Here is a 72,089-nt window from a genome sequence, read left to right as displayed (position 1 = left end):
GCTTTATTCATTCAATCCATCATATTCATCTTGAGATGGTAACTATTATGTAATGGCTGGGTTGTATATTTGAAATGGAAAATGCACATCCCTTGCAGATGAGGCATCAGTGTATGGCATCTTGTTAAACTGCTAATGTTGCTTGTCAATGCTATGACTGTCCCGGGAGTAATTCTGCTGCAGAAAGTATCACTGTGTTTTCAGTGAACTTGCAATTCTCTAATATCGGAGAAAGATTTTAACTTGTTGTGGTTGTTAAGTCTGCACAAAATCAGAAAAAAATGACATGATAAGTTATCCAACTTGAGACAAAAACATTGATCTAAATCTTCTAAGATCTGTTGCCAAGTTAAAGGATCAATTATATGTTTAGTGATTTTATAGGCTTTTCATAAATCTGCAACCATTATAAACACATGGTATTTGACTCCCAAAATAGGGCCTGAATATAAGATACAGGTGATTGTGTTAGTTCTACTCTATATGACATATGAGCAATGTATGATGAAAATTATCATGAAAAGATACAACCCCAAACCACAGAAACATGATCTCCAGGACTTCATGGGTTAAAACAACGTCTTCCCCTAACTAAGTTAGACTGATTTGAAGTGTTCCCTAAAACCATTGTCCGTACCACTCCACAAAACCTGATAAGATCAAGTGCAACCTTGAATTCAAAGTTAAAGCACAATCTGCTTAACACTTTCAAGAAAGGATATCTGTCAAGTCAGTAACAATTTATAGATGATGTTGAAACCATTGATTGTCAATAATAATCTGTATATCAGAAGAAGAATAGCTTTTCTGTTTATAATTGAAATATGACAAATTTCACAGTTACTAATTTCATTATGACTTCATTTTGTGGTCGATGATATTTTACTTTAGGAGTCGTTAACCAGGGGTTAAGACCACCACGGGCAGCCGTGGTTGTGTCCATGGGCGAGGGGCGTTATCCTCGTTGGCTAGTGTTTCGGAGGGGATGGGAGCCATTGGGTCCTGTGGTTGCTTGCTGATCAGCATTGGATTGCTTCCGTAGCAGCCACGTCAGAGAAATCCAAATCTCAAAATCAAAACTTGTTTGCTCTTTCCCGGTCCCTCAGACAGGTATGTGGCAAGGGAGAGGTCTTCCATGCACTTTGCTGCCAGCAGGGGCCAGCTGATGGTACTGCACAGCCTCATCCGAGAGAAGGCCCCAGTCAATGCCCGCACAAGCATGGGGTACACGCCCCTTCACGACGCGTGCTGGACCAATCACCCCTACTGTGCAAACCATCTGATCAGGGCAGGGGCAGAGGTAAAAACACAAGTCATTCTTTGGATTGCGGGGAAAGACAAATCTATATCCATGGATTTGCCCTTGACTTGCATCAATTGTTCTTGGTGTTACAAAAACATTTCCCACTTTTGATCCTTAATAGTTTGAAAACTACATATCAGATAACACTAGTGTACAATTTAGTTGGAGGTGATTTGAATATGAGAGCATGAATCAGTTTCATTTCATCCGTGATTAATGTTAAGGTTATGTTCCAGATTTTGGTCAAGTTTGAATCCTCTGTACAAAATTGAACTTTACACAGGAACCAATGATGTGTATATGAGTGTGTGCTTACAGTGACCCTGAACAATAGATATGAATACCATGAAAAATTCTTTATAAATAATTCATGATGGATTGCCCTGGGCACTATTTGTCTGAATTCATGGTAAAGGGTAAAATGCATGCACATTAAGAAAGTAAGCACATGTTTTCATGTGCTTGCATACACTACATTTCAGGATGACTGGAATAAAGACTAGATGTGACAGTGGAATTTCTCATGAACGTGTGTAGTAGACCATTCTAATCCTGGCCATTGTTCAGGACCATTGTCTGGGTGTTAAACACACACTCCCATACATAACAATTGACTCCTGTGCAAACTAAAAGTTTTGTATAGTGGGTTGAAAATCGAGCAAAATCTGAAACCTTTAGTAAATCTCGAATTAAATGAAACAAATGCTTTTATTTTCAAATTACCTCCGACAAAATTGTACACTATTCAGCTGTTGCTCATACCAATGTCAGTGTTATCTGCTATATAGTTTTTGAAGTATTCAGGATCAAAAGTGGGAAATTTTTTTTTTGTAACACGTAGTATGTATAGTGTAGGAAGAGAGGGGTCCAGATACTTGTGAGTCTAATTCTTAGATATCACATGGCATGTTGTCCTACCTTTCAAAGTTTTTTAGACACTATTGTGTCTCACACAGCCCAGAGCTGTTGCTTTGGCGGGGGAAAAAGTAGAATAGAATAAGAAAAAAGACAACAGCATTTCAAATCAGAATTGGGCATATTAAGAAGTGATAAAGGGGAAAAAATCAGGTTGCAATTATTGATTATGCAATATCAATATCCTGATACTGAAAGGGATAGCAATGGACTGACCACGCAGCTGTGACCTATACTGTGGTCAGAATTAGAGTATGGAGGTACTACCGGTAATACGATAGCTCCCGATACCCTGGAAACTCGTACGTCCGTTGTTTAATATTTACAGCTACTGCTTCTGATGTACAAATTTTCAGATGGCATGTTTACATGTGATGTCTTGTTCCCATAAGCAACTGATTTTGAATTGATGTCTTTGACTCTCTATTCAAGATAAATGCCATGAGCACGGATGGGCATACACCGCTGGCATTGGCTAGTAGTGTTGGGAGTAAGGACTGCGTGAAGTTGCTGCTGGACCTGGGGGCAGAGGTCAACGTTGAGGATGACTCTTGCTCGTCCCCGGTGCACGCTGCAGCAGTAGCAGGTGAGCTGCGAGCATCCAAACAGGTCTGGGTAGGATTTATGACCTTATTAATCAGGGATGCAGACCTTGTGAAAAGCATTGCAGTAATTCGAGGGATGATAGACACATTTTTGTTGTTGCTGTTGAAAAACAAGTGAACATTTTTGCTTTACCTTCAATAAACATGTGTAGTAATACAATTTGCAGAAAAACAGTAGTTTCCATGAAACCTTTAGTATTTTGGCAAAGAAAAACAGTACAAAATACTGCAAGAAATGTAGCAGTCAGCATTTCTGATTAATGTTTTAGCTATCTATTTTTTAAATAGTTTTATTATTGTTGTTGAATTTAAAGAGTTGATTGACATTTGAGAAATTAAGAGAAGCAAATTATCATTAGATAAAAAACACAACAACCACCAACACTGCAGTGCCTTCTGTAACACATTTAATTACTATGTATCATCTCCAAGGTGAGAAATTGTTAACTTTTCTCCTTGAAATAATGGGCTCTATTTCTCAATCCGTCATCTCATTGTTCTTCGATGTGAATTTGACCTTGGGCAAAATTGTTGAACATACCATACACATATATCCCAACTTCTGGCAAAATTCTTTTACACATCCCGACTTGCTGCATATTATGCTTCTGAAGTGTGTGGTTTGTGCAGTTTAATGCACCATATTTTTGTACACTGAAGAGATATAGTGAGATTAGAACTTGTATGGACGTACCAGTATAATCTCTGTAGCCTGCAGCAGCCTGCAGTTTATGGTAATTCGTTTTATGGTGTATAATTGCATGCCCTGGATGGAGATAGTGTGGTATATGGCATACAGGGTTGGAAATGAAAAGAGGGTAATGAATTTCATCTGCACATGCTTTGTGTCTCTAGATTGTAGAGGCTTTTCTCCTGAAGTGGGATGTGGGAGTTTCCATTTAACCTGTTGCCCATGCATAGTGTAAAAACAAACAAACTGTATTCATCTTGTTGTACCTTATTACCTGTGGATGTTTTGATTCCTTAGTAGAAAAGTTATGCTCTTTGCAATATTTACCCTCTACAGGAAAATATCAATTCATTGGGTTGTTCCTTTACAAATTGGCGACAAACCAAGCTGGATTATTGATATCATCCTGTCATATGTTAATGAAAAAAACAAAACAAAACAAAACAAAAACAAAAAACAAATGCCCTGTCCTAATGATCTATGAATGCAAGAGCATGTTGCCTTTAGTTTAGCTTAGTTTGCTATTACCTGTGCTGAAGTGATTGTAGACAATTTTCACAAGTTTACTAGTGGAACTTTTACTGTATTGGCTGCTTTCCATTTGACCTCAACAGGACAGGCTTACTCACTCAGCATATCAATCTCATATACCATAGCTACATAATGTATTAAAGTGATAAAAGTGATGTCTGTGAAGTGCTAAAATGGATGTAGTTTGCATGTTTGCAGTCAAGTCTGAAAGTGAGACTTCTTTCATATTTTCTTTTCTTTGTTAATCGGTCACTGAGTCAGGATTCACAACTAGGCACTGTGCCAGGAACAAGCAGTGGAATTACATACACTGTGCAACACAGGGAATAAAGTGGAAAGCACTAGGGCAATTGATTTGAATAGTGGATCATTTTACTATTTTGATAGTTGATATTAGTTTTTATAATGTTCACAGTATTGCTTTAGAGCTGGCAGGAATTGATGAGACAGATCGCCCAGTCAATTGACAGTATCGTTTTTCCTTGCTCAATTTTTATAGTCTTGATTTCTGTTCATCCCCCTGCCAAAAAAGGAAGAGAAACAAAACGAAACAAAAAAGAACTAAATCAAAGCTTGCACGAACATATGCTGTGATGGAGCTTTGGAAGTGATCAAATGATTGCGTGGTGCATACCTTCTGGATTGCAATGAGACCAAGTCTATCTGAGGGAGAGAGGCACAGTGACGTCCAATACTTGCTGCACAGATATGTGCTACCAATCATATCTTAGCTATGTTATAAACAGGTGTGTATAGTGTATTTTGTTTTTGTATGAAAAAGGAGAAGCCGTCTGAATGCATACTTCCACTTCCAACAATTGTTCATCAGGTTGCACTGAGTGTCTGGAGTTACTGCTTGCATCTGATGGCAGTCTGGACAGCACAAATCCCTATTACGGTACTCCGCTTCATGCGGCTTGTGGTGGGCCTAGCGTCGAGTGTGCCTCACTCTTGATTTCCTCAGGTCAGTGGAAGAGGATCAGGGGACAGTAGCTATGTGAACTAAAAACACTCTTGAACTCACGCAAGTTTTGACCTTTAATTTGATGGTAATCTTTAATATGATTTCTGCTTTCTTCTATAGCTTATTAGTGGTAGTCTTTATGACAAATTGCAGGTTGTATTTCTTTAAAGGGCTGTTTCCTCAAAATTGCTTAGGATGGCAGAAATTCTTCAAAAGGTTTCTTCAAGCAACGGACTAATCTAGTATCAAATGTTCAATGTCACTCATTTGATGGATTTAAAAGTTTTGCTGCAAAGATGGTTTTCTCTATTGAATCAAAGCGTATAGTTCTGTGCTTTTTGTGAAGGTGTGTTTGTATACAGAGTAGTGTTTTTATGAAAAAGAAGTTTGCTCATTTCATTGCAGTCAGTAATTTGTATCTTTTCTTGGCCCATTGAAAATACTTTCAGACCTTCCAGTGGGTGAAGGTCCATTTCTGCCCATATACTTCCTTTTCTCTAATCATGTAATTGCTTTTTTCCTGTTATTTAACTTCACTCCTGTAAAGACAGTGACAACCATCATTCACTGGAATCGAAACATAATCAAGTATCCGAGTCCATGAAATTTCAAAGGGTATTCACTGACTTCTGATCATGAAAACAAAATATCAACACTTCAGTGTGTGTGTTGTCTGCTAAATTTGTTTACAAGAATGTTTTTACACAAGACATTCTGCTCAAATTACACAAAAGACAATGTGTCAATTCTACCCATAGACAAGGGATCTTTGGCTGTCTTGCATGCTAACCCATTTTTGTGCATTCTTTCATATCACACTGTTGCACATTTGATACTACTGTAGTATTCCTTCCGTCCGTCTTGTCGATGTCAATGCAGGAGCAGACGTGAGGAGTGTGCGGAGGAGAGACCTTCAAACCCCACTGCATGTGGCCGCCGAGGTGAACAGTGAAGGCCTTGTCCAGCTACTGGTGTGTAATGGGGCCGACATCCATGCCCGGGACAAGCAGGGCAGGAAGCCTGTTGACCTGGCTCCAGGGGACTCTATCACCCATGGTCTGCTCCTAACTTTTATGAGTAAGTTTTCATGACTTACTAAACTCCTCAAAATAAGTTCTGCAATTAAAGTTCGATGTATCAAATTTCTCTCATATTCGCATTATCTCCATTAAATATGACATAAGAAAGCCTGATTAATTATCTTTAAAATGACACCTCTATTGCTATGATTGGGTGTTCCTGGAATGTGCAAAACAGCTGAGTATAGGGACAGATCAAAAGTGAAAAGTCGCAACAATTCTGCTATTGATAATGTACAGTTTTGATGAAAAAAGGCTACTGGAATGAGCAATGCTGACATGAGAGCACTTTCAAAAACTCCCATTTCCTAGACATTAGATGACTGTTTGGTCAACCTTTATGTTTACTTTTGATCTGCAGATACTACTACAGTTTTTAATTCATGGATGAAGCCTGGAATCTAATGATAATCTCACAATGCATTCTTTTCAAGCACATTCCTTCCCTGAAATGACAAAGCAAATGGGAATTGAATACTGTTTGACATAACACAATTGCTCTATTTTGCAACATTTCACATTTGACCTTTCCTCATACTCGGTCGTACTGTGCATTCCAGGAATGCATAATACAAACAAGTGAGTTGTCATTGTAAAGAAAATTAATCAGGCTTTCTTATGATGTCATGTTTGAATAAAATATTGTAGTTTTAAGAGAAATATGAGACATCAAATTGGAATTGCAGGACTTTTTTTAAGGGGTTTAGTACTAGTTGGTTTCATGAAACCCTTAGAAGACAAAGTACTATGTGAGAAAAGGTCAGACTCATTTTGGTCTGGACACTAATTTTGGTGCTATTTCATCTATTCAGTTTTCACTATTAGCTCAGAAATCTGTCAAAGTTTACCTGAAGCTCTGGCCATGTGACTTCAATTTTGATTGATTTTTCAAAAGATATTGGCCCAAACAACACCACTCTCTGAATGGGCTATGGAGACAATATTTGCATCTGTATGCTCAAGGCTCACAAGGAAGGAATGAGTAGATATCATAAGCACCTTGAATTGTTTGGGTTGGGGGGGGGGGGGAGATTCCTGATGCAGCAAAACTTAATGTTATGTGTATCATTTTTATGCAGGATTGATTTTGAAAACTTGGCAGAGTCAAGATTTAACCTTGCAGGATGAAAATAACTCAGTCACTGCCGTTTGTCTCCCTGGCACATATGTGTAACCTAATGTATGTCTAATCTCAATGACTATATGTACATATCGTGTCGCAAAATTACCCTGTCATATCTATACCAATTCGTACGCATGCTTTACTGTCTGTACAGCCAATCCGGAGAGCTTGACAAGCCTATGCAGGAATCAGATTCGTGCCAGTCTAGGTCGGACGGTGCGAGAAAGCCATATCAAGCAGCTGGAAATTCCTCGGCCGTTGCAAGAATACATCATGTACACGGAGAAAGTCCCTTCAGATGGCGGTTTGTGAATTTCTACCAACTCAGGTTTGCCACTGGGTGACACTACCCTAAGCCGTAGGGGACTGTGTCTGGTAATGACTGCTGCTGTGACAGCCCTTGAAACACAAAATTGGGCTGATACCAGTTGCTTTACGACTTTTACAAGAGAAACGCCACAAAGTGAACAAACATTCAGTTTACTGTGCCATAGCACAGCTGCTAATCTGCAATTATGAAGAGGTAAAATGTATTTTTCCATTGATCATGCTCAGCTCTGTAAAACTAACTGTTTTTTCTCCGCTAATTTTGAGTAAATGTTCAACTTGAGTATACCGACAAAAAAAGTTATCCATGAATTACACCTTGATAGCCCGTCCATTTTTTTTTCCGTTACACAATGTAATGAGTGTTCCACCTTAAAAAGAATCAGGACACTAATCATTAGAGGAAGCTGTCTGCGCACGAAAGAAGCTCCACTTGCTTGCCAAATATTATTTCAGTTGAGAGGATTGGACCAACACTCGTGTCTTTCTGCCGATTTTGGAGCATATATCAATACCATTTTTCAAATGCTTTCTAGTTGCATTAAATTCAAGAGAAGCTAGCCAGCGAGAGCCAAGTCGTAGCAAGAGCACCTTTTGAGACCCATCTGAATTCCTTAAGACAAGCCTTTGACATGTTTGTTAGCATTGTCTGGTAGTGAAGATCATCACCAATCAGTAGAGTTCTTTTTGAAAAAAGCTTGTGCATATAAATTTCACACCAAGGGCAGATAGACTAATCCAGTGACTCCGTTGGTCGAAGTGACTATTAAACTGACTTGTGCAGTGACAGAATAATTCAGTGTAGACAAGTGGAGGACCCGTTGATGTAATGCTCACATTTGTAGATCTCAAGAAGGCCCTCGCTATGATGTGCTCAGCTTTGGCTCTATGTGCTTGTGATTGCTGGCACGAACAACAGCATCAGGGTCTTTGAAAAAGGCTCGAACATATACTGTAAAATGTGAAATATTCGCCTGAATAATTTTTCACACTCTGTCGAGTATTGGAGATGAAAGTGTATTCTGCATGATTTTAAGTCTGTGGAATCAAACCATAAAGTAGTATTACATCCAACAAACAAAAATAAATCCTGTGTTTTTATTTTTGCGCGAGTTTCGTGTCGCACAAAATGTATGAAAATTTCCACTTTTACAGTAAGGCACTGGCACTGGATTTTTTTTTTTTTTTTTTTGGTCTTCCAGTTCGTCAATATTTTCATGTGTGTGACAAGTCTTACTTTAAAGCAACTCAAAATCTATGCCAGTATTCTGCTTGCATGGTAAATCATGTGCCAGTGAGATATACAAATCATTTTTGTAGAGAATTAGGAAGAAAAGCAGCCGAGTCATGCTTTCTTCGGATGATTAGTTAGGATTTCTGACAATTTATGTACATGTACATCATTTCAGGTTTGCGAAGCCAGAATCAGCGTTTGAAACTCTGATCCAAAATGCGCTTCACTGGGGTATTGTTAATGCTCAATTTTTTGAGCACGAGAAAGAGCTGATTTCACCACCATGCACTATGCATTGTTGAAAAACTAGAAACCCCCATTGTGGCGGGCTGTTCAGCACACCTGATTTTGCTTTTATATTTCCCCAGTAAAGGTGATTAGGCATAATTATGCATGTAATTAGGCATATGTTCCTCACAGCAGTCTCTTAGTTGGGTATAGACGATACATTTTGAATCTGAAATGAGAATGATCAAAAAAAGTAAAAGATGGTAAACATTTCCTCTTTCATTCTCACCCTCAAGACTTGGGTCAGTTGATGCTTTTGAAATACTATCATTCTCAGTGACTTTCTGTAGTGTAGTAAAATGGATCATGAATATGACAAAAATGTATGTTGTAAATGCCACAGCGAACTGACTGAAGACTGAATTTTGTATCTCTTTAGTGTTTGTGTCTTCTATGCATGACCTGCAGTACTCAATAGTCAACAGGGTGTGAATATATGTATAAAAAAAACAACAACAACTTCTAGGTGTCATGTGACCAATCTTCCAACTTAATGTGGGTATATTGTAGGCAGATTTTAGTGTAATGAGAAATTTCTTTTGCTCTTGAGTCGATGGCACCTTGGGTGATGCAGCTGAAATGCACATAGATTTCATACATGGATAGAAATGTAGCTAAGTACCATCGAAGGGGAAAGGATAGGAGTCAACACATTCTGTAGGAGCGGTCAGACTGGGAAAAGATCGAGAAGTTTATGATCGCGAAGTCTTCCCGATCTTTTGTCGTGCAGTCACACTGGCAGCCAACCTTCTCGATCTTTTGCCAGTCTGACCACGCCTTTGTAGGCACACTGTCTATACCAACACACAAGTCTTTCACTCTGCCTATGTCTTTTGAATATAGAGTGTGTGTGTGCATAGTGCCTGATCAATCTTTGTAAGCAGTGCCTTTTATTTCAATATGCCGTGCCAAGGGAATGGCAGCAGTTGTTATTTCACTGGTTTTGGCGAAAATTGATGAAATGAAATGCTTCACATTGGCATTATGCCAATTTGCTCAACTCACATTGCTAGTTGTATTGAATTTTGTCATATGATCTTATGGAGTTATATGCAGTATTTCATGAACCACACAACTGACAGAAAATGGTATAAAGTGCAGTAATATTAAATTCGAGCAAGCAAGGTCTTGTAATAATTCAATAAGTATGTAACATTTGGTGACTTTTGTTGTGGGGAATATATACATAATAATGTTCAAACCTTCTTGTATGAAATGCTATTTCTGGGAGGTCATAAGTTTAAACATATGACATTATTCAGAAGCATTTCAAAATCTTCAGATGGATTATCTTGTAAATGCACACCCATGCCAGTCATCATAATATTGATAAGCCATAACACATAGTTATTTTTGTTTCATAGTAAATTTATGTATATATAAACATTTCATTAATACCTGTATATCATCTGTACATTTATCATTGTAAAATTTGCTTGTATTTTATATTGACTTCATTATGGACTTGGTAAAAACAGGCATGCTGAATCCAGTTTGGAGTTCATGTATTATGCCATATGTCACACCTTGTTATATCTGCACAACTCTTATAAGTAGCATAGGTTCAATATCTCTTTTGGAGGTATCTTTAATATGCATATACATTCCTGCTATGCTGTTCGCACAAAAAAAAAGAATTGTCGTAGGTGTCACAAAAACATTCATCAATTTTCATGTTACGGTATTGTCAAACGCACAAATTTTGTAGCTGGAGGAAGGGGAAAGAATATCTGTTTTAAGATTGATACTACATGTACATTGTATGTAAAACTCTGGTCTGTTAACTCAGGCAAGTATGCTGGCGTTGTTACATGAAAACTGGTGGATAAATTCCTTGGTACTGCATAAATTCTTTCATGTATTTATCTGGAATGGAACTATTCTTGACAGACGTATAACCCGCCAGATGCTTGCCCTGAGTGATCTGTTTCTCGCATTTATGTGATTTGCATCGAATTTCATCAGTGTGTAAAGAGGGTAACAATGAGTGACTTAATTTCAACAGAATTTGGCGTTCATAGCTTTGCATGAATGGAACCTGACATTTGCATGAATAGATAGTGGCTGAACGTATGTAAACAGTTTCTAATGTACTAATGAGTGTTCAGTCTGACAATTTAAAACCAACAGAGGCTTGTCAGAAATATCCCGATCTACGCACAACAGTTGCAAAAGTGTGCAAAGCCATTCCAAGAAGCACAAAAGGCTAGAGCAGTGAAAACTCAGTCACCTCAAAGAATTTAAGTACTTCATCTTTTCTCTGTCGACAGGCTGTTTGGTACTACTGGTAGTAGAAATTGAGCACATGCCATATTGTATGATCAAACTTTCTTTTTTTTTGTTTCAATATTTGCTACATTTAGTGCCTATGAAATTTTGCATAGATCATCTCATGAGTCAAGCGGACAACCCATATTTGTGTATTTGTCGTGTCATCGTCATTACAACGAGCAGATGTTCCATTATTAACAATATGTATCTGTGCTATATCATGCATGTTGTGCTCAGCATGAAAATTCTGTTTATATCTTCATTGGACATGTATACAGGTATATCATTTACTAGATGTGTTGTAGGTGAAATAACTATGAATTGTTCATAGTGCATCTTTATCACTGGGACTGTAGGTACCTTAATATCATGTATACATTCATATATTTATGTAATACTTTGGTAACATTAGACAAGGAATATTCAGTTCTCTGAAGGGACAAGTTTCTCTACTTGTGAAATCTCGATCTTGTATCTATAAAGTTCCGTGGTACACCAATGAGGTTCACTATTTAAGTGAACAAATGAGGGTAGTGGAACGTTTCTGTGATAAATAGCTACCACAGATTCAATGTAGAGTCTTTTGCTCATTCTATCTCATTGACTGAAAATATCATTGCCTGGAGTCCCTCTTTTTCAGTCGTGTTTTCCCCCATCCCCAGAATGTATGCACATCTGTGATTATATTATCAGTCCTGATGTTGCTGCTAACATGGGTAGCAGCTGAATTCTGTGGTTTCAGACATCTCCAAGTGTAGGGCATAACAAAGAACGGGTAACCTTGTGTATGGATGTCAAGTATCGTATGGACCACGTACATGGTTCTGCATAAAATGTCAAGTCCAATATTGATTCAGGATGCCATCTGGATTTGCCATGGCTGATTACCTCTTGCCCAGGTTGACTTGGGTCCATGTGAGTCGGGTTGATTGGTGAAGCATTTAACCAAACTAGCCACCTGTTACAGACTGCATCCAAGACATCCACCAGTAATGCTGGTGTCTATGGAAAAAAGCTTGGTAATTCTTTGTATGCCACAGTGTAAATTCGCTGTGCGCCACATTATTCTGAGGCTGCAACACACAAATACTGTAGAAAACATTCTGTTTCTCAAAGCCGTTTAACTTTTTATGGATACACATAAGCTGGAAGTGCAGTACATACAGCAAATTTGTAAAGAAAATTGCAAGCTTTGCTGAGATGTAAATTTTTTGACAAAGCTATAGGCCTAGCTATTTTTTTTTTCTTCTTTTTTTGTTGCAAATGGCCAGTATTCAGAAAGATAGCCCCCAAACAGACTGCAAAATTGTATTCTGGTCATGCATACTTTCATGAGTACATCTGGGAGGCATGACTTCTTGAGGACACAACCTCAATCAGAATCTACTCGAAAAATCTGTAGAGAACACTGCTTTTCAGTCGCCTGGCAGTGTGAGCTATATGTTTGAGGAATGGAATCGCACATGACCTTTCAAATGTACCTGCACTGTGGCATATTGCAATCTATTGATTGGTTTGTGCGTAGTTGTGTGTTTGAGCAAAATATGCGAAGTTGGCAAGCCGTCAATTGAGTGAGGTGTTGCACACAAAGAGGTAAAAAGACTACCGGTATATCAAGCAGTCTGCAAAGGGTTAAAGCATTCTCAGTGCTTCACTGGTCCCTCTGCTCTGCATGTGATTCTACACATATGGCTCACAAGGATTACTGGTATCTTACACACAGCAGGGTACAAGCACGGCATCTAATGAGGACAACTAATGGCTCCACGTTTAGCATTGCACATATGGTTAAATGTAAACTCCTTTGTCGTAGAACAGCATGCCACATCAATGGGTATTTGTGCATGAATTCTGTTGTCTAGAATTAAAGGTTATATTCTGTTCCCACTGAGAAGACCTTGTGCTGTTCACTTCAAATGTTCACCCATTACACTGGGAAAATTATTTCAGCCATTGAAAAATAGCACAAAAACACCACATAATGGTAGACATAACAGTTCCTCCATGTTACAGTAGCAGTAGTTTAACTTTGGTGGAAATCAACTCTCATGAAAGTGTCAATAATTACAAATAATTGTATGTGCAATTATGTGTGTGTTTTTTTTATTGAATAAGTAACCAACCAGACAGGTGTGTTTTTTTTAAAGCAATTCAGCCAGCTTTGCTCTGATATGGGTAGTGCAATCTCCTCTGTACAGAAATCAAGTGTGGTGATATTCAGCATACAGAATAATGGATGGCAATAAAACCCAGCAGGTAATTTACTTTCTGCAGGAAGCATGTAAAACTTTACACAAACATGGTCCCATGTAATCACAGATGTTAGGATAGCAACTTCCCATAGCAACAGCCAATTAGGAGGCTGGATTCTTGTTACCATGGTGACAATGTTATTGCCATTCCAGCAAGAGTTGCCATCATAGCTACTTTTTGTAAAATGGGGTCCAGATGTTCACAGACTATATTCAAAACTAATTGCATTGTCATGGGAGCAATGCAAGTAAACAGCAACCATGTTCAAAGGAATCATGTTATTTCAGTAGCTGTTGATTAGTGTTAGACTTGACTTTTAAAAATCATTTTTATATCTACATTTTGTAACAGCTAACAGAAATTGTATGGGTTGGGGTTATTCATATGGGTAGGCAGTTTTGTTACTAATATATAATCTATTAGTCATTGTTCAATAAAATTCTTGAGGATCAAAACATTTGAACCTCATTTGTTTGCATTGAACACAACCACATATACAAAACAGGTGGCTGCTGCCTACAAATGTACCCATGTTACTGAATACACTGAATATTTCGTAAGGTTTTTATTTTCACGAATTTTGCGAGTCGGGTGCTATTCTCAAATTCAAAGACACACGAAAATATTGACTGTGATCCCGATGTGCATGCATACATTTCTCCACTCAGTACTGTACTCCATGATCGCGAACTTAACCACTCGCGAAATCGTCGGGAAGTCCTGATTCACAAAAAAAATAAATAAATAGACTCGCTAAATATATGGCGTTTACATCGCTCTCACACTTTGCACTTGAGTAGCTTGAGCGGGATATTTTGGCAAGTTGTTAAATTTGCAGAATAAGAGACATTTTTGACTTGTGAAATTTGTGAAAATAGAATCTCATGAAATATTCAGTATCTACAATACATTGTTACCGTTGACCTGTACATAAAGTAGAATATATTGTAGGATTTGATATGTAGAAATCAGGCATAGTAGATATCAAATAGTATGTTCTGTTTATTTTATCATAGATGCAATATCCTTTTTTAGGAACTGTTTCTTGTCTTATAAATAAAATTCATTTTGTTCAACTCATGACCCTTGGTCCTCAGTTCTCATAAATGCAGGTGGTACTTGGGTATCATTAGAGGCAGTGGACATGAGTGAAAGGAGTGAAGAGTTATAGAGAAGTGTGTACGTATTGAGAGTACAGTACTGTGTTGGTTGGACCCAGTATTGAGGGTATTGAGAGTGTCTTAAGTGCATGAAACATTTTTGAAGGCTTAAACACACACACACACACACACATATGAAATACTCCAATCATGATGCAATTATTAAATTATTTGTGTTCAAAATCATTCTCTATTACACACATATAAATATCACATACAATGTACTTTGTTTCAATACAATTGTAGAATAAAATCAGATTCATGTATTGTCTTATCCTCACCATTGCAAAATAACCAATTAATTGATAAATGTAATTAATGGCCTTTGATAATGTAGAAACAAGTCATTTTCTACTCAAAGCATGTAGAGAAAAGGGGGTACAAATGATGAAAGCATAATCGAGCACAACAAACAGCTGCTATTCAAAGACCTTTATATCAAGACTTACAATATTTGATCAAGAATGTGATGTCCAGAGTAAAGGGCATAAACTTTCCGGGTAAAAACAGTTAAAAAGGAAATAATTTATTCTTGCAGACCTGTGATCAAAGGTGTCTGTCACTTTTCTCACACTCAATCAAATACCTTTCAAAAGTGATTATACAGCATTGGGTGTGTAGGATTTTGGATTGAGAAGGCAAATAATTCTAATTTCTGGATCTCATTGATAAATGACACTGGTGTGGCTTCTAAACTCTGTTTTGTAGGCTCGACTCTACCACAAAATTCATTCAACCTCAACTATCATGGATTCCATAAGTCTTCTGAAGTCATCCCCCATCATAATTTCAATTCCACGACTCATGATGCTTGGATATGTTTGGCTTTGCACATATGCAAATTGCCACACAGGTGTATCAGAATTGAACATCAATGTTCTAGACACTGCAATATGAAATCATTAAACTACTAGAACATATTTATCCAAGACTTCCAACAGTATGTATAATGTTATCTAGGAACACTGTGTCGAGTCTAGCATTAAATTCAAATAATATTAAAGTATTTTTCAGTGAATCACAACAAATTTGGATCATACATTGTCATAGCCCATCTATCATACTCAATTTTTTAGGTGATGAGGTAGGTTTCACCACAAAACAAATAAAATGGCAGAAATAACCCAAATTAATGTGCAATAGGTGGTCAACAAATGATAACTTGACTAAAAATGCCCCTACAAATGATAATGGTACAGATTTGGTTGAGATGGGGATTAAGGTTTCCAACATTTTTTGATGATGAATTTTTCAGATAATGAGGAACTTCTCTTGAAACATGAAAAGAGTATATAATTCTAAGAGGAATTCAAATTTTATTTGATGAAAATTGGTTTTGAAATGGCTGAGATATCCAAAATAAAATGATCCTAATAATTTAAGCAGTGGGACCCACCTTCTATCACGAGTGCTTTGTTTTACCTTGTTTTGGATGTCTTGAATAACCATTTCAAAACAGATTTTCATCAAATGCACTTTGAATTCCTCTTAGAATTGTATGCTTTTTAACTTTTTTGAAAGTGGTTTCTGAGTATCTCGCAAAAATTTAAAAGCTGAATTTTCACCTCAACCAATGGTATACCATCCCTTTAGGTATTGCTTTTAATATTGTCAGTCATACATCCGGAAGACAATCACTTACTCAAGTGGTGACAATCAATGTTGTAGGTTTTATCCTTATATTTCCACAAATATAGAAGAATAGAACCAATTATGGCACAATGTAAAATTACTATTAAGAAGTCAATCTCAGTCTAGACGAGTCATCTCAGTTTTGAATATTGAAAATCTATAAAGTGAACCAAGCTATACTTCACAAGACAGTTTACCTGTCTTGATCAAATAATGATCAATTGGCAAAAAAGCAGTAAAAAATGGTTCATTTTGCTCTCCCTAGCTGATAATATTCATCATAAAGATAACTTTAGGCCGCAATAAACTACAAATGATTGATTCACAATGTGTATTAACAATATTGATGCATAGTGTTGTGTTCGTTCACAACCGTACAGTTAAGATGACAACTCATACCTGAACAGTCAAGGCAATATATAGACTCATGAAAAGCAAGTTTCTAATCATAATATTGCACTGCAACTACCCTGGCCCAAGCAGGTATGAATACAGATGTAGTTCTCCATCTCCACTATTCCAGCATGGTAGAAAACTATATGACATCAAGCCATTTACCATAATCATACCTACACTTTACCTTGAGCAAGACTGATGGTGTGAATATTCAAATGTTTTCATCTTTGGGTTGATATACTGGAAAATGCAAATTCCATAAGATTACTCCAGCCATCAAGCTAGCTTACTTGGTATTTAAACCTCTTTCACATTCAGTACGTATGCTTTCCAATTACCAGTCAGCATCTGTACAATATGGCTGTCACTTTTCACTTCTCACTGGAAGATCTGCTGAACATGAATGCTATTTCTCGACGTATCCCTCATGATTCACCATCATAAAGTTACCAGAGAAATATCCACAAGGAAAACAAGCCATCGTGCACTCAAAACCCACCTCACATTAGAGTGGAAGTTGATAAATAACAAGAGGGAGAAAGTGCACAGGAATCATGTGTTTTACCATGCACCATCATTTCCTGGCAACCAAACAGGTGTAAATTGTATTTATAAGACTGAGTATAACTGTCCCGTCATCACTTTATGTGTGAAGTCATGTGATAACTCACAATAACGACACAAGCAAAATGACATCAAGCATTTCAACACAAACTCAAAATGTTAAATAGCAATGGTTATAATATAAATATACAATAAAACTTTGTGTGCTACCTGAAATGCACATAGTTTGAAATGACCTTTGGTAGGCCCAACTTGTCCAGTTTGTCCAGTCTCTGTGGCCCGAGAAGACGACGGATCCTCCACCGACAGAGTTCTGAAAGCGGCCTAGGATGAGCTGAGTGCAGGAGGGGTGATGGAACAGAAACATGACAGAGGAAAAAAACATATTAGCAAGTTCAAATAGACCACAAAGATTTACAGGTAGAGCAAAGCATGGAAACAAAATGGAAAAAACAAACAAAAAAACAAACAATAATGGGGCATCTAGAGTCATTTAATTTATGCATCATGCCATCATTTCAGGACCAAATACATTGCCTCAAGAAAAAAAATCACAATCATTGAATTTTTTAGCAATGAGAAACGATATCCTCCAACTTTCTGGAACATTTTCAGCTCATGCACTGATGTTGTGATACATTGATCATACAATTTGGAATCTTCTTGAAATATTCTTTCATGAATATTTCTTTCCCCATTACACTCCTATAAATTTCTGTTCAATCTTCAGCTGATTTTGACACTATTCTGGGGTAAAGTCACACTAAGCATCACTATAATGCACAATGCAACAAAACATGTTGCTGCAGACTTGGTTGCACAACTCTAAATATTTTAACCCCACTCCCTTCCATTTCACAAACAGATTAATGACAATAGACACCATGGTTTTTTTTACCAAGGGCATCTTGTCCAAGGATGAATGTACCAGGCAAGATTTGAATCCTAGACCTTCTGTTTACAAACACAGAGCCATATCCACACACAAATTTAGCCACATTGCTGGAGATATTTGACATATCTATCTATACAATCTATGTTGGATCCGACACTCACACATGTGATCATCCAGGATTTTCATTGTCTTGCTGTCGATTCCGGCAAGTTGGAATGGTGCCTTCTCACGATTATTGCGGGCGTAGATGTTGGCACCATAGTCCAGGAGCAACTGAACTAGGTCGGATGCGTTCACACTCACTGCCACATGGAGTAGACTGGTATGGTTCATGATGGCATTTGCACTCCCTCCTAGTCAGACAAATGAGGTGTGAACATGAGGTAAGAGAATTGGGTTTTAGAACTGAACGATGCCACAATCCTCATCCAGTAGGTGCAGATTGTGGGTGTGGAATGCACCTATGCTTTGAGGGATATACCGGTACTACGTGTACGCTGAAGTAAACTCTAAAACTTTGATCTGTTTCAATCCAAGCTAAAGGAACTTATAATGTTCTTCCATTTGCTGACAGCTCTACTATGTTGGCATTTACTTAGAGTGTTTTATTAACAAGCATTCAAAAAGATTGCCTTTTCAATTCTATATATTACAAGGTCATCTATGTCAAGATGACATGTTTTCTTTTGCTCAAATAATTTGGAGTGTAGCAAGTCTCTTTACCTTCCAAGTATGGTTTAGCTTCATTGGCAAGCTGTAGTCATCCAGCGCTGCAAGAGATAGACTTGGTCAAAGCCATTAAATGCTGACCCATCAAATGCTGACCTATTCAATCCTGACTCATCATGAACTGACCCATCAAATATTAACTCCATGTTTCGCATCACGATGTCCGGTGCCCCTTACCAGCATTTAAGATCACTTCTGCAGTCTCTGTCTTCCCTGTGTAGCAGGCTGAATGAAGAGCTGTCCCATAATGCCCGTCAGTGACCTCTAGTTTACTTCCTGCCTTGATTAGTTCCCTGACACAGTCTGTGTGACCTGAAGAACAAGAATTTGATCAGTTTTGAAACAATCAGTCCTGGCTTTGTTTTTTTAATCCATAGCAAGTAGATGTACCTCTCACTGATTGTAGATGATCACAATCTCTGACATAAATAAAGTATCTAAGCAAACACACTGTAAGAAAGAAAATAACTTCTTCAACCAAATTAATACAAAATAACATAATTTTGTTGGTCAAGCTAGTTAAACCAATGCAATAAAAGAATGTCATGACATACTGATCCAAGATATGAAACAAATGCACGCAATTCAATGGTTAAAAAAAAAAAATCTTGCACGTGGGAAATGTATTCTACAACTTACGGACTCTTATTCTGTTTCTGTTACATTGTTAAATGAATGAAATGCAAAGAGTTCCATACTAACTTTGTCTCACAACATAAAACAAGAAGTTTACCCTTGCAGAATAAAGCTCATTTGGAATGAAACCAATAAACTGAAAATAACAGATGAGTGAAATATGAGCAAAACAGGACAAATGAGCAATCAATAGGGCAGGAGAGCCAATCAAATGTTTGGATTCATATAGCTTGCAATGGGCATTTCTTTCAGAGTTCTTTGCCATATAACAGTGGCATTCCTTGTATACCTCTGCTTGTGTATGCAACAATTGATAAATTATTTTCTTTTTTAATGGACAACAACAACAACAACAACAAAAACAAAGGCAAAATTGTAGGTAAAAATGATAGGCCAAAGAACAGGGTAAAATCATAATCATGTTTATAGACTAAAATATAGAAATTGGTTCGCTCAATGAAGGAAATCCCAATGCTTGTGTTTCTTCATGACCATAGCCCATGAAAAAGAAGAACAAACAAACTTAAAAATTCAATTTTCAATGATGTACATCATAAAAACCATTATCTCCAACATTAATATCTATAGCTAAAATCCATTCTAGCATGAAGATTATGACGGTAAGATTCCAAGTGCAATATGTTTTGTAAAAGGAACCTCAAAGTGAAATTGTACCCAGCGGCTTCCTGGTCTAGAGAGAAATCTGTCCTACCTCTGAGGGCTGCTTCGTGGAGTGGACTGGTTCTGGCCATCGGAGGATTGGGATCAGCCCCTTTACTCAGCAGGAACTTCACAATCTCTACATTGCCATGGCAACTTGCATCACACAGTGGTGTGGAGCCATCAATGTTGTATGCTGCCACCTGTCAAAGATATAAGTTGGATGAATAATTATACCAGGGGATTGTGTCTAACACTATCTTTGTCACTGAGATGCAAATACAAAACAACAAAGGAGTGTAAATTAGATTTACAGTTCAGAACTAAACCAAACTAACCATGTCTCTTAAAAACATTGCACACATACTGTGCTGTATAAGTCAGTCCAATTTCCTTGATGGAAATTATTAGAAAACAAAGTAAGATGTGGATTTAGAGAAGCATGCAGAACTGAACTGATTTCTTTTGTCTTTGCGTAGCAACAGACTGAAAAAAAAAACAATTTTTATGAAAAATATAATTTCAACTATTAGGTAATTGTTATGATTATGTAATTTCAATTACCATGCAAAATAAACCAATAGGAAGAGGTGACATGAGTGACATCACTGCAAACAATCACCAATGAGGCATGAATTAAAGTGACATACTATAACTGGGCAATTCCGCGGTTAGTAACGTTACATTTAAACAAATTTGAATACCTATTTTTACTACTAAATCCTCATTTATTCATGTCAAGTCAAAATCATGTTAAAAACATGTTCATCCTTCTCATATTTATGATATAGAAAAGAATGAATAAAGTCCAATCAATATTAGAATTGCTATGGCAGCTAAAAGGGCAGGTTAGAAACGTTACGAAAAAAGGACATGACAAAAAAATCAATGTCTTGTAACAAAAAGTGTGCAGAAATTCAAGGTACTTCAAACAAAGCGTTGCATTAATTTCAATTATTGCATCATGACTAATGTTCACGCAAATATTTTTAGCAGTTCGACCGATAATTTATTAGCTAGACCCCCAAAAGCGTGGTTAGTAACGTTACGGTTAGTAACGTTACATTTGTCCGAAGTAATTCCGCAGGTCATTTCACCCTTTTGTAATTGACAAAATGTCACATGACTTCTGGAGTATTCAAATGAATTCATCTTTTACCCTTTAGCAAAACTTTGAGAAAAATTTTTAAAGGAACCCTCTGTAATTTACATTTAAGTGAATTTTAGCATCCCCAGTCCCACATGTACATTTTAAATGATGGTTTCAGATCTCGCAAAACCAATAAATATGAAAAATAAAATCTACTGAATTTGAAAGCCCTTTATGATTGGTGAACATCCATGGCATTAGCTGTTACCTAAATTAAAGAGTAAGATAAAGAGGCACATTTCTTTTATCCATTTCATGTCCACCTAACTGCGGAATTGCCCAACTGGCATTCAGCACTTATCTATGCCTCGGGGAACATCACGTTGAAAGAAAGTAGCATCTTTGAGATTTGTTACAGTTTCCTGCAAATATCACTGAAATGTGGTGGCTGATGTTCCACTAGAAACCTACAGATCTGGAACACAGAGACCAGACAGTACTCACATCAGCACCGTGCTTAACGAGCAGCTCACAGCAGTAGAAGAAGCCGCGACTGCAGGCCTCATGGAGGGGTGTCACACCATCAGATGTCTTCTTGTTGACGTCGGCACCCTGTTGGATCAGGCCGTAGATGGTCATCAGCTGACCCTGGAAGGCTGCTGCGTGGAGCTCACTGCGATCCTGACCGAGAAATGCGTCTCCTCAGCACGCAGCCACACAGCAGAGAAGTGCAGGAATCAAAAATGTTTATCAGTCAAATTGCCTCTACTCAGAAATTCTGTCAGTTCTTAACAAGAGGAGAGATAAAAACCTATTGTGACATTGTCAGTAAGCTCCTCTTGCCACTTGATTTTCATTCAAATCCAGCCAAGACAACTCATATTGGTCTTGTTGTCCAAAATGTGTGATTGGATACTCTTTACTCTATACCATGCCTACTATGAACACACATCCATGGCAATGACTATCTGCTTTAAGTTGGAACCCTCAAAAGGACTAAGCAATGAAGAGAAAGTGTTTGCCTAGAGGCATATCTAATGCTGCCAGGGGACTTGAACCAGGGATCTATAACTGATTGAAAGACCATGGCTTATCCACTGAGTCACAGGTAGAGGCCCAAATTCACAAAGGTAGTTTGAATCAAACGCACGGTTCAAATCTAATCGACAGACTAAAACAAGCGCAACACAGGCATACCTTTCACAAGCGTGTGTCAGTGTGCGTGTTTGTTATTGGATGTCTGTTGGCATACTGGATACACAAAATGTCTGCACATATACGTGGTCAAAATTTACATAATCCATGGACTGCATTTTAACTACTTTTGTGAATTTAAAGCCAATGGCTTCTCAGTTGTTCCTATATGGTATGCCGACACTGGTAGACATCTACGTGTAGGGGACTGACTGAAAAAATTGGCACACTGATTCTCTGCTTGCACATTAGTATGTCAATTGCACCCAGGTCACAAAATCTGCACACTGTATAACGAGGAATGTTTGTCTGCATTTTAATTTTGCGAATTTCACAAGAGCCAAGATTCACAAAATTAAAATGCAATGAAAAGCTATTGTCTACACTATGCATTGCATGTTAGAGGCAACTCACAAAAATTTCATGCCGCATAAAATGCTGTCGGCTCAAATTCGCGAAAATTTCATGCCGCAAAAATATCATGTTTTACAGGATTTTCATGGAGTTACTACATATCAATCATGGCAGTGAGAGTGGAAAAGTCCATTGGGAGAGGGAGGGGCGGGGCAAAGTAAGAGCCAATGACAAAGCAAGAAAAGGTGATCATGATATAGTCTGTTCTAAACACACAATTACTAAAAAGACAACAACAGGATCATGGGAGGAGGGGGTAGGGAGGAATGGTAACATGGTTGAAGAAAAGCATTGAAGAAGAACATTGAGAAAAGCTAGAATTTCAAATTACAGATAAAAGAAGTTTTAATTTCTCATCAAAATTATATGAAGATATAGAATATCAAAATTACATCGAATGATATTAGCGTGTGTAAAATTAGATGAGATTTATCACAGAAACATACAAAAACTTGGTATCCTACAATAGCCTTGACAGTACCTCTGTCACAGAAATCCTTGTACTAGCTGTGCAGTAAAAATAACACATCTTTTTAACTGGCATTATATCTGGTACAATAAAGACGTTTCTAGTTTCACAAAGAATGTGAGATATTCCTTTTACTTACACTTTCCATATATGGCTTGTAATATTTACAGTTCATGACGAAAAGACATGCATTTAAAGATTGTTGCTTAGGAGCTTAGGAGCATTATCTTTCTTACCAGTATATCGCCGCAGGTATGTATTTGCCATGGCAACAACGTGTTGAAATGACATTGAAATTGAGCTGTTCACTGTCCAATGAAGACTTTACACTACTAGATCTCGCATCACTGGCTTAAGCACCTACAGGTACTTGTACTGGCTGGATTCTTGCTGCATATATGGATGGTTGTACCTGAAGAAAGAGAAAGAAATTGATTTTTGGCAATTGACTCCAGGCCACTTGAAACACCTCACCGTTCACTAATTGGAACTAGACAATGCTACTCCTGGACCCTGCATTGCAAATTTTGTCTGAAGATGATTTTAACTGGACTGCTTCCTCCATCCAAATCTAACTGATATTTCAGTATATAGTTTGAACTCAATGAGGCCTATTCAATAGGCAATAATAACTGATTTTTACATACAACTTGGGCAACAAATTCAAATATCATCAAAATTCAATATTATTGATAACATACATCTATTTGCACCTGCGTCATTTCATCAGCAACGTATTAAATCCTGACACATCTTGCTAACTTGGAGGAGAATGAAACCCAAACTATGTGGATTGAGGGAGTGCATCAATATATTCCAGCAGAACGCATGATTGGGGAAGTTCGATAAAAATCAGACAGTCTTTTGAAAAGTTTGGAATTCTTTAAGATTTGGAGCTATCAGAATCATCAATGGATGAGAATTTAGACTACAACATTTGGTAAAGCCATGTATTTACATATGACAAGAATATAACAAGAATTCAGCACATTTTCACTTTTCCAGCAGGCAAAGGGGAAACAGCATTATCCTTAACATAATAATGCTTATGTCAGTATTCACAGGTAGAAGGAATGTGTAATTTTCACAAAAGAACAATTTTGAGGAATTCTTTTCACAGAGACTCCAACTGTCCCGTTTTCGACGGGAGATCTCATGCCGAAAACCCATTTTTGCAAAATCTCTCGTTCTCCCGCTTGAGAATTAATTTCTCCTACCCTGGCTCTGTGTCTCCCGTTGGAAAGGATTTCTTACTTTAATTGCTATCGTATGTTGAAAAAATAAGCCTTAGATTAGAGCACCAGAGAGCATCTAGAACCCTAGGAAATTCGCGCTTTGCACACATCAACTTGGAGTCTCCTGTTTGCTAGGGGTTTCAGGCGGGAGAATCTCCAGATGATCAGAAGGTGCTTTGGGTTGGAGTCTCTGTTTTCATCTTCTTTTAATTTAGATCTACATCATTAATTGTCATTATATATAGATTAATAACTTCATAATCAATTCCAGGCCAAGGCATTATAGCAAGAATTTAGATCTTTGTCAAAGGCAAAAAACAAACCAAACAATGAAACACTTTTTTAAAGTAAATTTGACTAGAGATCTTTATTCACCTATTCACCTGTATTCACCTGTCTTGTCGGGCTTCAGGAAAGACAGAAAGTTTAGTCTTGTAATGCCCTCTTTGCAACATTCACATCATTCGATCCACATCAATGTCACAATGACAGCATGTAAATTTATAGATCCTATCTGGAATACAAAAAATGTATTAGTATTATCATTTTGATCATAACAAACCAGCTGTACGTGGCAGTGAAATGGACGCTGTCTCTGTCAAGACAAGTATACATACAAAACTGTAAATTTACCTCTTTTACTTTTATACTGTACAGTATAATAGTGCAGGACCAGGGGATGGGAGCGAAGCTGGCCTGGGGGTGTGGGGTGCTACTGTGCAGGTGCTGGAGCTGGAGCCGACATGCAATTACGCAATCCTTGGACTTGGTTGGCTATACGGTCGAAGTTTACAATTCTGCCGCATATTGCAACATGTGGTTAAGGATATTGAATAATCTTGACCTTGTTAAGGCCTAAGAAAGCTAGCAGATACTAGTCATGTAGCCAGAGACATTGGCAGACTTGATGTAGTGAAAGAAAGAGCTTTTTCTTTCGTCCAGTGCGATTGCGGTCTCGGTCGTTGACGGGTACCGGTTTGACGATCGGTTTGTTTTGGTGTTTTCACGAGTCAAGAGTCAACGATAGAGGGAGACGTTTTTAATAAGTAGCAGGAAAAGGAGCTATGACCGACTGATGATGCTGACCGACCCGACCCTGGAAGCGTTTATCGTTGCCAAAGGAACGTCAAAATTACAGGGGATTTCCCCCAAAATAGTTCTGGAAGGGTTGTCTTTAGAAAGCCTGTCGATTGATAGTAAGTATTATCCCGTATTTTGTCCAATGATCATGTTGCAGTTTTCATCGGTGTGCGAAAACAGTAGTGACAGTATCAAGACAAGCGGTTTTCATCTTCACCTCCCAAATCAATGATGTCCCTCCTCCCACAGCATGCACAGCCACAGCACAGCCACCTACAGGCACTTCTATTGCGTGGTGGGCAATGTCAATGACATGTGTTATGTGTGTGCGTTTGCTGCTGACGCGACAGTGTCAGCAGCAAAGAGATAATCTCTTTGGTCAGTAGTCAGTAAATTTACGCTACCTACGCTAGATTGTCTACCAAGTTAGCTGTTAATTACTAGGACTAGGAGCATTATCAGGTCTAGACGGACAAGGTTCTATAAATAAAGCCAACTGACGTGGTGGGCGTGGAGCGGAACCTACACTTTATACCGTACATTCAGTTTAAAAATGTATTGTAAATTTATGTCTGGTCTATTACAAGTAATTTAATGAATACATGTAACGTTTAGTTCTGTAGTCTCGAGATGAAACCGAAGTTGGGGAGTTCCTTGTTTAGCACAAAAGATGATCAGTCCGGGTGGTTTGCATTATTCACTGGGAATTCAAAGATGTCCAAATATTAGAATTAATGAAAAACGCAATAATAAACAAGAACAATAGCAAAACAGACGTGATACCATACTCGTGTAGTATAAAGTAAATGCACACTGGAAAAGCATTACCATTATTAGCCTGACCAGACTGCTGTGGGAAGCACAGCAGTCTGACATGCTTACACTAATTACTAGTGTTTAAACATTGTAAACGACCGCTGCTTTAGACGGGAAAATCACATAAAATGTCTTTTATTTTGTTTAACAGTAAGATGATTTTTACCACCCACCTACATCATATTTTGCTGATGGTTGAGTTGAATTTGGTGTTTTGTTGGTATCCAGACCTTATTGTAGAATTTTTCGGAGTAGATTGTGCGATGATTCACAAAATCAATGAACTACCACGAACGCTCAACCGGAAGTACCAAGGTAGCATTTTATGTACGCCCGTGCGTTTTGTGTGTTACGTAAAGCTTGTCGTCTGCTACGTACATGTATTTCCGCGTGTGCTGCTCTCATGATTTTACCTTTGCATGGGTCACTTCCGCTCCAACAAGGTCATCACTTCCGCTCCGACTCGCTACGTTGTAGTATACGAGAATGATTGTCATTCAAATAACACGCAGAAGATGAGGAGTGAAGCAATACGGACGCTGATAGACCTGATTTTAATTACAGATTTCGGTGGGTTTTTGATGTAATTAAAAAAAAAATCGCCTACTGATTATTGAATGAATATCATAGACTATGGAGATTCCTTATATTTTAGTTTTCTACAATTAATAGATATTCATGAAACGTACACCCATCGCTGAAAATGACAACGTTTACGAAGGTGGTAGACGTGCAGCCGCTGTTGCGAAGCGACAGCGGCTGCGTTTAGTTATACCATATGTGCATTTCACATGTATCGTCAATTAGAGGGTAGGGGTGTTGGTTTTTAAACACGGCTCAACTAGCAACTGAGTGCGTCAAAATAACCCACGTGTTCAAAGCAGGTTAATCTTGGCAGTTGGAACGTGTATGTCTACCACAAATTGCATTTTAAATGCGCGCTTGTGATTTCAGAGTATTTTCTTTACAGTAACATGTGAGTAAAATTTCAGACAAATTGTGAGATATTTTAAGTATCTATTGTCCTAGTCAAAGAGTAGCATTGATAGAAAAACGTTAGGATGTGGATATGTTGGACACCCCTCCCTCATGAACACATGGAGTGCTCATGAGGCCCTCAGCCCAGAGGATGAGGCCTCCTCTTCACTTCTCGTCCATCTTATATGGACTGACATTGTTGCCACTCTAATGCAAGTTTGCACGGTGATTGATTAGTTGTTGAGTACGGAAGTAGTAGTAGAAGAAGTAGAAGATAATAAATTTAATGTTTACACACATCTCCACTTTCCATTGTGTAAAGTCAAGAAGAAAAAAAATCTGTTTGTTCGCTTTGACAAAAATCAAGTTTTATTAGTGCAGTGTCCCACCGAAGCATGGGCGCCAGTGTGTTCACTCAATGCAGGTACCATCCATGCATCTTTTCTAAGAACTGGACACTGTTTACAATGGGTGGCATTTTTCAGTTTCCCCAGGCTCATAGAAAACCCAGACTCATGAACTCATGAATGTTTTTAAATTCCATCTTTAGCTTTAAAATAGTAAACAAAAAAAAAAGAAAAGAAAAAGGAGCAGTGCTGTCAGTGTGTGTCTTGCAGTAGCATCCAGAGGTTGATATCTATGATGTTCCTACATGATGAATAGAATGTCATCGCATCATTTAAGTGCCACACATATTTTGTTGTACATTACATGATTTAATGATCACTAGTAGTTCATTTATTTTCATTCTATTCTTAACAGCAAGATTTGAGTATCACGTGAGAGATAACTAGATGTCAGCACCATGACTTTGGAACTCTATGATCATCTGAAAGTAGTTGGCAAAGGGAGCTATGGAGAAGTATGGCTGGTCAAGCATAGGAAAGACAAGAAACAGGTGAGGATGTGTTTCATAGATAGGATGAATGTTATGAATAGCGGTGGTCATGGCTTTACAACTTTAAATGCACATTGATTTTGTAGGTTGGAAATGTACAAATGTGTATGTCACACAGAAAGTCTTTGAAGTGGTACCATTTGTAGTGGTGATCAGGAGGTCGTAGGTTCAAATCCTGCTCGAGTATGTACGCCCATGAATTTTTATCATGGCTACTACTAAAACACTGATCAATTCAGTGCTTATTTACGTCGATGTAGGGCAATTTGTCAATCAGTTGCAAAGAAAACATCTCGACGGAAGAATTTCATGAATATGAATAACAAAGCAGTACCCGCTGCATGCTATAAGGATTAGAACCAACACTTGCCGTCGGGCGAAAGCTCGGTGGTCTAGTGGAGATGACGCCTGTCTGGTGATCAGGAGGTCGTAGGTTCGAATCCTGCTGGAGTATGTATGCCATGATTTTTTTTTTTTTTTAACTCTTTGAAGTGGTACCATATTTCCATTGTTTATATCTAGTTTGATATGGTCACTTATTATATTGTTCTTTGTTGAAGAAATGAATGTATTTTACTGTTATCAATGCAGCAACAATTACCCTGTAATGTAGATTTTTTTTTCTCAAACCCCCCCCCCAAAAAAAACTGCTGCTTATTATACCCCCACCCACACATAGTGTGTAGGGGGGGGGGGGAATCACTCTGAAGTCGGGAGGCCGGTCGGGCGGTCGGGCGATCTGGCGATCGGTCGGTCGGTCCGTTGCAAAATCTTGTGGATCGAACTCCTCTCTCATTTTTTTAGCAATTGACCCCAAATTTGGCATGTGTGACCACTATCAAAGGTAGATGTGCAAGACACCTTTTTTGTTAGTATCGTATTATACGTTGCCATGGTAACGGCATATTTTCATAAAAACTTGTGGATTAAACTACTCTCTCAATTAACCCCATATTTGGCATGTGTGACCACTATCACAGGAAGATGTACAAGACACCTTTTTCGTTTGTATTGCATAATGCATTGCCATGGCAACAGCATATTCTTAACAACTCTTGTAAAATGTGGATTGAACTACTCTCTTATTTTTTGAGCAATTAACCCCAAATTTGACATGTGTGACCGCTATCAAAGGAAGATGTGCAAGACACCTTTTTTGTTAGTATTGCTTAATGCGTTGCCATGGCAACAGCAAATTTTTAACAAATCTTGTAAAATGTTGTGGATCAAACTACTCTCTTATTTTTTGAGCAATTGACCCAAAATACGGCACGCATGACTGCTATCAAAGGTAGATGTGCAAGACACCTTTTTCGTTACTATTGCATAATACATTGCCATGGTAACGGCATATTTTCACAAAAACTTGTTAATCAAACTACTCTCTCTAATTTTTTTGAGCAATTGACCCCAAATTTGGCATGTGTGACCAGAATCAAAATAAGATGTGCATTACAACCTTTTTCATTAGTATTGCATAATGCATTGCCATGGCAACAGGAAATTTTTAAAGAAATCTTACAAAATGTTCCTCTTTTAGCACTTGGCTTGAAATTTGGTACATATGACCACTATAGTTCATAGATGTGCAAACTTAATCTTTCGTCATTGTTGAACAATGTGTTGCCATGGTAACAGCATTTCACTAAGAAGAATAAAAAAATATTTTGAATTCAGTTAATTGTCAGTCTTTGAGCATATGGCTTGAAATTTGGCACATGTAACAGCTATGGTACGTAGATGTGCAAACTTAATCTTTTGTCATTGTTGAAAAAGTGTTGCCATGGTAACAGCATATCTTGATTGAAAATCCTACAAAAATACTATGGACTCCGTTAACTCCCTCAGTCTTTGAGCACTTAACTTGAAATTTGGCACATGTGACCGTTATAGCAGGAAGATGTGCAAACTTCATCTTTTGTCATTGTTGAACAATGTGTTACCATGGTAGCAGTATATTTTGAATGAAAGTCATACAAAAATACTATTTATTCAATTAACTCCGTCAGTCTTTGAGCACTTGGCTTGAAATTTGGCACATGTGACTGTTATAGCACGAAGATGTACAAACTTCCTCTTTCGTCATTGTTGAACGATGTGTTGCCATGGTAACAGTATATTTTGAATGAAAATCATGCTAAAATTGTGGTTCAGCTAATTCTTTCAATTTTTGAGCATTTGGCTTCCAATTTGGCACATGTGATCTTGGTATTTAACCTAGATGTGCAAAATTTATCTTTCGTCATTGTTAAAAACGGTGTTGCCATGGTTAACTGCATATTTTGAATGAAAATTATGCAATGATATGAATTCAGCTAACTCCCTCAGCTTTTGAGCATTTGACTTAAAATTTGGCACATGTGACAGATGTGATATGTAGTTGTGCAAACTTCATTCTTTGTTATGTCAAACATTGTGTTGCCATGGTAACATTTTTTACACGAAAATCATAGAAATTGCCAAGTTTATTATCTTACTCATCAGGTTTTGAGCACTTGACTTGAGTATGGCACATGTGACTATCAGTGAGCTAGGTAGACATTTGTTCAATGTTGAACAATACATTGCCATGGTTTCTATTCTTTTTTTTTTTTGCAGTAAAAAGCAAACAAAGTTAATACTGGTTGAGCTAACTCCCTCAGTGTTGGGTGGGGGTATTAATCACATTGAGTGATAGTTCTAGTTTGATGACTGGCTACACTTAGTATCTAACTGTCTTCTCTAAAGTTTTATATGCACGAGAAGTTACTCATCCTTTCAAGGATTGTCCTTGAAATACTTCCGCATATCAGTTTATTGTCTAGAGGAATCATTATATGATGTTACAAAGCATTAAATGTCAAGATAATGAATGCGTTGTACATAGCCAGTTGACCTAGAAAAATTCTACAAAGCCTGTGACTGCATTGATTGATTGATTGAATCATTCATATGGCACAATGTGCGTGGTTGATACTGTTTGTTGACTATTAAGAGTCACCTGGGACGCACCACGAGGGGTTGGCATCATTCACTTTTATTGTCCCCGCCGAACGAGTTCGAGCAGGGGACTATGAAACGGGCTCCGTACGTGTGTGTGTCCGTGTGTCCGTCCGTCCGTCCGTCCGTCCGTCCGTGTGTCCGTGTGTCCGTGTGTGCGTCCGTGTGTGATCAAAATCTTCAATTTGCTACTTCTCTGTCATTTATGAGCCAATTTTGATTCTGTTTGCTTTATATGATAGCACTACATGGGAGCTTTGAAACTTGTACACAGAATTTCAGTCGTGACCTTTGACCTTGACCTTTGACCTATATTGTACATTTTGCTACAAAATGCTACTCCTTCGCCATTTCTGACCCGATTTCGATTCCGTTTGCTTTATGTGATGGCACTAGGTGAGGGCTTCAAAACTTCTACACAGAATTTTGACCTTTGACTTCTTTGACCTTTGACCTTGATTTTTTGACCTATATTGTACATTTTGCTACAAAATGCTACTCCTTCGCCATTTCTAACCCGATTTCGATTCCGTTTGCTTTATGTGATGGCACCAGGTGAGGGCTTCAAAACTTCTACACAGAATTTTGACCTTTGACTTCTTTGACCTTTGACCTTGATTTTTGACCTATATTGTACATTTTGCTACGAAATGCTACTCCTTCGCCATTTTTAACCCGATTTCGATTCCGTTTGCTTTATATGATGGCACTAGTTGAGGGCTTCAAAACTTGTACACAGAATTTTGACCTTTGACTTCTTTGACCTTTGACCTTGATTTTTGACCTATATTGTGCATTTTGCTACAGAATGCTACTCCTTCGCCATTTCTAACCCGATTTCGATTCCGTTTGCTTTATGTGATAGCACTAGGTGAGGGCTTCAAAACTTCTACACAGAATTTTGACCTTTGTCTTCTTTGACCTTTGACCTTGATTTTTGACCTATATTGTACATTGGCTACAAAATGCTACTCCTTCGCCATTTCTAACCCAATTTCGATTCCATTTGCTTTATGTGATGGCACTAGGTGAGGGCTTCAAAACTTCTACACAGAATTTTGACCTTTGACTTCTTTGACCTTTGACCTTGATTTTTTACCTATATTGCACATTTTGTTACAAAATGCTACTTCCGGCGGGGACATATGTTACGCACCGCGTAATTTCTACTTTTCCTTGTTCTTGTGTGGGTGGTTAGAGGGGACCACTTCTCTAGGTTAGCACCGTGCTCTTTGCGATGAATGAATGAAGTGGGGCGAGAGTATGCTTCAGATAGTCGTACACAATAGTTCTAATGAATGGTGAGTATAGATGAGAGAAGTCTTAAGCCATGACTAATCTGAACAGTAACGGATCTTTTCACAAATCTCCCTCTTTGCAGTATGTGATCAAGAAGATGGAGCTCCTCAATGCCTCCAAACGAGAGAAGAAGGCTGCTGAGCAGGAGGCTAAGCTGCTGTCCAAGCTGCGCCACCCAAACATCGTCTCCTACAAGGATTCCTTTGAGAGTGACGAGGGCTATCTCTACATCGTAATGGGCTTCTGCGACGGGGGAGACCTCTACACGCGCCTCAAGCAGCAGAAGAACGCTCCGCTGGAGGAGAAACAGGTGGTGGAGTGGTTCGTCCAGATCGCCATGGCTCTTCAGGTTAGCGATTCAAGTTTTCCCTCAAGCTCATTATGGCATCCTGTGATCAGCATATTTGCAATCTCAGTATGTACAATTTTAGCCATGGTAATATTTAATCGCATGACAATGTGCCATATGAAATCACAGTTATATGTTATTCAGGCTGTAATATCAACTTTATCAATTTGATGGCTGCCAAATTTGCTGTTTCATTTTTATATCTATTGGCATTGTACTTTATCACATATCTTGCTGTCTCTCAAATGTACACAGACATAAATGTTTCTTTGAAGATTAGTGTGTGAAGTTGTACAGAAATAGACAAATTGAATTTTGAATGGAATACTATATGACTAGCTTGTTTTGGTTGTTCGTAACCGTGTTGTGTATAATATTCATTAAAAAATGACAGTTTTATAATGCTGCCATCATGTTTAAGATATTTACTCACCTTTTCTTTTGCAATGTAGTACATGCATGAGCGTAATATTCTTCATCGAGACCTGAAAACTCAGAACATATTTCTGACAAAGAGCAAGATCATCAAGGTCGGTGACCTTGGCATAGCCAGAGTGCTAGAAGGCAACAACGACATGGCGACAACTCTCATCGGTACACCATACTACATGAGTCCAGAGCTCTTTAGCAACAGGCCATATAATCACAAGGTCAGTGTTACTTCCTTGCCCATCAGATCTCATGTATTCTGTAATTGTTCTGCATTTTGTTTCCCTTTTTTTTCCTCTATATGTACCATTATATCTCTCTCAGTGTGTGCTTTCTTTTTTCTTTGCTTCAAAATTTGCTGCATTGATGCATTGATTTCTTGAAATTATGAAAACTAATTTTCTTTTTGATGTAAATTTTTTCTGACCTCTCAGACCTTCATAAGATTAGGCAGTGCATGACAGCGATCGATTGCATCGATGACATATCAAATGTTCAATGATATTGATAAGATCATGTCCAACGCTATGTTGTCTTCAAGTGTTCATATCGTGTGTGTGTGTGTGTGTGTGTGTGTGTGTGTGTGTGTGTCATAGACGAATCTCCAGTGTTTTTATGGGGCATGTTTTCTCTCTGCTTTCAGTCTGATGTGTGGGCCCTGGGGTGCTGTGTGTACGAGATGACCACTCTCAAACATGCCTTCAATGCCAAGGATATGAATTCTCTTGTCTACAAGATCCTCAGAGGAAAGGTAATTATATATACATCATGCTGTGAATATCAGTTCAGGACTGACCTTTATTTTGCACTCTCGTTAATCATGTTATGTAACTAGACATTTCTGTTTGCTTATTCATTTTTGACAACGTTGTAAATTTTTTCGAGCAGTAAATTTAAGCAGTTGATTTCTTCAGATAACTCCTGCTAATGAAGCGTAGAAAGGTGTGTTAAATGCATCTTCTAAAATCAGGCAAAGCAAGCAAGCAAGCGAGCACAAAAGAACAAAAAAATGACAGATGAAGGCCAGAAAACAAATGAAATGTGCGATTTGCTTCATGGTTTTCTTTGAATGCAGAGAAGACCAGAGTTGCAAATTCATTTGATTGCCATATGTGTTCACTCATGATAGATAAATGTTTTTGCAATTGTAAGATTTGTACAGTGAAGTCAGCAATCAGAATACCATTGGGTTTCTGGTCAGTGTTATTGCAGACACATTCCAGATAGTTAGTGTAGATGCATCATGGATGTAGCATTGATGAATGTGTGTGTGATTGAATGCAGATGCCAGCGATGCCCCATCAGTATGGGCAAGACCTCATCGAACTGATCAAGGCCATGCTGAACCAGAGTCCAGAGAAACGACCCAGTGTGTCCCGCCTCCTGCGCAACCCATACATCAAGAAGCACATCGCCATCTTCCTGGAGGGCACGAGAGCCAGGTTTGTGGACCAAGACGCTCTTAACTTGTCTTGCTGACCTCCATGGGTCAGCTGATTAACTAAGATGCAGAAGTAACCTGTCGCTGTGAATTTGCAACTGATTGACAAATTGCCCTACATCGACGTAAATAAATCAGGAGGCCACAGGTTCGATTCCTGCTCGAGTACGTACGCCCATGATTTCTTTTATCATGGCTACTACTAAAATACTGATCAATTCAGTGCTTATTTATGTCGATGTAGGGCTATTTGTCAATCAGTTGCATAAAAACCTCTTGACGGAAGAAATTCATGAATTTGAATAACCTGTGATTTGTTGAAATGAAGATGTGACTATAATAGACTAAGGCATGTCTATATGGCAACAGACTGGAGTGCGCCAAAATCAGCATCTTTACCAAACTATAGCATGTCTCTGTTTTATAAAACTTGTTCATATGAAGGGACAAGATTTCAGAAAACCTTCATGACAAGATGTGAGGCAAGCCATTGTGCAAAAAAAAAAAGTATAATAATTCAAAAAAAATCAAAGGAAAGTGAGCTATTTTCATTCTTAAATGTCTGTCAGACTTTTGTGCAATTGTCACTGCAAACAGAGAATTATGGATATGTTTTACATTATCTATTACAAAGGTGTTTATGTGAGTGTGTGTGCATGTTTCTTTCTAAAGCATGACAGTGCTTAGGTTGTCTTAAGGTCTATGCTTCCCAATATATACAGTATAATCATTTGATATATGGTGACAACCACCGTTTCTCAGATTTAAGTCGCCAGTTTTCCTCTAGAATGTATGTGTTGTCTGATTTGTGGGGGGAAAAAATTGTTTAGATAGATCATAACTTGATCCATGGTCAGTCAGTGGAGATACATAACTGCAGAACTAGAAGAGATCCTGTGATAATTTGTCTTAAATTTCTAATAATTCTGATAAATATTCCCATCACATAGTTTTGCCATTTTCGCTATCAACGAGCTCTGCATGTTATATCAAGGCTGTCCTGGAATAGCTGATTTGATTGTAATCATTTAATTTGATGACACAGGAGACCAAGTACATCAGAAAGCAGAAGAGGCTCCAAGCCAGAAATTCAAGAAATTGAAACCCCTCCGCCATCAACAGAAAATGAAGTGGCAAACAGGGATTTGCCTGCCATTGCTGAGGTTTCTGCAAAGAAGGTAATCATTTGATGATTATGAATCAATATCTAGACAACATTTCATTAATTACAAGTATCTGCCCTGCAGACAAGAAGAAATAGAAGAATATACACCCTCACGAAATGTATTCATACATCAGTGGTATATCATTAGTTAAATGAATGGTCATGTCATACCTTGAATAGGTTTTCCTCCATCAGTTATAGAAAACTTGTGGGATTACAATTTCTGCAGTAGAAGTCAACTAATATCAGGCAAAGCTGTGCAAATATGAGGATGTTTAGATATGATCCACTTGTGCAAATGACTTTCACATACAAACTTTATGTGATATATTATTTGTGTCTAAAATGCTAGGCTGCAGTGTAAAGTGTCCTTCAATTAAGTTCTAAAAACAATTTGATTCTTTTATGTACGTCTGAGTATTAAATTTCAAACTGTAGACACATTTTCATAGTGATAAACTTTATGTAAAAGTGTTAGAGGGAAAAATAGTGACATTTATGATTGATTTTTAAGGATAAAAGTGGAGCAGAGAAGTCATCCGCACCCAGACCCAGCTCAGCAGGGAAGGAGAGGAAGGGTAGTGCTGGTGTGAAGAAGACTGCACCAACGTCCAGTAAGGAGTCCAAATCTCGCAGCTCAGCATCCTCTGCAAAAACTCCCTCCGAGGTGGGTCTCTGCATGACACTGTTCCGATGGTGTCATGTCGGTGAATGTTAAGGATTTAAGTCATGCCTCTGCCTGCAGCTTTGGATGAGCTCATTACTGTTCAGATGTTATTTCTCTAGTAAAATCTCCATATCTTTTCATCTGCCATCCTTGATATAAGTAAAGCTACAACCACATCTCATGTGTTCACTGTACTTGCACCTTTCAGCGATTTTTGTCTGAAAAGTTCCACACTTCAGTTTACAAGATATGGCCTGGGGCTTGTGTCATGTTTGCTGACATTCTTTATGTGCATTGTGTTCTAGAAGCATTTGTCACATCAGAAGTGAATAAAAGTTGTATTTCTTAGATAGATAAAGTAAGGTACAACTGTACCATAGACTTTGTCATAAGTGCTAGCTTATAGTTACCTGAAAATCTGATACGTATGAAATATTTTATTTCTGTTCTGTAAAATTGTGATAATTCTATGCTCTTTGAGAAACATGAATTTGGTCAGTCACTTTTCATATGCTTGTAATTTTCTACCCATGAAATATCAGTGTTGGATAACATTTAACTATTACTCAGGTAATTATTGAATACCATAAAGGAATTCATTGTGACAATTGACTAATTGATTCAGAGGTCACCAACTCATACCTGTTTTCTTTGTTGTTGTTTTATTTTGTTCTGTTTTGTTTTCTTGCACCCAGCCCAAGCTGCCATCCAAGAAATCACGCCCTCTTCCTGTGCCTCCTGTTGGGGGAACCCCCCAAACCAGCAACAGTGCCAAGAGATCGTCAAACTCAGCAGCCAGGTCGACCAGGACGTCGTCCAGCAGTTCGGTCAGCAGCTCCAAGGACGATTCAAGCACGCCACGTACAGATGTGGGTCTAACGAATGATTTTTTTCTCTTCCTCTTGATGTGCTAGGGAAATATTAATTGTGCGAAAATATTGACGTTTACAGTATTTCTTTTGTTATGCCTCCGCAACGAAGTGGCCGGAGGCATTATGTTTTCGGGTCGTCCGTCCGTCCGTCCGTCCGTACGTCCGTACGTCCGTACGTCCGTCCGTACGTCCGTCCGTACGTCCGTCCGTCCCGTTTTGTTTTTGTCGATATCTCAAGAACCGTGTGGTGGTTTTACATCAAACTTGGTATGAGGGTATATCCTTGGGGGATGATACTTTGTGTGGATTTTAAGGTCACAGGGTCAAAGGTCAAAGGTCACAGGTTATTTTGTGAAAAAAAATTGAAATTTCATGTTTTTCTCCATATCTCGCAAATGGTTCAAGGTATCTTCATGGAACTTAGTATATATGCTTGTACCGATGGGCAGTGATTATCTAGGGAAGTTGGGGTCATGGGTCAAAGGTCAGGGGGTCAAAGGTCAAGGTCAACTCCTCAAAATATCACTACTTTCCTTAAAATGCAATATGCCTGAAGGTTTTTTTTTTTTCAAACTTGATGTATGGCATGTATTACCCAATATATATTTTTGGGGAAGTTTCTTGCCAAAAGGTCAAAGGTCAAAAGGTAAAAGGTCAAGTGAAAGTGCTAAATTGCACTTTTTCCTCCATATCTCGAAAGTAACTCAAGGTATCGTCATGAAACTTACATATTTATGCATGTTCAACCTAACAGTGATTCTCTTTGGAACTGTGAGATCAAAGGTCAAAGGCCAGGTTTAGATAATGCTATTTTCCCATTTGATACTGAAATTATGCTTTTTCTCAATACCTTGAAAATTACTCAATGCATAGACTTATAAAAGGGTCAAAAGTCAAGTAAAAATCATCAGTTCCCCAAATACCTGCACTCTGACATTTTAATCATTCATCCAATTGAACCTAGTTCTAGAAAAAGTGAACATTCAGCACATTTGTGTCAAACCTGTCATTTTAATATTTTGCCAATTGTGTGAAACTGTCATCACACATTGTCAAGACATTGTACTATAGACCTATTAGGAGAACCATGCATTATGGCGGAGGCATATCAGTAGCCGTAGCGATATATCTAGTTAGTTATGCTTTGCCCTCCAAGCATCTTCATAATTATGGGAAATACATCCATGAAAAGAATTAGTTTGTGTGTTTGTCTATTTCATACAGAGATCTTCATCAGCCAGAGCGAGGCGGAGAGCAGAGAAGCTCAGAGAATCTCAGGAGCAGCAGTCACCGTATACACATGGAGGTAGTTTTCTCTCGTTAGCTTTAAGTTCTCTACCTTCTGATTCCCTATGTATTCTAGAAATACAGCATTGAACAATAATACAGAATAAAGGAATACATTATATAAAGCTCCAAGAAATGTTTGTACAAGTATGTGTCAAAAATCCACATGTTGCGAATTATGACCTGTCATTTGAGTATTAGTGTACCAAATGATCGTGGGATTTAAGATGTCATTAGCAAAAATGTGTATTGTTGTGACCCTTAGTATGTCAGTATTAGGCAGCAGTGTGCTAATGCAGGTTGTGGTTTGTACGTCAATATCCTGGCCGTGGTATTCAAGATGTAGTAATCTTTGCTGTTGGACATGTACATTCTTCCCCATCTTAAAATGTTTTCACTCGGCCGGATGTCTGTAAATAAGGGCTACAACCAGTCTATTTTGGACTAAATGTTATAGAGGAACTGTATTTGACTCTCAGATGTATTTCTGGCTTTTGGAATTGTAGTAAAGTTCAGCAAGCATGTTGATTCCCTAGTCGTCACTCGCAAGAGTGCAGAGCATTGTGAGTATGCAGTTGTACAACTGTCACTCTCTTTTTTCATTTCCCATCTTGCTCATTCATTCATGGGATAAAGAGAAAGAAATGATAATTCAAAAAAAAAAAGTCATTCTAGCATTAATACAGACATTGCACAAATGCATTTCATGGCAGGAATATGATATCCAATCTACATGTATTTGGAGTAAACCAACTGTCAGTATATCTCTATGCACTCAATCCATCTTATGTCATTACTGTTCATGTATGTTGCATGATATAGTTTATTGTGGTATATAACACTTACACAGCATGATCCTGGTGAAAAGTAGAATAATTCATTCATTAACCCCAATTTGCAAAATATATTTTAGTGCCTCTGACAGGAAAAGGTACAACCATTGAAGCTAAAAAATGCAGTGTTTGCTGTGACATACGATGTAAGATGCAACTGTCAATTTATGATGACCACTTGACATTCAACCAGTGGAGTTGACTATGCAGGGTGTTTAACCTGATGAAGTAGTCCGTCCTTACATCCAACTGGACCCCATGGAAGACCAGCTATTGCAGCTGAATATGGACTATCCAGCCATCTTCTCAGATGGAAATGAAACAAACAAACAATGTCACATTTCAGTCTCAAGAAAACACTCCCTGCCATCAGAATTTTTGCTCACGAACCATTTCGATCGTTGTCACTGCTGTGATGTCTAATATGAAAACGGTAATCTGATGTAAGATTCCATCTTCCGACAAATTGTGGTAGACATGAGGATTGTTTTAACCCTTTGAGGGCGGGCTGATATTGCTACAACACGCTTTTCCCGTAGACACTTGCCCAAGTATACTCTGGACTCGTCCTCAACGGGTTAAAGAGACCCTAGAGACAGACTGTTTTGTTGCCGTTCCTATTTAGTGTTCAGAGTCTGCAAGAAGCATCTAATACTGGTGAATGTGTTGCTGTGTTCTGTCATTGTCTTGTTATTGTGACATTTGGCTCATGGCTTATTACTGGGGGCTGGTGTTCATTCTTGCATTATGTTATTACTAGAAGAGACAATTACTATGTGAATAGATTGCAAAAATATTTTAAAATGCAAAAGAAATGAGACTGACCAATAAGATAAGAGATAGCGTATTGATTAAGATTGAATTTGCAATGCAATGCATCAGTTTGAAAGCCTTTCCTTCATTTCACATTCATAAATATAGTGATAAAGTGCTAATCATTTTTTGTTTGTTTGATGATAATGTGTCTTTAATCCAGTATGTGTGCTTCTTTGTCTTCACATTTCATGATGGTGTGTTGATGCAGCTGCATCAAGGAAAGATCCTTTTTGAATGAAATTTTACAGGACCTTCTGCGTGCCATAACCATGCAAATTCATGCAAAAGAAAGAAAAATGTCTAAAGTAAGAGCTGTCATAACTGTAGAATTGAAATGAAATTTTACAGGACCTTCTGCGTGCCATAACCATGCAAATTCATGCAAAAGAAAGAAAAATGTCTAAAGTAAGAGCTGTCATAACTGTAGAATTGAAATGAAATTTTACAGGACCTTCTGCATGCCATAACCATGCAAATTCATGCAAAAGAAAGAAAAATGTCTAAAGTAAGAGCTGTCATAACTGTAGAATTGTTGCATAATCAGCCATCAAATCTGAGGTATGCCTATATTTTGTTGTATGCAAGTAGACTGTCTTTCCACATTACCCAATCATGGCATCATTTAAAGGTGTTGTGGCTACTTTCTACCTGTCAATTACACATTACTAGTATATAAAGTTGGTTAATTTGCTCATTTGTTTGTTTTTGCTTAGATGTCCAGCTTCCACCTAGCCTTATATACCACATCTACACCTTTATGTTCTCTTATTTTGTAAACACTTGTTTTACAATACTAAAGATATTACTTGTTTGTGTTTGTCTTTTGACATTCCTTTGTGTCAACAGCCATTCAAATCTGGAGTTCTGAAATCAGTTTAGGTCACTTGTAATTTGAAATCTCAGTCTAACACAAAATGTTTCAAGTCTATGCAGCCCCACTATTTTTATATTCAGTTTTTATTGTGCATTTTGTTTTTGTGTGTGTTTCTTTTTTTAAAATTCCTCTTCCTCGTTGATAATCATTGTTACAACATTTCTGTTGTGGTAACCCTCTGTAATTTCTTACTGTTTCCCTGATCTCCACAGTGAGGAAGAGTGCTGATGCTGTGAGCCATGGCAAGGACGAGGTTGACAGTGGCCATCCCAAGAAGCCTGTAGCACACACCTATTCAGACCCTGGCCCAAAGGTATGTGCACCACTATAATATCAGTTATTCTGTGCTATTCCAAGAGTTCTTCTTCTTGTGATCCATTATCTCTTTCTTAACAACAACGACAACGACAACAACAACAACAACAACAACAACAACAACAACAACAACAACAACAACAACAACAACAACAACAACAACAACAACAACAACAACAAGTATTCCTACTACTCCTACTACTCCTACTACTACTACTACTACTACTACTACTACTACTACTACTACTACTAAGTAACTACTACTACTACTACTACTACTACTACTACTACTACTACTACTACTACTACTACTACTATTTTTATTATTATTATTATCATGTTGATATTTGTTTGTTCTGCTGATCTATATGCTGCATCTACATTAAAAAATAATGCCTGACCTAGGGTTGATGTCATTCAGCTGTGGTGATGTTGCTGCTATGATGATGATAGTTATGATGATGATGATGATGACAATAACAATGATATTGATGATATTCATCGTTATCTGTAAGAGCAAGAGCATAAACAGTGTTATGATCATCAGTTATAGAAGATAGATGGGTGCAGTAGCAATGGCTTTACTACAGGAAGTAACTCGTGTAGTAGTAGCAGCAGTGGCAGCAATAGTAATATTCATATTAGTGTTACCATTCCAGTACTGATAATCTATAGATAGGAAGAGATGTGATGACTCCATTCAGCCGTCATAAAGCATGGCACTTAGAACTAATTTCCACTCCGAGTCAAACTGAGTAATGACTTTGTTTAGTGTAACCGTTTAACATTATACCAAGTAGTCTCAAACTGCATAATGCACTTGAGATTTACAGCCGAGACAAGATGTACTGTAAGTTAATTGGGATTGATCTGTTATGTGCTCAAATTCCCTTCCTAACCTGCATTTGACGTGACAGGAATCATCATCATCATCATCTTCATCCCATCAGAAGGAGCAGCCATCACACCGGCGTGGTAGGAGAGACAGCAGGGATACAGACTCTACCATATCAGATGATGAGGAGAAGGAGAAGGAGAAGGGAGAGAACCACACCTCCAGCAAAGGGAAAGGGTGAAAGAAGGGTTCACTTATATTAGGTGTCAGCAAACTTGCAAACAGCTGTGTAAATGATATCAAACTATAAGAACTGGCAAAAATATTTGGAAGTTGAATGACTGAATATAGAATTTTTCTGGATATTTTAGTAGTAAACAATGTAAATCATTCATGTCAAGTCTTTTTTTTTTTTAAAATAAATTTTACTCTCTCTTTCAGGACCCTTTATATATTCCTGACATGAGTTAATTTCTATGTTATAAATCTTTTCATTTAAGGGATGAAGATGAAATTGAGGAATTCTCCAATCTACTGGCCACCACGCTGCGACTGGAGAAGAACAAAGGAAAGAAGGTAGTCGACAGAGGAGTGAAGGATGGAGGGGGTGACACCGAGGAACATGAAGATGGAAGAGACTCGCCGGAGTCCCCGGACTTACCCACTCCCCCTTCTACAGCCGACTCTAGGCCCCGGTCAGGGCACAGACTGAATGGCACGCAGGACATTGACATTGAAGCAGCAGCTCCAAGGGCACCTAAGGGTCTAGGTAAGAGACTATCAGATGTTGCAGAATAAAACAGAATAAGGACTTGCACTAGGAGAAGTGAATGATCATGTGGTGGTGTCAGCCTGAGAAGATGGTATTAGATCATTTAAGCCTGCAGTACTGCAATTCTTCTGAATGAGTTTCTAATTGTTTGCACAGGCAATGGTGATGAGGTGCATAGATACTGTTGAAAATATTTCCTTCCGAAACATGCTAAATGTTATTTGTTCTCCCAGTACAAGGCTCTGAAAGTAATGAGATTGAATGCAGGAACTCACACCCAGCCTTGGTGTTCACATGGGCTCATAGGTGACACATGCTTACTCCAAAATTACCTGAATGACATACAGTATATGTAATTATAGGGAAGAGTATGCTCCAAGTGACAATGAGCTGTTAAGCATCCTTAGGAATTAGATTGTCACCTGCGGAACCATAAGAGTAAAGGAGCATCACACGTGTGATGTTCTACATACACGGCTGTTAAATGTGTACAAAGGACTGATCTCATTTGATAGTGATAGTCAAGTGGTCACTGTATACCAGGAACAATGCATGTAAAATGAGAGATTCATGAGCTTGTAATACATTACGCATACCTGTGGCAAAAGCTAACTTTGAAGATCTATCAGTGGATTTAGAATGAGCCATATATGTGTGCATAATTCACCTGGAAAGAAGAACATGGCAATAACATCAAATCCATGAAAGTGACGGAAATGAGCTGTAAAGAGAGGAAAAGATTCAAATATTTTGATGCTTAATTCCTGATTGGTAGGCAACGCAACCATGACAACGTCTGGTCGCCTGATGGACCGCATCGCCCTCTTGAGGAAGGACATCATGCAGGGCATCGGCATTGAGATGCTGACCAAGGCGTATGAGATCTTAGACCAGGAGGAGGATGATGCCACAGAGGTAAGCATCTTAGAGACTACCCTTGCCCATCTGGCTTCTAGTAATGGATACATTCTGTTCTGTCAGGCAAGAAGAAGCTGTATTCGGTGCCTTCTTTTGTGTGGTTCTTACCCTATCAATTGAAAAGTATTATTTTGACTTTTTAAAGAAAGGAGTTAGCTTTCTTTAGTGTCCTTTTTTTTTTTTTTTGTTCTGTGAATATCTGTTAATGATGAAGCATGGGAGCTGGGTGAGAATTCCTTCCTTTTGCAAATTTGATTCACATTTGATCCTATTTTTGGAACTTTGTAAAATAGGTGGGTATGCTTCTCACCCCTATTTCAAAAGAGGGTTGCACCTGTGGTTTGCTTGATATATCAAAGCCTTTGTACCTAATTTGCCGAGGCTCGAGACAGCATTTAGGCAAGAAATAATCTCTTCAAAATGAATAATTTTCCTTTCTCATGCCTGAAATAAATTCAATCTTAGGATATCAAACTTAAGCATGATTTGAAAGGGCTTTTACTATGAAAGTTTACAGTGGAGTGGTAAACAAACCAAAGAAGCACCTTTTTACAATGGAATTATGTATGATAACATCACTCATAATAGTAAAGATGATAAACCAAGATAACAAGTTTCAAAGTGTACTTCCGAGAGAAATCCCCATTACCAAGAGTAATTTGTCATAACATTATTGTCCTTATGTTCCTGAAAATTTGTTCATCATATTGTGCATTGAATTTGATAAAGTTGCATTTACTATTAAAGATATTTGCCTCTATTTGTTTCTTCTCATCATCATTTCAAGACCCTGCTGCAACAGCTGATGGGGAAAGAGAAATTTGATGTCTACGCTGGCAAGATTTGGCAGCTCAAATTCTGCGAGGAGACGGTTTACGGTTGAGAGAACAGAGCTACCCAGGTGGGGATTAGCGCATGGGATATCTGAGGTGCTGATGGCAGCGCACTTTGGACGTGTAATGAAGACGGAACCAACAACCTCTGATGGCCTCATTGCAAGACTCTACCAACATATTATTGCCTTCACAGAATTGGCAGATGTGGAATGTGAAATTGGAGAGCATTGCACATGTTGACCATGCCTTGGATGTCCGATATTTCTTCCATTTGTACATGATCCCATCATTTGTTGCTGTAGTGGTTAGTGTTGTCTTTTCTTCTTCTTTTTAGCTCATGTCTTTCACAGCATCGGATGTTAATGGAAACTGCATCAGGAGTTTGTAAAGCTTTAACTATTTTGTAACCCAGTGCTAAAACTGTACCAAGTGCCCTACATGGTACATGCCGTCACAATTCCAGCTAATGGTTGCATTCATTCTACTTTCGTTTTTCTGAATCAGTACAATCACCATGAGTCTATTCTTTCCTTGCAAAGAGGGCCACAGCAAATATGAGCATGCTGCATCTTAAAGATTCTCACTTCTTTGTGATGTAATGTATTCATTTCAGATTTACACTTTAAATGTCAGTACTACATTTTGAAAGTACCAACTTCACTTATTTATGTGGTCATCAGCATTCTTGCTGTGTAACAGCTGTATTCAGGATGATAGGTATTCATAACATGTGCTACCCGCCATTTTTTATTATGTTCTTATCAGAGTTTTTCCCTAGTCTACAATGGGCATTGTGTTCTCATTTTCTTTGTGTGTAACTTTTTGTTACACTCAAAATGTTATGTATTTAGTTAAATTGTCAAGAGAAAGAAAAGAAGATTCTGAAAATTAGTGCTAACCTGGTGTTGCCCTGAAACATGTTCCAATAAAGACATGGGATTTTTTTTTTCTTTCTGCAGTGTAAACATAATTAGACATTAAAGTTGGCCCCAATCTAATGCAACCAAATTTAGTATTGTCATGTTTATGAATGACAAAATTGGAATATATGATGAGGCATTTAATCAGTGTTAGAAGAATTAGACCACAAGTACTATCCTGACAGGGGTCATGATGATTCATACTAATGTTTGTCATGTTGTCAGGCTGAAGTGACGGACCACAATCTTTGTGCTTTAATACTAAATTTCACAGAACAGTGGACTTCCATTGTAATGAAGTCCTCTGGACCACCAGTTTTCTTTCGTTATATCAAAATTTCATTATAACCAAACAAATAAACAATAAAAAACAAAGAGTGGATAATGCTACGGTTTGAATTTTTACTTCGTTGTAACCTGAATTTCGTTATAACCATGTTCGTTATAACAGGAGTGCACTGTAGATAAAGCGTTATTGGACGGGGCTGGTCCCTGATTGAGTACTACCAGAGTATAAAACAGTCATCATACACCAAACCAGACATCAAGTGTAATGGTAATCCTCCTGATGTTGAGATAACTTCACCACTGGACAGTCCTAAGCATTACCTTAACTTTGAACCAAATGCCTAAAATCACATTCCTGTGTGTGGAAATTAAATTTGCTGTGAGTTGTTTCATGCATCATGTTCAGACCTTTCGCCAGTCATGCATGCTGTAATTATGATGTTTGCTATTTAGTTATCAATTGTAAATGGGGAAAAGAGAAATTATTATAAAGATGCCAGCGTGTATACTGTGCTTTTACAAATATAGATATTATATGAATTATGTAAGATAATGTGGGTGTTTTATCAGTGCATGAGGTTTGCCAGTAAGATGATTGATATTGATATATAGGTTAGACAGAGTGTGTTTGGTTGAATGGCATGGTATCCGTCCACACAAATCGATATGTGATTTAGTGCCATGGTGTAAAGTCTTTGTGTCTATGTTATTTACAGCAATGGTTAGCACTAGTCTTACTAGTAAAATATGCATCAATTATTAGCAACGATATCAATATTCTAAAGAGCATCTGCCCCATGCACTTCATTTTCCTGTGCTAAAGGCCTGGCATTGTAGTGTTAGCAAACAGCTTTGCCCTTTTGCTTTAGTGCTGCTCTTGTGTTTCATGTATTCACACAAAAAGCATTAATAGAGGTGAACCTCTAACACAAGGTATCAGGGAACAGAAATGCCAATAAATTTTCTGTATATTGGGGGACTGCTTTTCATGATTGTTACATTGCATGTTAGCAGGATAAATACTGGGATTGACAATGTGCGGAAGGAAAGTATTATGAAACCCTATAGCTAGAATTCACAAAGATAATTTGAATCAAATCTATGTTTTGAATGTAGTCCCTGGACCAAGACAAGGACAAAAATAGTCTTACAATGCACATGTGTGTGTGTCAGCATGTGTTCAGAATTGGATGTCTGTTGGGTCGTTTTCACACCTACAGTGTAGCAAGAACTGGAATTGTAATGATGAATTGCAAATACGATCACAATTGTGATTCAAGTCATGATTTGTTCACATTTCATTCACATAGATAAGGAAGGCTTCGCAGATTCTGTGGTTTTGAATTTCACTGTATAGAGGGGATGTGTGGCTTCTTTCTGAGTTCCCATTAATTACTCTTGAATGCAGTGTCTGCATTTTAGGAGAGCAGTCTTTTTGCGGAAGTGGTTGAAAGGTCACCTTAGCTCCTCCCTCCAAAAACGCCATTGGAGGTCAATCTGTTCACACGACTGTTTCGCTCCATAATTCTGGTGAAACGTGATTGGAAAACACCTCCAGACGTCATTTGAAACACAGTTTGAATTTTGATTCAAATCACCTTCCCCCATTCCAGTTTGCATTCACACGACAAGAATGCTTAACTTGAAACAAGATTCTAGTGATGGGTCATTACAATTGTGTTTCAAATTAAGCACTCTCAGTAATTGTGAAAGCGAGGTTAGTGTATCTGATGTGTAACAGGCATTATGAAAGACACAATAACTGTATGCTGACAAGGAGTTCAAATTTTTGAAATTACTGTGAAAAGTAATGTTTGTTTGTTTGTTTTTGGTCACATAATAGATTTGTTGTAGAGAAGGACACTTCATAGCCCATAACTATGAGGAGTTAGATATCTAGAAACAACACAGACACTCTTGAGAAGTTCTATTCTTGTTAACTTCACTCGTAGCATCGAGAGGAAATGGACAATAGCGATGTCATTTCTACCGCCAACTGATATACTGTGTACCGGTATCATATGAATGGTAGTTGGCAGGAGTGGTTTTAAAGAAGGCTGAATACCAGTATGTTTCTGAGAATCATTAGATTGGTGCAAGCAATAATAGGGAAGCTTGTAATTTTCACTGCAATTTGGTAGTGCATTGAGGGGAACAAGAACCCCTCAACTCTGAAACATACATCTTTATTTCTTCAATGATTTATAACATGAGATACAGTGTGGTAACGACAGGTTGCTTCAGAAATTTTATTGCAGTTGCGTTAAGCCCTTGACCAAATTTAAACCAGATCGCTCTGTAAGGATGCTGCTGTTTGGACAAGATTTGAAAAGATTACAAACTTCCAGGAAGACTCTTTGCTACGTCTGGCAGGATTTCCTTTTTAGTTCGTTTCATCATGGTCCATATTGAAGAAAAAAGAGGATGTTAGTTCATATCAGACTGTGATGTGTGTAAAGAAGTGTCTGTGTTAACAGGTCACAAGAAGTAGACAGTAGTACAGGATACGACTAGATACATTGTATTCACTTACCCAGAATTACTGCCTTCAGCTGGAGAAATATATACACATATATATGTATACTTTCATATGAATCTCAAATTACTATGCTATTATATATTCTGAAAAAAAAAATGTTCAATTAACTTTATTATGTCAGGATACAGATGTATAGAATTTACTCGGTTCAACCAATATTTCTGCAGGTCATCATTTTCTACCCTGAGTTGCTCTTTGAACCATTTTTCATATTGTGTAAAATGTCACCAGAATAGTACAGCAATCACATCTGCAGTTTATCATTCACCAATCAAGTATCTCCTATTCTTCTGCCTCTTCTCACTTAGGCACACAAGCTTTGAAGGAACTTGGAGGATATTCAGTAGGATTTGCCATCTATTGCAGTGATGGAACACAGCATGTAACTGCATAGGATAAAATGTGACTGCAAACTTTTCTCTAGGCAAGAAAGTTTTTTTTTTTTTGTTTTGTTAGGGGGGACTTTTTGATAAAGTATTAATATTGGGGCATTATCCTACAAATCTGAATTATTGCAAGGCTAGAAATCAGTATTAAAGCATTATGTGATTATAGTACAGTATATCAATTGTCTGTTTTAACTCTCTCTTGCATTCTTACTTAAACATGTTTGACATTTGCATGTTTCCTATCTTTGTGATGGAAATATTCAATATTCAGTATAATTTCTCTACAGTGGTTTTACAACACTAGGGTGCATATCTGTCAAATAACATGATCCTACATTGAGATCTATTATAAGGGATTACCTTATATTCTTGTAAAATAGGGCTCCTTGTTTTGCACTCTATTCTTACTCTGACTTTGAAATATGACAGAAACAAGCTGTGGGATTTTTTTTTTTCAGATATAAGACCTTCTTTCCCCCCCCCCCTTTTTTTTTTAGCGTCAAGCTGATTTTGTTTGACTTGATAATCCATATAATCCATCTTTCTTCATGACAGAAGATATAAAGGACATAAAGTGAAGTATACCAGGGATCTATTTCTTGCACAAATCTGCATTAGTGGATCATATTGCCATACCAGATATGACTAGCCATCTTCAGTTACATTACAAGAATGTAAGACGATATTAAGTGTGGGAACCATTACCAAGTGTCGAGCGTTTTCAATATGTGAGTTTATATGCACAAACATTTATTTCTGAAGAGCATAAAATAATGTAAATCTTGTAATTGTGACCTCATGATTAGCTATTCAAACATGTTATTGTATTGGTGAATTAAAAAAAAAACAGTGTGTGGCATATTTAAGATTTGTGTCAATGTGTCTCTTGCATCGACCAAAACTCAGACATAATATATGAAATACTTAACAAGAAATTCAAAGACATAGAGTAATGTATATACAGTCAACCTCGCCTAAGTCGAATCTATTGGGACCGGCGAAAACACTTCGACTTACGCGAAATTCGACTTCCGCGGAAGTCGAATTTTTCTTCGACTTGTATTTCCAGACGAATTTTCATAATGCAGTGTCTTATTATGTTTTTAGTGGCCGTGAAATTACAGTAGACGGTGGTATTATGTTGTAATCAGTGTTTTTGTTTTGTTTACGTTTTAAAAAAGAATCCTGGAGCTCAATTGGACTGTGATAATCGAAATGCGTTGCACGTAATTTCTGCAAAAGATCGCGAAACGAACGCGGGAGTTCGGGGCGCCGTTATTTGTTTGGGGATGTTTTTACTTCATTAGAATTTGAATTAGATATATATATTTTTTTTTCAATGAACTTTTCCGCACAATGCGTCATGATCTGGTCGTGATTTGTTTTTTAAAATGTCTTTACTGTCTCGACATAGCGCTTGACCTTCGTCAGACGTGCGCGATGTTCGCAAAATCTTCGTGAAACCTCGAACCGACCCCGAAGCTTCTTCGGAGAATGTCTCGCGCATGTTTCGCGATATTCTCCGATAAATTTTTGTAATGCAGTGTCTTTTTGTGTCTTTATTGGCAGTTGAAATACAGTAGACGGTAGCAATTCGTATAGTATTTAGTGTTTTTGTTTTGTTTTGAGTTTTAAAAAATCGAGAAACTTAGTTATTGGACTGTAATAATCGAAATGCGTTTCATGTACGTCAAAGGGATCATTCGACATTTTATTTAAGCATCTTCCGCAGCTGAATGTTATTGCTATTTATTTTCGAACGTAAAAGCAAACATCCGGCATTTATCTTATCATCGTACGGAGTTGAATGCTATTGTTATTCATTTCCGAACGTCAAAGCAAACATCAAACGTTAATTTCCGCTGCACCATCGAACGCATCATTTCGAAATTTAAAAGCAAAATTTCGACAGTTTAGCATCGTATGGAGCAGAATATTACTATTATTCACTTCGAAACGTAAAAGCAATCATCTGACATTTATTTCAGCATCTTCCGGAGCCGAATGTAATTGCTATTTACTTTCGAAAGTAAAAACAAGCATCCGACATCTATTCTATTTAATCATGGTACAAATACGGTGTTGAATATTATTGTTATTCATCTCCGGACGTATAAGTGACCATTCGACATTTATTTTAGCATCTTCCGGAGCTGAATGTTGCTATTTATCTTCGAACGTAAAAGCAAACATCCCGCATTTATTTTATCATCGTACGGAGTTGAATACTATTGTTATTCATTTCCGAACGTCAAAGCAAACATCAAGCGTTAATTCTACCGACGAACGCATCTAAATGTTACTGTTCTTCATTTCAAAATTTGAAAGCAAACATCCGACAGTTATTTTAGCATCGTATGGAGCAGAATATTACTGCTATTCATTTCCGAACGTAAAAGCAATCATCTGACATTTATTTCAGCGTCTTCCGGAGCCGAATGTTATTGCTATATTTACTTTCGAAATTAAAAACAAGCATCCGACATTATATCTTTATTAAATCATGGTACAAACGGAGTTGAATATTATTGTTATTCATCTCCAAACGTCAAAGTGACCATTCGACATTTACTTTAGCATCTTCCTGAGCTGAATGTTATTGTTATTTACTTTCGAACGTAAAAGCAAACATCCGGCATTAATTTCATCATCGTACGGACTTGAATATTATCATTATTCATTTCCGAACGTCAAAGCAAACATTCGACATTCATTTCAGCATCTTCCGGAGCTTAATCTTACCGTTATTCATTTCCAAAAGTATGAGCAAAGATCCGACATTCGTTTTAGTATCATACAGAGTCGAATATGACCGTTATTCATTTCCAAAATTAAAAGCAAACATCTGACATTAAATTTAGCATCTTACGGAGCCGATTGTTACCGCTGTTCATTTCCAAAAGTAATGGCAAACATCCGACTTTTTTTCGCGGGCCACCAAAATCTTCATTTCTGAAATTTTGGTGGCTCCGGGCCACCGTTAGTGTCGAGCCCTGTATATATACTGTATTAGCCTGTTTGAAAACGCATTATTTCTTTTAATAAAAAAGTCCCAAAATACACTTTAGATAACTCCCAATGCACGCGGAAATAATATGTTTGAAACTTAAGATAATGTGTGGGGGAACCTTTATAGGGGAAAAAAAAGATGCTTGTGAGTTGTGGGGTAGCACTCACGGTCTGCACTCACATACGCAACGGAGAAATGAAAGGGAAAGAAAGGTAAAAATTCTAAACTCAAGACAGTTATCAATCTCCTTGAAAAAAATCTTCAATGATTAATGAAAAATTTGCGTGGTTGTATTTCCGTTGCGTGTTTTTCGTTTACCTAACTGGCTGTATTTTAGCAAAAGTATTCACGCGACATTACATTTTATACATAGGCCTATATCATGGGAACTTGGCATAAACTGCGCAAGAATGTGTGTTTTTGTTTTGTTTTGTTATTTGCTTCATTTTCGGAACACATTCGGATAAAAACTTCCGAATGTTTGATTTTGCCATTCGCGTCCTTCGCAAATCGTTCGCGTGCTCCGCATAGTCTCACTGAGTTGCAGACGTTTGCGAGCGTGGCGAATAGGCACCTATTAGGGAATTTCAAAATTCTTCAACAGTTGCAATCAAATTCGTAAACAATTGCAGTCAAACTCGCACACTGTTTTTATTGTCGGAAGCGGTTTTTGTTGTCCCAAAGACGCTCGCAAACAGAGATTGGTGGCTTGTACCGGATTGTGAGGACCTTTTCTTCTTCCTTTTTCTCCCCAAACCCCGCTGCGCTGCCCGCACATGGCTCGCCTCTACCCTGGTACATGTGATTTATGATCTTCTCAGCTGGACATCAAGGATACAAGGGATTTTAGGGTTAACTTGTATTCGACCCTTGGGAGTATTTTATTACAAAAGTAGTGTTTTTTCCTTCGTTTATTTATCGAAGAATGAAAGAATGCTTCACTTCCATGTTTGAATGACGTACGGGGAAAAAAAACTTCGACTTGTGCGATGAAAATCACATGTATTTACACAAATTTGGACTCGAAATTATCTTCGACTTAGGCGAAATTCGACTTGTAAAACTTCGACTTGTGCAAGATTATTTTAAAGAAATAAGTAAAGAGAAAATCGGGACTTTTCTGGAGCTTCGACTTGGCCGAGTTTTCGACTTATGCGAGGTCGACTTAGGCGAGGTTGACTGTAATAGCATAATTGTATTGATTCATTCCCATGTCGTCATACTGTAACTCAGATTGAGAGTTTTGCAGATGTTTCTGTATTGTGTCATATTGTTTTGTGTTTTGTTTGTGTTTTCCTCAATAAAGATCTACTGATTTAAGTGCTGTCCAGAAGAATTCAATCTTGTTTATGTCTTAGATACCATTATTATCATTCTAGGTGTATACAGTAGGGATGAATTGAAGCATGAGGATTTTAATCCACATACCGGTATTGGTTCCAGTACACAAAAGATGAAAAGATGAAATTGTAATGCATTATTAGCTTCCAACAACTTTGAATGGTTTCACCAAATTTGTCATATGTTATGCCTCTTCTTCAGGGTTTCGGACATTCTGCTTGCCCTAATAGCCATTGTGGTAAAAAATGGTTATGTTCATTAGGGGTTTGTTGGTTGGGGCCTGTTGGTTGGCTTTTTCTTATACTTTCTTGAAAAAAAATCTAGAAGTGTTGACTGTACGTACCGAGCTGACTCATGCTCTGTGAAAGATTATACGTTCGATGTTCACAGTTTTAGGTTGTCCAATGGAAAACCAATTATGTGGTCCACTATTGACAAGTTTTCGACAGTAGGATATCTCTGCGGTTAATGTCCATGTGATTTTGAAGGGCAGCTAGGTGGTCGTTAAGACAAGTGATCGCTAGAGCAGGTTTGATGGCGTAATGATATGTAATGTGTGTGTGTGTGTGTGTGTGTGTGTGTGTGTGTGTGTGTGTGTGTGTGTGTGTGTGTGTGTGTGTGTGTGTGTGTGTGTGTGTGTGTGTGTGTGTGTGTGTGTGATATAGGTAATACACGCACAGGTTTTTTTTTTCTTTTAAGTTTTTTTTTTCTTTTTCTGTATTCATTGAAACATACATTGTATTTACACTGCATCTGCTTACATCTGAAGCTTAGCTTGGTGAGGTGGCATACATATTATCTGCTCATTAAAGGGATCGTATAGTTTTGGTTGAGACCTAATATCAGATTTTTAACATTTTTTGGTGAGATAATGAGACACCCCTTATAAAATGTGAAAGAGAATGTAATTCCATGAGGAATTCAACGCTTTTTTTTTGATGAAAATTGGTTTTGAAATGGCTGAGATATCCAAATCCGAGCGATTCTAATAAAGTGTGGGACCCACCTTTTATTACGATTGCTTTGTTTTATTTTGTTTTTGGGTGCTTCAGTCATTCTAAACCCGATTTTCATTAAATAAACTTTGAATTCCCCTTAAAATTGTATGCTCTGTACTATTTCAGAAGTGTTTTCTTGGTATCTTGCAAAAAGTTAAAAGCCCAATTCTCATCTCCACCAATACTGCACCATACCTTTAATGGCAGCAATAAGTATAAGCATCGTGTTCAACAAAAATGTATCAATTATTGACATGTCGAGGGAAGAGCAAAATTTTCCTGCAGTTCCGCAATCGGATAACTTACTTCTTTTTCACCCTCCACATAGCAAATTGCTATCTTAGTTTCAGCCCTACACTGCAAATTACTATTTTAATGTAGGCCTACACTACAAGAAAATTGTAGTCTAAAAGAATTACTGCAATGCAAAGGTTTGCCATTTCAGCTTGTCATTTGGAGAGTAGATTTCGGAGCTTTGACCCATGTATCAATGACTTGTAACGGAATTTCATTGCAAATTTGTCCTGACCCACTGGGCTTAGTAGACAATTAGAAAGACATGCCTGGAATCTAGACTATTTTTTGTATGCATTGCATAACTTTTGTTTTCCGTACACGTTTTGTACAGCGTGAAAAGCCCAAGATAGACACGAGCCATCGATCGATCTCAACAGGGACTACGACAGCGGTACTGTACACTTAGTTCAGATTTTGATATTTTGCAGTTTCCTTGAAGGAAAGAGGATTCGACCATGAATTCGATTTCACGGAGATTGGTTTGGTCAACATTGCATTCAAGAACCACGAACGAATCGCGCTCGGTTGGTAGCAGTCTTTGCAGGAGATACCTCGCTTCAACGAGTACCGAACGGACAGCCAGCGGCGGGACAGACTCCGTCGACGCTTCGTCCAGTGCAGCTGCAGCGAGTGATGGTGCAAACAAGACAGGCAAAACCAAGGTATGTATGTAGATTGTGAACATGTTGTGTGAAAAGACCAGCTTTTGCCCCATATACGTATCAAGTGTCATTACCTTAGTAATTGCTTTACTCACCAATGAAGGCACAATTAGCAGTATTTGACATAAAAGATTTTATGATGCATGCTGACTGGTTGATATGACAGGCCTATATGTATAATAGAAAATTGAATTAAATTAATCATATGGGTACTGCGATAACTTATAACTCAATGTTTAATATGGAGGCAAGACAAATCTTATACTCATGCAATTTTTAGTCTTCATGGACTGTTTAATTGCACACAAAAATTCCCCTTAATATCTATAACAAATCCCCAGATATCTACGGTATATTGCTCTCGATCTCTTCTATACTGGGCCGCTTATTGTACATGATACTTTTTTTTTTTTTTTTGGATAGCCTGTTCAGGTCATCAAAATCATCAAATCTGATTTTTTTTTTTTGTCCAACAATGAAATCTGGTGGCCGAAATATGAAGAACAACATAGAAAATACAATAATTTCTTAAAACGTTAAAATAATTACAACTCATGCATTTAATTGTATATTGTGCTATAAACTACATTGCCTGCTCTTCTGAGGCTAAAAAAAAATCTAAAATTCACTGTCTGTGAATTTTAAAGTAATACAAATTAATGGCCAAGTGAAAGGCATTGTGATTTATTCATTTCTTTTAGATTTGAGTTTGCATTATTTTCTTTTACCCAAGTTATGTTATGCACATTTACACTAGCTGTTGTAGTAATAAAATACGCCATAGCATCATTCATTTATTATATTGCCAGTGGAAAGGTGATTTTTTTTTTTTTTTTGCATTTTAATAGACACTAAGGTACCTTCAATGCATGAATATCATTTTATTAAAGAATACCATGCAGAACATTGAACAGATGCAGTGTTAGAAGAAGTACACCTTAATACACACCATTAATGCACTACATATTTTCTTTGTGTAAAAGGAAATTCCACAAAATGGGTGATCCATAACTGTGAGGCAGCTATAGATGATATTGTCAATATCATGCTGAAGTGTTATAGTTGTCTGTTTTTTTGTTGTCAGATCTTATATGATGGTGACTGTCCTCTCTGCATCCAAGAGATCAAGTTTGTCCGGTATCTGAACAGAGAGAAAGATGTCCTCCACTTTGTGGACATCTCCAAGCCAGGATACAACCAGCAAGAGCACAATAACATCCCCCTGGATGAGGCAATGGGTATCATGCATGTCATTGGTCCAGATAATGTGGTAAGAAGTTGAAGCCATCACCTCAAGCCTACACTTCAGGGCCCCATTTCATAAAAGATGTTAGGATAGCAACTCTTGCTAGAATGGCAATTTCCCATAGCAACAGCCAATCAGGAAGCTGGATTCTTGTCATTACCATATGACAATTGCCATTCCAGCAAGAGTTGCTATCATATCAACTTTTTATGAAATGGGGCCCTGGTTCATGTACGACAGATAATGATGATGATGGAGGTGATGATGATGATAATGATTATGATAATAGTGATGATAATCATTCTAATAATGTCTTATGATAGTAGTGAATGTGAGGTTAATCATTTTATGCGTAACGAATAATGAATAATTGTAGTAATTGTAAGTTAATCATCATGATAATTACATATCTTTGTATGGATCACAAACACTGCACCTATGTTGCAGGTCACAACAAATGATTTTGCAAAATTGATTGATGTATCACCTATCTGAAAATTTAAAGGTTGAGAAATTGATAATATAAGATAGTAATGATGATAAATAATGTTTGTGAAGATTATAAAAATTTAAGTACAATGTATTGCAAACATAGATACAGTTTAGTAGTTAGTAGACCTGCAGAATAGAGCAGTGGTACATTGTATGTAAAACTGTAGTATAGCAATGTATTGATAAACATGTAGTCCTATGGTACAGCATATGTTGAAATATAATATCATTTTTAATACACCCACCTATGAGACCCAGCATATTTAGTAAAATATTCAGAGCCACAGCTGAAACAGGAAAGCCCATTGAATAATGAGACAAGTCACTTATGAATAAAAATGTCCTAGGACTAAAAGAGTTTTAAAAAAACTCTGTATGGATTGGAAACTTGAGCATATCTAATACCTGTATATGCTTCGCTTCCACTTTTTATAGCAAGTGGAAATGAGAATTTGTGGTTTCATTTTTCTACCAGCAGCAAATGAAAGTTTTGTTTTGTTTTGCTTTGCTTTGTTTTTTTCAAGGAAAACAATCTGAAGCAATATCCTCAAAATAATGAGAAGGAGAAAAGTTAATTTGCAGTCATCTTTGTTAAGATGAGAAGTTCCATATGACTTCATGAATTTTGTCTCAATGTGTCTTTCTTGACTGATCATCCTAACTTCTCTCTACAGATTCACACCAGAATTGATGCAGTGGATGCCATGTACAGAGCATTGGGCTGGGGCTGGATGACCGGGTTCATGAAGTGGCCGGTGTTCTCTGGGATCTTTGACCGCGGCTACATGTGGTTTGCCCGTAACCGCCTCAGGCTAACAGGACGGCAGTGTGAAGAGGCAAACTGTAAAGTGCCTGACAGATAGTTAAGATGGAGATGCCTAGTGGTCTATATGGCATTATATTCCACGGAGGCCTTTGGGAGGGGACAGTTCAGAAAACCATACTCTGCAAATTGTCTTCAATGAAATGTGTTGTACATTGTGTTTTTACTTATGTTTGATGTATGGTATTTTGATTATTATTGTTTAGTGCAAGACATTTATTTTCAACAATACAGTTTTACCTTTATTGACATTGAGTACTGGTAGCTCTATTTGAAGGAATTTGCTGTCTAATAAGGATATACATAGTCATCATTAAGGCTTTGTGATAATACATGTAACTGATTGATAAAATGCGTCTGCCCATGTGATTCAGTATAGCAAGAGAATATTTAAGCAGAGGGGTGAAGGTTCAGGTGTGAATTTTCTTCAATTTGTCTCCATGTGCAAATTAAAGTTGTAAGATCGCAAACTGCTGATCTATAATCTCATAAAATGTGATTCTGTCGACAGGGTCTTTGAATTTTGCAGTGATGATAAATTATTACATGCCATTAATTTATGCACCGAAGGAGACCTTGAAATACATGTATTGTGTGTGAAGTAAAAGAAGGAGATAGAGGAGGCGCATTGAAAGCAAAACAACAATGTCAAAATGTACATTTGATGCCACATATCCAGCAGAGGATGGGAAGGTGAATGATATTTCTGATGGATATCAGTTGTATGCAAAATAATTTGAAATGACAGGCTCCTAAATGGATCGTTGTTGTTGTACATCGTGAAGAGTATCAATGTTTGATGCAAATGTAAAATAAAGTTTAACTAATGTGAAAATTGTCTTTGCTATTGTGTTTTTCTGTCTATATTCTGTCTAAAGTGATACATTTCAAGTTTTCATTTGATATTGTACATCACTAATATTTGTGTGATATGAAATGAAAGTGTATAATGTATCAGCATGGTTAGAAATCCATTTACAATGTAACATAAAAGCTTTAATTATGCAGCTGTATAATGCATACAGTTGATGTGTGTTTCTGTGTCAGAGAAAAGGAAAGAGAGATGAAGAAGGACATGCAAGGGAGCAAAAATAAAATGAGAGATAAGACAATATGATAAACATGGTTTTGGTAGAACTTGCCAAGAAAAAAAGAGATGGAAGAAAGAAACATGGAATGAAGTACAGAAAGAGAGAGAGATGGGGGGGGGGGGTAGGGAGAGGGGAGAGACAAGCATGTTTAATAATGTCAGAAGAATATGAAATACAGTGCGCTCCCGTTATAACGAACACGGTTATAATGAAATTCCGGTTATAACGAAGTAAGAATTTGGGCTGCAATGTCATCCACTCTATGTATTTCTATTGTTTATTTCTTCGGTTATAACAAAATTCCGATATAACGAAAGAAAACTGCCGGTCCCGAGGACTTCATTATAACGGGAGTCCACTGTACATAGATCATGTATTTGATAGAAACCAAGCTGTTAGTTACAACGACATTCCATGCATAATGCAATTGTAATTGTAAATGCCCATAAATGAAATGATCAGATGTATCTTTCTGCAACCAGCTAAAGAATCACATAGTGACTTTTGGATACATGTACAATGTATTTAATACCCATTCTGGAATTCTCAAAATTTAAAGTACATGTACTTGGTGGCATCAGAAGTATGTGCAATTTGTGGACTAAGGTGTACATATCATTCTCAGTAGTGTGGTATTTTGAAAGGGGAAAGAATTAAAGACAAATTATAATCCATCACTGATATGATTCTGCAAGATGGAAAGAGGTATGCTAGCTACAGTAGGCCTATATACATCATCAAAATATCCAATCATGTTAACATAAATATATTCATATAAATTAGTTATTTTGTCCATTATGGTGAAATTACTTCTTGTTATTCTAAGCATAAGGCAAACCCACAAAGATCATGCCTATTTGATCACTTTTTTTCAGAAGTTGATAGATGGACATAGGCCATATCTGGATTGACTATACAGTGTATATACATGTATATATATATATATATATATATATATATATATACTCCTAGATGGGTCATTTGGAAGACATTTCCATTTGTTTTATATGCAAATTTTAAAATACATGTTCAATGGCAATTTACGCAATGGAGACACGAAAATTGTCTCCTTAATGACCAGTTGTCTCCCTAATGAAGACACTTCCCCCAAATATGTCTCCCTAAGGTGCCAACTAGGGATATATATATATATATATATATATATATATATATATATATATATACATATATATATATGTATATTGTGTATATATATATATATATGTATATATATATATATATATTTGGGTGTTTTGTTTTTTTTTTTGGTTCGTAGACATTAGCAATATTAAAATGATATCTCTTTATTTTCCTTATTTCACTGTCTTGATTTCTTGATTCAACAATATAGATAATAACAGCATGTCTACCCATGGTGACATATAAGACCTATTTCATCAGGTATCATATGTTCATGTGGTTGTATTAAACTGAACAAAAAAACCAAAAAAAATCTGAATCAATCCTATATTAAAGGATCTAGATCTTTCATCACAGGTGTGATCCATTTTAGACATCAAATTTGCTTATTCTTTCCTTCATGCCATTGCAGGCCCGAAACCAGGGGTAGGGGTGGGGGGTTCACTCCACCCCCCCCCCCCCCCCTCCCTCACTTTTTTTTTCTTTTTCTTTTTTTAACCCGTACATAGGAATACATCTAGGGGAGTGCGCTCTTTGATGTTTACAGGTGGGTTAAGGTGAGACTACCCTGCTCAGAGCGTGAGGATCCTACCACCTGGCCTGGCCGCGCGCACTTTTCCTTCGCTTAGTTTTTAGCTCATCTGAGCCGAAGGCTCAAGTGAGCTATTGCGATCGCTCTTCGTCCGGCGTCCGTCGTGCGTCGTGCGTCGTCCGTCGTCCGTCGTCCGTCGTGCGTAAACTTTTTACATTTTCATCTTCTTCTTGAGAACCCCATGACCGATTTTCACCAAACTTGGCAGGTAGCATCCCTAGGGGGATAGGATCTCAATTTGTTCAAATGGGCACCATGGCCCACCTGGGGGGCCCCAGGGGGGCCCAAACACCCTAAAATTAAGGAATCTTTAAAAATCTTCTTCTCTAGAACCAGAAGTGATAGGGCTTAATTGATACGTTGAGTAAGTACATTGATGACTGTAGTTTCAAGTTTGTTCATGGGGGAATCAGGGGTGCCCCCCTTGGGACCCAGGGGAGGGGGTGGGGAGGGGTCCTAATGGGGCCTAAATTGTACATTTTCATCTTCACTTTGAGATCGCCATGTCTGATTTTCACCAAACTTGGTAGGTAGCATCCCTAGGGGGATAGGATCTCAATTTGTTCAAATGGGCACCATGGCCCACCTGGGGGGTCCCTAGGGGGCCAAACCCCCTAAACTTAAGGAACCTTTAAAAATCTTCTCTAGAACCAGAAGTGATAGGGCTTAGATGATACTCTGAGTAAGTACATTGATGACTGTAGTTTCAAGTTTGTTCATGGGGGAATCAGGGGTGCCCCCCTTGGGACCCAGGGGAGGGGGTGGGGAGGGGTCCTAATGTGGCCTAAATTGTACATTTTCATCTTCACTTTGAGATCGCCATGTCTGATTTTCACCAAACTTGGTAGGTAGCATCCCTAGGGGGATAGGATCTCAATTTGTTCAAATGGGCTCCATTGCCCACCTGGGGGGTCCCTAGGGGGCCAAACCCCCTAAAATTAAGGAACCTTTAAAAATCTTCTCTAGAACCAGAAGTGATAGGGCTTAGATGATACTATGAGTTAGTACATTGATGACTGTAGTTTCAAGTTTGTTCATGGGGTTGGCGGAATCAGGAGTGCCCCCCCCCCCCCCCCCTTAGGACCCAGGAGAGGGCTGGGGAGAAGTCCTACAATACAGTTGTAAGGATCGAGCCTGAATTGTACATGTTCATCTTCTTCTTGAAAACCTCAAGATGAATTTTGACCAAACTTAGCAGGTAGCATCCCTAGGGGGATAGAATCTCAATTCCTTCAAATAGGCACCATGTCCCTCTTGGGGGGGGACTAGGGGGCCCACCCCCCCCCCCTCCCACATTAAGGAATATGTAAAATCTTCTGCTCTAGAACCAGAAATGATAAAGCAAAGTTAATGCCATGAGTTTGTACATTGATGACTTTAGTTCCAAGTTTGTTAATTGCAGATTCAGATCCAGGACTGCCTGCCCCCCCCCCCCCCCCCCGAGTTGAGGGGGGGGGAGGGATCCATATGCAGACCTAAAGTTTCCAATGTTCTCAGGTAAGAGTGTGCAAGAATGCATGAAAGGTGAAATTGCGATACTCAGGTGAGCGCGTGACCCGCGGGTCTCTTGTTTGCTTTACATCCCAAATCCACATGCGTATAATCCTGAGGTCAACACACTCTTTCCGCTTTACTGGCTGGTTGGCCGATCCACAACAGAGCTGAACATAATTTCTCGTTTATCTGTTTAATTTAATCATGATAGTTCTTCGAGGAGTAAGTACCCCCATCCGTATCTTATCAAGAATTCGAAGTGCGAAGTCAGTTATTCGGAATGTGAGCAGCGAGGTAAGCAGACTTAAAATCATACGCAATCTGGCAAAGTCAGTCCCACACCTTGATTTCAATGTCAGTCGTAACTCGCATGTAGACAGTAGAATGCGAGTGCGATAAAGTCTACACGCAAATTTTAGATTTATATCTAAAACATTACATATTTTGCTTGTTTCTTTATTAAATGAAATTAGATCTCACTGAATAAAGCATATAAAACAAAGTCACGTGCACCATCACATACTGCCACTGCACCAACCTATCCCACAGATTCCCAGTCTAGCTGTGCTTGCAGCTGCTATAGGGATTACTCCATCAAGACTCAAGACTGAAGACTCAATTGCCAAAGTGTAAATTATCTATTTTATCTGACTGAAACTTTAATAAAGCGTAAAATTTATCTAAATTTATCTGAAAGTGTATCCAACTGACTCCCATAAGTATTCATTCATTCTACCCAAGAGCCATAAGACTATGGAATCCCCTACCGGGACCAGCAGTATAGTAGTAACCACTGCCGACCCAACATTATTCCAAAGTCAAAGAGCTGCTATTACATTAGTATTACCCATCCTCGCCTCGGAGCAATGCAGCCTCCTGTTGGATCTGCCACTTATATACCATCAATGACCATGTAGGTTAGGAGGATTGATGCTGTTTTTACTCGCACTGAGCACTCATACTCACATTTTATAGTATGATAGTGAGACACTTGTACATACCCTGAATGACACCCCCTCGCGACACACAGCTCGAGTTCATCCCAGATAGCTTCATGCAAGAGCTGCTTCAAGGGATTACTGCATCAAGGTATTACTATCAAGGTATCAGTGTCAGTGTTTGTATATTAAGTCACAAAAATTTAATGTACATCGAATGCCCATGATACCATAATCTGCATGTTTTTTATACCATACAGTGTAAGTCCATACTTCATTTCTATAAGGTATAAACTCAGAAATATTGATATTTCTTCCTTTACCCAGGCTGATCTTAAGAAAACAGTCCTGCATGACTTCCATGTTGAACATGGTGCTAAAATGGTGCCATTTGCTGGCTACTCGATGCCAGTCCAGTACAAGGCAGGACTTGTCAGCGAACATCTGCACTGCCGATCTTCAGCTGCGATCTTTGATGTCTCTCACATGCTGCAAAGCAAGATCTATGGAAGGGAAAGGGTCAAATTCATGGAATCACTCACAGTTGGTCAGTACATTAATCACTTCACCATTACTTTCTGTAAAATTTGATAAATCTCATAGCTTGATTACAGGATTACTCTTAGTCTAAAAAGTGTTTGTGTGTGTGTGTGTGTGGTTTTTTTTTTTTCATTATTATGAAGGAAACATATCTAAGACTGTGACTTCATAGCCCTGTTGAATATCGGCAAAGGTTTACATTTATCAATCATATCTGTTCACATTTTATTCTTCAGGATGTTATTAAGGTCAGTCTTCTGTGTATGCAGTACCAGGAACATTTCAAATAGAGCTATGTGAATTTTAAAAACTTCAAAATATATTACCAAAGTCTTTCAAATATGATTTATGAATTATATAAGTAAGTATTCCAATGTCCTTCTCACTATACCAGCTGCTTAGGTAATCTGTAATAGACCCTTAGCTTTGTTGTATTTACAATTTGAAATTGCTGTCCAAGAGAAACTATGGTCATTTTGTTGTAGCAGCAAACATCCATTTTATTGAAGCATTTCTATTTTGTTCAATATTCTTTTTCTTGTTTGTTTTTGCTCAACAATCCTGTAGCTGATATAGAGGGACTGCCACCAAACAAAGGTACACTGAGTCTCTTGATCAATGACCAGGGTGGCATTATCGATGACCTCATCATCAATCAGACATCAGAAGACCATCTGTATGTGGTGTCCAATGCAGGCTGTGCAGACAAGGACCAGGCACACATCAGGGTGTGTTCACTTTTTTTTCCTTGTCTCCAACAGCCACTGAGGATTTACTATCAGTTCACATCTTGATATGTGAGATACAAGTTTGAACTCTTACACCTCCAGATCATCTGACCATCAACAGAAAAATGTTTGCTGTTTAAACAAAGCACCCCCCCCCCCCCATCAAGCATTGCATGACACTGATATATGCTAGATCAGACTTGACAGTCAGCTAACAAGTGCAGAAGATAAGATAGAAAGTGTGCTATTATAGGATCACACTTGAGCTTGATTTTCTGCAGAAACTGATTGTGTGTGACAAGTTTGTATCATGGTGAATTGATAGAGGAGTGCTTTTGACTGTAAGACTGTACATCATCATCTTCAATACTGGACATGGTAAACTAGATCAGACCCCTCACCATAAGACTATTTAGTGGATCATACTTTTGCTGATATATGTATATAATATATTGTGTTTCAAAGCTCATTTGATATATTTTAATGGAAAAGAGTGTTTGAAACAGGGTGTGTATTCATGGTCAAAGAAAATTTATTGCTCTATCCCCTGTCTACTCATTTTCTTTCTCCAAGACAGTCTAGGCTGGAATCCTTCAGGGCAGAAGGCCATGATGCTACCTTTGCACCACTTCCTGATATGGCACTTGTAGCTCTGCAAGGTAGGTTTCTCTTGTGCAAAACTGGAGCTAGAAGGGACAAGAAGTCTTTACCCATTACTTGTATAAAAACATGCTTTGTTTCTATTTTCTCTGTGTGTGGAATAATGAGGGTAGTGTAAAACCTGTCTGAAGCAGCCCTTTGGGATCTTGGGAAAAAGCAAAAGTTTTGATTGCAGACAGATGGTTATCACAGACAGATCTGTTGGCATTTTTATGAGGCTAAATGCCTTGTTGATTTGTACATATATGCACATACTGTGTGTTAACTCTTTGCATCTGTAGCTGTGACTGGGCATGGTTTCAGTGGCTGTTATTTTAAGCAGTCAGATGTTAACTCTGGATACCATCAATGACTTCTCTGTTCACATTGTGAGTGGTGGTTTGAGAAGGTAGGCCTGAGGGGTTGTTTAACCTTAGGGTAACAACAGTCAATGGCTGATTGCCTTGTGAGGTAGGTGGCTGCTCATGCAGCTATTCCATGAAAGGCAAAAAAGTATGACACATGTTGCCTTATATTTCATGGTTGTGCATGTATGACAGTGATACTTTGCTGTAAACTGTGCATCTGTATTTTCACTTTTCTTCCATGTGGTACTTTTATCTTGAAACCAAACCTGCTTAATCATATTCCATGTGAGTAAAGTGTACATAGAATATAGTCCAGTTGACGTACAATCTGACTGCTGATATTAAGTTAACCCGTTGAACATGAGATGATTTTGCTATGAAACACATTTCCCATAGACACTTGCCTCGGTATACTTGTGACTGGTCTTCAATGGGTTAATTAACAAGTCTTGTATGTGTATTCCTACACGCATGCCTAGGTCCAGCCATGGCACGAGTTCTACAAGCAGGTGTGTCAGATGACCTTCACAAGCTGACCTTCATGTCGGGGGTCACCACCTCTGTCTTTGGCATCCCAGGGTGCAGAGTGACAAGGGCTGGCTACACAGGAGAAGATGGTGTAGAGGTGAGTGCCCTGGCAACCCTAAGGACAGATGTACAGAATGTTACATGCAGAGTTTGTCAATATTCCTATGAGAGGTACAGTTTATCATTGCCAGTAAACAAAACAAAACAAGACAAAAAAGCATGTTTACTCAGAGGTATTGCACATACAGTCAAGTTGTTTCCAGTATACTATGTACATTCGCCAATGCCTGTCATATACATTGTGGGATTAGGTTGCACACAAAATGAGCAAGAATAATACTTACAAGCAGAACAAAAGCAGATGTTGCTATAATGTTGGACCATCATCAGCTATTGCTGTTCTGCAATTTCATCTCTCCAGACTGGGAAAATGGAGAGCTGACAGCAATTCCATTTACCACATGATTTATTGTCATTTTGATGAGTCTCTCTTTTATATTGTTATTATTATTATTATTATTATTATTATTATTATTATTATTATTATTATTATTATTATTATTATTATTATTATTATTATTATCATTATTATTATTATTATTATTATTATTATTATTATTGTTATTATTATCATTATGGGAGGGTTAGAAGGGGGCAGGTGGAAGGGGCTGAAAACAGGTATTGATTGTTTACCCAGCTGTAGGAGATAGGCAAAGATTGGGTTATTCCTAATGTATTCATCAAGAAAAAAATTATGTCGGTATTGTGTAGAGACGACACAAGATAAACTTTCAATGCATTATTTACAGCCTGAACAACAATCTGGTTTTCCCTAGAAAGATTTTCACTTGCTTATTTATGTATTTATTCATATTTCATTTGATTCAAAATCATTAATTGCAGTTATTTGTCACATTACTAACTGAATTTTTGGTGATGCCATATTTCTCAGATTGCAGTTCCTGCCAGCCGAGCTGTGGAGCTGACAACAAAGTTATTGGAATCCCAAGATGCAGCAGTAGCCCTGGCTGGTCTGGGTGCCCGCGACAGCCTTAGGTTAGAGGCGGGGCTCTGTCTCTATGGCAACGACATCGATGATGACACCACACCAGTAGAAGCCAGTCTCACATGGACAATAGGTAAATGAGGTTCATTGATATGATACAATCTGAGTTCATACCATTCCCATTCGCAAAAATTGAGAGTATGAGGAAGTGATCATTTGCAAAATATGGAGTAGGGAAGATTGGCATGCATCCAGATCCTCTTTCTGTGTGTCCAACATTTTCATTGCCAATTCCTGGTACAAAACATATGCCATGATATAGATTTTATTGTATCCATCAAAGGACAAAGTTTTTGAAGAAGACTTCAAAATGGACCTTCCGTCATGTAGTTGAATAGGAGCATTGTCAGCTTGGTATATTTTTTAGTGTAAGGATTCTGAGTCACAAATAATGGTAAATGCTACTCAGATTAATCTGTGTTGTACAAATCAGAAAAATTGCCAGCTATACCATCTTACTTCAGAGAGAAGTAAACTCTTCTTTTCAATATAACAATGCAGATATTGTAACTCTGGGATCAAGAGCACACATTCACACATTTCTTTGTGTTCTGTCCTAATGTGGAAGCAACTGACTGACTGAATTATGAATGAATGAAAAGTGTAGCTGGTATTTAAAGATCTGTCCTTCCAGTGTTCAAGAAGCAATTAGTACTGTACATTATTTTGATATGCAATGTCTGTTGAAGCTCACAAACATGGCTTTCTCTCTCTTCGCACTTGTCAGGAAAGAGGCGGCGACAATTAGCAGACTTCCCGGCAGCTGACCTCATCTTGCAACAGATCAAGGATAAGCCCAAGAGGAGGCGTGTCGGTATTGTATCAACTGGTCCACCAATTAGAGGTGAGTCTGGTGAATGGAACAGAGTACCAAAGATGTCATAGCCATTCATCACAATGGAATGTAGTTTTAAACAACCTCACCTGGCCCAAATATCTGTGAACACTATTGTTGCTATCCATGCTTGCACCTGGTTCCAACCTGGTTCCAAAGGTGGAAAAGACTTGGGATGTAGGAGGTGTTTAAAGGACTTCAGTCAGACGTGGCAGAGAAAAAAAAGGTAGGAAAAAATGTAATGAAAACAAAAGCTAGGCTTTGTTAGGAAATGTGAAAGACAGTAGTGTGAGGATCGAGGAACAGAAGTTTAGCTGAATGAAGGTGTATAAAGTTCAGCTTTTATACAGTGGCCTGTACCACAGACCATATGTGACCCGCTACAACAAAAAGGTCCTAAAGTCGCGCACGGTCGAAGCCGTGAAAATCGAGTTTGAAGTCAGAGCATTAAAATCGGCCAAAACTTACGATTTTCTGATGTTGATATATTATTGGAGTCTAACATGTCCTCTATCATCTGTCGAAATTTTGAAGCAAAATGGTGAAAGGAAAGACCAAAACATAGCGTTTTTCTGAGTCATGTTTTTTGGCGTTTCAACGAAGCAGAAACTAGTTCGAAAATTTGGATTGAGCGCCACAGATAGGTTCCGCCCCTAACAACAACCAGAGTGATCTCATTGGTCAGTTTGCTGCTTGCTGCTAACCGAAGCGTGAAGCTTGCACACTGCCCAGTCAACTGGTGCGTGCAGGCGGGGTGCGCTATGCTCAGCCGCTTCTCACATCCTGGTCACTGATTGGTTGGTGAGGAGACCGCCGACGCTGATGTGCTTGAATGAACTCTTCGGGGGTTGCTAGGGCTTACCTTCTATTGTCCAGAGGTGAAAACTGTCTTGCGTGTCCCTTGATCGCGATTGCGTCGAAAGGAAGACTTTTAAGGCGCTTTTCTCGAAACAGTGATTTTCCAGACATCTCGACATGCTCTCTTTTAAACATCGATATCTCCGCAGCCGATTATTTTTATAGAATGTGTTATATATCAATTTAAAGCAGAAAGATTAGGGAATCACATCATGCAATTTTCAAATAATCGACCTAGCCCGACTTTAGGATCATTTTGTTGTAGCGGGTCACATATGTGTATGGTTAGTTATCCAAGTTGCCTCCTCAGTTTCTTTTGCCGTGATTAGATGAACCATGTGGCATTTACCATAAATGCTGCTGGTATTAATTTTGCAGTCTGTCAGAGAACAACTCTGTGACACCTCTAAAGCCAAGTGTCAGAGCTTTCTGCATTTTTGTCTTTGTATTTCCAAGACATATATGCTCAGATCCACAGGGTACCTGCTGGTACAGGGAAATACTCAGCACACCTAAAAATGAAGAATGAATGAATGAATGAATGAATGAATGCCGTCAACATTAAGAAGTTTTTTCTTTTGAGAGCAAGGTGCTTCCTTGAGATTTGTGGTGTTTGTGTAATACGCCTGTCATGAGATGGGCATGAACTCGCTTAGGAGGAGTCCCGAGTATACTCGGGCAAGGGTCTATGGGAAATGTTTGTTGTAGCCCGTCCTCAATGGGTTAATGCTCCATGTGCAAACCACACTTGTAATCATCACTAACAGTGAGAAATTATGGAATGAATTGATTATCCTTGCTTTCTGATATTACTGTATGTAATTTTGATGAATTTCACTTCAAATGTGTATTTACCTTTCAATCAATATTCAAAATGATTTATTCAACATGCACATGTCCTCCTTCTGTTTGCTGTTCATTGCACAGTAGCAGATTTCAGGTATTTACGTGCAGTCATGAGAAATGCTGAAAGTTTACTTTCTTTTCTATGTCCAGCTGGTGTGGAGATCTTTAGTGCATCAGGAGATTCTATTGGTCGTGTGACAAGTGGCTGCCCCTCCCCCTCCTTGAAGAAGAATGTGATCATGGGGTATGTAACCACGCCCCATGCCAAGAATGGAACGAAGGTCAACTTCCAAGTGCGGAAGAAAACTATAGAGGGCGTGGTGACAAAGATGCCCTTTGTTCCATCTGGGTATCACATTGTCAAATGATTGTATTACAAGGTAGAGAGGTAAATAGCTATGTCTGTCTTTCACATGTGCCTTTAAAGATGAATGAATACTGTCTCATGCTCAATAACTTCAGTGCAAGAAGAAACTTGAAATGTGTGTGTCTCTCAAGAAAGAATATTAGCTGATACACAAGCACACACATGCACACACAAATGAATTTTGCAGCCTTGAGCTTGGCGTATATGCATATACTCTTTGCAATCAACTTGAAATTATGTGAGATAATGTTTAAACAAATTATGCTATAGCAATGTTGTGTCCCTGGCAAGTGGAAGTGTAAAAGTATACTATCAAGTATGCTATTAATGTATGTAAAAATCATGGCAATCAAAAAATATATGCTGCCAGATTTGTTGGCTTCTTTATTGTGCACAATTTTAAGACAGGTTACATCTAGTGTATGTGCTAGTATCACTGTTCTGAAATAATCCATGAAGATTGTCAAGGCAAGTGGACATGTATCTCAATACATGTAGTTTATACTGTCTAAATCCTACCAAGTGAGGGCAGTACACTTGGTATAAGCAGAAAGACATGGTGGCAAAACACCTTGGCTAAGCCAATACCAATAGACATTATCACACCTCATATTGGAGTATGTGGGTATGTAACATCGAGGTAAAAGTTGGTGGTTGTGGTAAATTTAAGAAGTATATTCAATTTGACGTAAATACCAATTGTGACATGTCAGATACCAGGGGTAGATATAATGTAGGCCCTATATTGAATGAGATTGAAATGTAAGCACAGGACAGCGGTCAATAGAAGAACAAGTTTTTGTTGTGTTTTTTTCCTCAGTATAACTCAGTTGTTAGAATCATGCATAAAAGCATTTGATGCTGTGGAAATTTGCATTAGCTGATTAACCTTGATATGTAGAACTGATATAAGTTCTCACATTGAAGATTTGCGGCATGAACAATTACACCTTATGACTTAAAACTTTTGTCTTCCACGGAGAGCATAAACTGAAGCAAATTTCTCATTATACAAGACTTGTAAAGTCAACAATTTTTGTCTCCTTTCTAGACTCAAATCTTTAGTTTTTCTGTAAAACAATCTGACATCAATAGAGAAGACTCAACTCTTATGGAGCTTTCAAGCTTTTAAAGATGTTTTGTTTTGTTCGTTTGCTTTTGAAGCAATCTATACATTTGTCAACTGTAAATAATTGTGAGATATATCGCAACCTTTTATTTTGAGTGCCTGGTAGCTCAATTCTTGATGGAGTAAAACCATTGCCATGTCCTTCTGTTAAAAGTTTTTTGTGTGTTTTACTTCATCATTATTGTGTACTTAGAGCATGTTGTACTTGTCAAAATATGCTATTTCATGGCGATAGTCAATAAGAATTGATCTTGCCCTTCTCCATTTGTATACAGGTACATTTATTGGTAATGTATTCCACCAAGTTCGTTAATGTGTAGAATGTAGGTTTATTTAAAGACCTGTTATCAAGGGGGCTCACGGGTGGTCCAATTGATCTTCATTTGCTGCTCACCTGGATACATTTGAAAACCAAGAATAGCTCCTGTCAGCCATGTACCAGCAAATATGAGCATCAAAGCATTCTTATCTGTAACTGTCGACTCAAGTCAAGATTCTTCGACTGAGTGTGTACTGACATAGGGGTCAGTGGTAAAGCTGTACACGACTTGTTTCTAGATTCTTTTCAAATATACCCAAGCCAGGCTGGCCTTCTAACTCCCATGATATCCCCATGCTGTCGGATCCTTAAATCATAATTTATGTGTAATTGTGTGAAAGGTTCTGCAGAGAAGATGTTTGTATCATCCACTTGCCTTGAATAAATGCTCACTTTTGTTGCTTAGTGACCCTGTAGTTTTGATAGGCAGTTTGTGTATTTAAGAGATTACATAGCAAATGTGCAGAGGCTATATTGACAAGGTGATGA

General features: G+C 38.0%; 5 protein-coding genes across 5 annotated transcripts in view; 4 read left to right on the top strand and 1 right to left on the bottom strand.

Annotated features, from left to right (window-relative positions):
• Positions 1–7,523, top strand: part of LOC139724033 (uncharacterized) — an 8,012-nt gene extending 489 nt beyond the window's left edge. Inside the window, exons 2-6 of the mRNA XM_071635231.1 lie at positions 1,107–1,300; positions 2,651–2,804; positions 4,875–5,009; positions 5,889–6,086; positions 7,366–7,523. Coding sequence (XP_071491332.1) covers positions 1,107–1,300; positions 2,651–2,804; positions 4,875–5,009; positions 5,889–6,086; positions 7,366–7,523 — 839 coding nt within the window. The remainder of the gene's footprint in view (positions 1–1,106; positions 1,301–2,650; positions 2,805–4,874; positions 5,010–5,888; positions 6,087–7,365) is intronic.
• A 9,920-nt stretch (positions 7,524–17,443) lies between these two features.
• LOC139724032 (ankyrin repeat and SOCS box protein 13-like) lies at positions 17,444–23,690 on the bottom strand. The gene is made up of 6 exons (XM_071635229.1): positions 23,660–23,690; positions 21,851–22,044; positions 20,309–20,459; positions 19,138–19,272; positions 18,393–18,584; positions 17,444–17,670 (listed from the first exon to the last, which is right to left on the bottom strand). Exons 1-6 carry the CDS (start codon positions 23,688–23,690, stop codon positions 17,543–17,545), a joined length of 831 nt encoding a protein of 276 aa, XP_071491330.1. The 3' UTR covers positions 17,444–17,542.
• Positions 23,691–25,737: 2,047 nt separating this feature from the next.
• Positions 25,738–45,185, top strand: LOC139723997 (uncharacterized). Its single transcript, XM_071635194.1, has 15 exons — positions 25,738–25,854; positions 28,295–28,430; positions 32,791–33,057; positions 33,510–33,707; positions 34,130–34,237; positions 34,771–34,928; positions 35,973–36,105; positions 36,607–36,759; positions 37,455–37,628; positions 38,856–38,937; positions 41,654–41,754; positions 42,674–42,828; positions 43,092–43,360; positions 44,139–44,278; positions 45,069–45,185. Exons 2-15 carry the CDS (start codon positions 28,338–28,340, stop codon positions 45,162–45,164), a joined length of 2,127 nt encoding a protein of 708 aa, XP_071491295.1. The 5' UTR covers positions 25,738–25,854; positions 28,295–28,337; the 3' UTR covers positions 45,165–45,185.
• A 10,169-nt stretch (positions 45,186–55,354) lies between these two features.
• Positions 55,355–58,215, top strand: LOC139724031 (uncharacterized). The gene is made up of 3 exons (XM_071635228.1): positions 55,355–55,561; positions 56,646–56,831; positions 57,974–58,215. Exons 1-3 carry the CDS (start codon positions 55,355–55,357, stop codon positions 58,160–58,162), a joined length of 582 nt encoding a protein of 193 aa, XP_071491329.1. The 3' UTR covers positions 58,163–58,215.
• Positions 58,216–62,570: 4,355 nt separating this feature from the next.
• LOC139723995 (aminomethyltransferase, mitochondrial-like) lies at positions 62,571–70,252 on the top strand. The gene is made up of 8 exons (XM_071635193.1): positions 62,571–62,733; positions 63,705–63,924; positions 64,485–64,645; positions 65,223–65,304; positions 66,132–66,277; positions 67,133–67,319; positions 67,974–68,090; positions 69,936–70,252. Exons 1-8 carry the CDS (start codon positions 62,644–62,646, stop codon positions 70,151–70,153), a joined length of 1,221 nt encoding a protein of 406 aa, XP_071491294.1. The 5' UTR covers positions 62,571–62,643; the 3' UTR covers positions 70,154–70,252.
• Positions 70,253–72,089: the final 1,837 nt, after the last annotated feature.

This window comes from Diadema antillarum, unplaced genomic scaffold, assembly GCF_040938485.1.
Source record: "Diadema antillarum isolate AM-2024a unplaced genomic scaffold, OU_Dant_1.0 scf00000205, whole genome shotgun sequence".
Lineage (NCBI taxonomy): Eukaryota > Metazoa > Echinodermata > Echinoidea > Diadematoida > Diadematidae > Diadema > Diadema antillarum.
The sequence above is the reverse complement of the archived record's forward strand: the minus strand, read 5'-3'. Positions and strand labels throughout refer to the sequence as shown.

Excerpts from the sequence above, each read along its gene's own strand:
- LOC139724032 (XM_071635229.1), bottom strand. The coding sequence starts at position 23,690 with ATGGCAAATACATACCTGCGGCGATATACTG. Across the intron at positions 20,460-21,850 it reads TCGTTAAGCACGGTGCTGAT|GTGGCAGCATACAACATTGA; the intron begins GTGAGTACTGTC and ends TATCTTTGACAG. Across the intron at positions 17,671-18,392 it reads AATCCTGGATGATCACATGT|CTCATCCTAGGCCGCTTTCA; the intron begins GTGAGTGTCGGA and ends TCCTGCACTCAG.
- LOC139723997 (XM_071635194.1), top strand. The coding sequence starts at position 28,338 with ATGACTTTGGAACTCTATGATCATCTGAAAGTAGTTGGCAAAGGGAGC. Across the intron at positions 28,431-32,790 it reads ATAGGAAAGACAAGAAACAG|TATGTGATCAAGAAGATGGA; the intron begins GTGAGGATGTGT and ends CCCTCTTTGCAG. Across the intron at positions 41,755-42,673 it reads ATTCAGACCCTGGCCCAAAG|GAATCATCATCATCATCATC; the intron begins GTATGTGCACCA and ends TTGACGTGACAG.
- LOC139724031 (XM_071635228.1), top strand. The coding sequence starts at position 55,355 with ATGAATTCGATTTCACGGAGATTGGTTTGGTCAACATTGCATTCAAGA. Across the intron at positions 55,562-56,645 it reads ACAAGACAGGCAAAACCAAG|ATCTTATATGATGGTGACTG; the intron begins GTATGTATGTAG and ends TTTTGTTGTCAG. Across the intron at positions 56,832-57,973 it reads TCATTGGTCCAGATAATGTG|ATTCACACCAGAATTGATGC; the intron begins GTAAGAAGTTGA and ends TTCTCTCTACAG.
- LOC139723995 (XM_071635193.1), top strand. The coding sequence starts at position 62,644 with ATGATAGTTCTTCGAGGAGTAAGTACCCCCATCCGTATCTTATCAAGA. Across the intron at positions 62,734-63,704 it reads TTCGGAATGTGAGCAGCGAG|GCTGATCTTAAGAAAACAGT; the intron begins GTAAGCAGACTT and ends TCCTTTACCCAG. Across the intron at positions 66,278-67,132 it reads CAGGAGAAGATGGTGTAGAG|ATTGCAGTTCCTGCCAGCCG; the intron begins GTGAGTGCCCTG and ends CATATTTCTCAG.